At 42.2% G+C, this 72089-nt stretch overlaps 1 protein-coding gene across 1 annotated transcript; it reads left to right on the forward strand.

Moving 5' to 3' along the window:
- The first annotated feature begins 28101 nt into the window (after positions 1-28101).
- On the forward strand, positions 28102-39425 carry LOC147614444 (histone-binding protein MSI1-like). Its single transcript, XM_086780534.1, has 6 exons — positions 28102-28389; positions 29128-29457; positions 30008-30154; positions 38790-38911; positions 39013-39111; positions 39209-39425. The coding sequence occupies exons 1-6, from the start codon at positions 28102-28104 to the stop codon at positions 39387-39389; spliced, it is 1167 nt and encodes a 388-aa protein (XP_086636660.1). The 3' UTR covers positions 39390-39425.
- Positions 39426-72089: the final 32664 nt, after the last annotated feature.

Below are 72089 nucleotides of genomic sequence, written 5' to 3' on the forward strand. Positions count from 1 at the left end.
GTGGGCTTACAATCAGGCCAGTTGTAAGATTCCTCCCTAGCCTCTCAGGATGTCCAGTATCTTTCCCTATAGTCAATTCCCTCTTCAGAAATATGAAAGATCTTGTTTCTACCTGTTTTGGCCTAGAGAGAGAAAATATTCTAGAGAGAGGTTATTGAGATTTTGGATATTTTTGGATGGAAAAATATCTCTTCATATTTAAATAAGTTTTCCCGAAACATAAGTTCAAAAAGATTTTCAGAAGGTGCATTCGAAATAAATTATAATCTGTTCAAAAAGATTTTCAGAAGGTGCATTCGAAATTATAATCTGTTCAAAAGGCCTTATCCTGGGGGTCCAGATTTTCTGAAAATTTTAAATTAAGATTTTGAGGATCCAATCAGATTCATCCAAATGTGTGGAGGAGATAAATGGAAGAAATAAAGAAAATCCCCCCAAAAATGAGTAAATACTCACATAAGATGAAGAGTTAACTAAGGACAAGGATATTAGTAAAAAACGAAGAGATATTTAGTGAAATGATGAATTTTTGACACCTCAAGATGGGGATTCCCCCTCATGAAGGAGGCGCCTACTTCACATGTGTGGTGGAGTTTAAAATTATCAAAAATTGATATATTTCATCTCTCCTCTCTCCAAATTCAAGTCTAGTTCCAAAAAGTAAGCTAAACGGACCTAAAAATGGTCAAAATTGACCAAATTGATCTGAAAAATTCTAGAATCAGTTTGCCTTGTTAGAGGCTCACTTTTTCCTATAAATAGAAGCCTCCCCCTTTGTTGAAGCTTAATAGTGTTTTTTTGCACTGTTACCCTGCTTCTCCTCTCCCAAGAGCCAAAAACTGTGAATTTACTCATAATTCATTAGTTTTTGACCTTCCCTCTTCTAAAGATTGGTGGCCACTCTTGTTTCAAACAAGAGTAGATCCCTCAAACCATCAAGCCAAAGGAAAGCTCTCAAATTCCTTCGTAAGTTGAAAATTCTCTCTTTTTTCTGTTCATTTTATGGTTTTTATGATTTTTGTCTTCTCTAAAATGAATACGATGTTATGCCTCATTGAAAAAAGGCATTCCCCTCTCTTCTTTAGTAAATCCAACCATTCTTTATCCTAGATGAATGATTAATGGATAAAATCAAGTTTTTCATAATGTTTCTCTTAAATAAGTTAGAAAATGTTTACATTAGAATGATGTAAATACTCTTGGTGGTGAAATTCTAATTAATTTTAGAGAGTTAAAAATTGAAAAATGGTCAGTTATACAAAGGAGGTTATGGTGAAATTTTCTAAAACTCTGTAAAATAAGTTTTACTTTTTTTAATGCAAAAAGAGTAATTCCCATCGTATATGTATTCTTAAAGTGTTATTTTTCATCCTAGGTATAGAAAAATGCATACTAAAAATATTTTTTTTAAAGTGTTACTTTCTTTAGAATTAAATTCTATGCATAGAAGGAAGCATATTGAAATTGTTATTTTGATTATAAAAGTGTTATTTTCATCATAGATGATTTTTATGCATAAAAGAAATTCTTTTATATTAAAAGAGTGATTTTCATCATAAATGATTTGTATGCATAGACATATGCATAAAAGATTTTTTTATATTTAAAAGTGTAATTTTCATCATAAATGATTTTTATGCATAAATGGATGCATAAAAGAAATTCTTTTATATTAAAAGAGTGATATTCATCATAAATGATTTGTATGCATAAACATATGCATTAAAAAAATTTATATTAAAAATGTGATTTTCATCATAAATAGATTTTATGCATAAATTAGATGCATAAAAGAAATTATTTTATTATAAAAGTGTGACTTTCATCAGAATTGAATTTATGCATAAATAGATGCATAAAAGAAAGTTTTTATTTTAAAAGAGTTATTTTTCATTGGATTTAGTTTTTATGCATGGGAAGATGCATAAGAGAAATTCTTTTATTCTAAAAGTGTAATTCCTACTAAATTGAATTTATGCATGGAAAGATGCATAAAGAATTTATTTTAATCCAAAAGTGTTATTCTCATCAATTTTGATTTTATGCATAGAAAGATGCATAAAGAAATCTTTTTTTATTTCAAAAGAGTTATTTTCATCAATTTTGATTTTATGCATAGAACGATCCATAAAGAAATCTATTTTTAGTTCAAAAGAGTTATTTTCATCAATTTTGATTTTATGCATAGAAAGATGCATAAAAGATTGATTTTTAATTCAAAAGTGTCATTCTCATTTAAATTGAATTTATGCATAGGAAGATGCATAAAAGATTGATTTTTATTTCGAAAGTGTTATTCTTCTTAAAATGGAATTTATGCATAAATAGATGCGTAAAGAAATCTTATATAAAAAATAAGAATTCTCTTGGATTCTATAAATAAATATGATGATGTGAACTGAGTCAGATAGATGAAAATGAACGAAGAATGGATGGAGATGTATGTATGTGAAAGAATAGATGTAGATATATGTATGTGAAAGAATTGATGTAGATGTATGCATGTGAAGAATGGATGTGGATGCATGTGAAGAATGGATGTGGATGTATGTGAAAGGAAAGATGTATGTGTGATAAGTATGGATGTGGATGTGTGTAAAGGATGTATGTGAAAGGAAAGATGTATGTGTATGTGATAAGTATGGATGTGGATGTATGTGGAAGAATATATGTGGATGTGAATGTGATGGATACGAACGAGAATAGAGGCGATGAGATGTGATGTAAATTGGATAGATATGAATGATAAGGGATGTGAATGAATGATATAAGATGTGAATGAATATGATAACACATGAGGGATCTCAACATGCGTCAAAGAAGGTGGATGCAGACCCTGCAGGATTCGACTTTGAGATAAAGTACCGGCCGATGTGCTCCAGTAGGAAAGCCTCCTGAATAGCACATTTTCTCTCTCTAAGCCAAAATAGGTAGAAACAAGATCTTTTATCTTGCTTCTAATTACATTGGTGTTAAATCCATTGATCATTGAAGCAAGAGAGAAAATCATGCAGGATAAATTCTTTGCCCCCATTGCTACCCTACTGATGCAAGAAAGCAAGACTCCTCAGGAAATGAGTCGAGTTCTTGGGTACAAAATGGACAAAGGATGCATGTATTACGACAATCGGCTATGCATTCCTAATAATGATGAGGAAACAAAGGGAAAAATTCTGAGGGAAGCCCATGATAGCCCGATAGTTGGACATCCAGGGTTCATAAAGACCTACATGTCTGTAAAGAAGAGCTTCTTCTGGCCAACAGGACTCAAAAGGGATGTACTCAACCATGTACGTCAGTGCTTATCATGTCAAAGAGTCAACGCAAAAAGGGTTAAAATGCTAGGTAAGCTGCATCCCTTGGACATTCCACAGATGAAGTAGGAATGTATCAGTATGGATTTTGTTACTGGATTACCGTCAGTGCAATCAGGTTACAACTCCATTTTTGTGGTAGTTAACAGATTAACCAAGGTTGCCCATTTGATTCCAGTAAAAGAAACCTACTTTGTAGTGGATGTTGCCAGAGTCTTCCTCAAGGAGATTTTCAGGCTGCATAGCTTACCCACCAGAAGAATAGTGATAAGTTTTGGACTGCATTCTTCAAAGTAGTAGGAACTTCCTTAGATCTCAGTACAGCTTACCATCTAGAGATAGATGGTCAGACTGAAAGAGTAAACCAAGTAATTGAAGATATTCTTTGGTCATGCTGTGGTGGCAGATAGCCCAAAAAGTGGCTAAGCTACTTAAATGTAGTGGAGTTTTCTTCCAATGCCTCTTATCACCAAAGTATTGGGATGAGTCCATTCAAAGCTCTGTATGGACAAGATTTCCTCATGCCATTAACATGGTCCGACCCATTGATCAAGGTTGAGATGTCCAGATAGATGCTTAATGATATGGGAGCAGCAAATACAGGCAATCCACAAGGATATCAAGGCTTCCCAGGATAGACACAAGTAGTATACTGACAAGAAGAGATCGGAGAGAGTGTTTGAAGAAGCAGATATGGTTTTCATTTGTGTACGACCCAAGAGAAGTTCTTTATTTCTAGGGAAGTACAAAAAGTTATCTCCAAGATACTGTGGGCCGTACACCATCACTAAGAAAATAGGAGATAGCTTATGAACTTCTTCTGCCTCCCCATCTCAAAGTACATAATGTATTCCATGTCAGTTTACTTAAAAAGTATATACCCAGCCCGAGTCACATGCTTGATGATGAACAGTTGATTTCTCCGACGACTCAAGGCCAGATGGTACTCCAACCTGAAGAAATCCTTGACGTTCAGGAGAAGGTTCTCAGGAGCAAAATCCTCAGAGAATTTTTGGTCAAATGGAAGTCCTACCCTTTAGAGGACGCCACTTGGGAGAAAGAAGAAGAGCTGGTAAAGGACTACCCAACTTTGCGAGATAAGGACATCTCGCATTTTTAAAGGGGGAGAGGATGTAAGATTCCTCCTCACCCCTAAAAGATATATAAGCTCTCACCTCAATCCCCTGTAATCATCCCCTATTTCAGAATGTAAGAAAATATTATTTTCCCTTGTTTTGGCCTAGAGAGAGGAAATATTCTAGAGAGTGATAATTCAAAATTGAGATATTTCTGGATACAAATCTCTCCTAATATCAAATATGAATTCCCTTGAAACAAAAGTTCTAAAAGAATTTCCAATGTGCATTATTAATTAATTGAAAATGTGTATTAAAGACCTTAGCCGCCCTAAGGGTCTACATTTTCAAAAAAATTTGACTAAGGTCTAAATAAGATTCTAAAGGGCCAATAGGGTTAATCCAAGTTTTGGGATGACAAAAATGCAAAGAATAAAAGAAAATACCCCAAAAATAAGTAAATCCTCACATAAGATGAAGAGTTGAGTGAGTATTGGGTTTATTAGTTTAAAAATAAGGTTTATTACTTAAAAAATCAATTTTTGACACCTCAGTAAGGAGGGAGAGACCCCATGGAGTAGGCACCTTTTTCTCATCATTACTTAGCATTTTTAATTCAAAAAATGAGATATTCTTATCTCTCCTCTCTCCTCATGCAAACTGGATCATAAAGTGAGGTGAACTGGTCCAAAACTTGTCCAAAATGGATCAAATTGAAGCTAGAAGCCTCTAGATCCCAGTTTGACTTGGCTAGTGGCCTCCCTTACCTATAAATAGACCCTCATTCCTTTGTATTTTTATCTTTGAGTAATTACATACCAGTATTATCTTCATTTTAGAATAAATCTATTATCCCTCTATTTTTCCTTTACTTTTGGGAGCTTTGGAGCTTCTCAATTCTCCATCCTTTCTTGGAGATTACCCTCCCCAAATTGGTGGCCAAACCTTGCTTTGTGGGCTTCACTTCTCTCTCCAAAAGAATCAAGCCAAAATCAAAGGTAAGCCTTAATTCAATGGTTTTTCTATTCTTCTCAATGACTTCCTTCTTCTCAACCTCTCTAATGCTTGAGAAGCTTTCAATTGAATGGTTTTTTCTTGAAATTAAGCTTTGTAAAGATTCATAATGTTTAATTAGATTAATACTAATCTTTATGCTTAATTAAAGTATTTTTATTAAATAAATCTCTCTTTTTGGAAAGATTAATCATCTTATGGTTAGATCCTTGTTAGAAGGATGGTTCTTAATGATAAACTCATTATCTTAATCAAAACTCTAAGCTTGACAAGCTAGAGAAGAAGATTAGGTATTTTTATGATTTTCATCTAGTAAAAATGATGATTAATTCTTTAAGGTTATTTATGATTTAGAAAAATCCTATAAACTCATTTTAAAGTTGAAAGAGTGTTATGCTAACATTTTATAAGAATTCTCCTATAGAAAAGATGAATGGATGTTTAAATCAAGAGGATTAATCATAATTATGCTTATAATTATGTTATGAATGCATAAATAAAATTTTAGCTTAAAAGAGGAGTTCCTAACACATTTCAATTATGTGTATTCATTTAAGTTAGAAAATTGAACATTCTCACTAATTGCAGCGAAGCTATGGCAAAACTTTAAGTTAGAAAATTGAACATTCTCAGTAATTGCAAGCGAAGCTATGGCAAAACTTTCTAGAAAAAAGATAAATCTTATTTTTATGCATAAAATTAATAATACAAAAAGATGAATTCCCATCATATTCTAGGCATAGATATTATTATGCAAAAAGAATGATTTTTGTCATATTTATGAAAAATATTTTTATGATATTTATGCATAATTATTTAAATAGAGAAAAGAGGAATTTTTGTTATATTTATTTTTACATGCATAAAAATTTTGATGCAAAAAGACGAATTCCCACGATATTCCAGATACAATTATTTTAAAGATTAAAAGAATAATTTTGGGCATATTTCAAAATATGGATATTTTTATTTATTTAAAAGAGGAATTTATATCGTACTTAAAGTAGAAAATTGCATAAATTAATTTCGGTATTAAAAGAGAAGTTTTCACCATAATTTCATGTAGAAAATTATGGTATATTAATATTGAGGATCAAAATAAAGAAAAGAATATTTTAAGATATTTTTATGCGAATAAATCAATAAAATTGATGTATGCATATTCGCAATTGGATTATTCGAAGGATAGTTATAAATCAATAAAATTGGTGTATGCATATTCGCAATTGGATTATTCGAAGGAGAGTTATACAAAACAAATGTGAAATGTGTCTTTAGTAGCATTCTAAACTTTGCCTTATAAGCAAAAAATATATATAAAGATTTCAAAAAATGGAAATTTGGCCATGGAGGATTGCTTATTGAGGGATTTGTACTCATGATGGTTCATTTTTTACTTTTGTGGTATAGATGTAAAACCCACCTACCTTCATTCTACGTGGACCCCTAATTAGTCAGCTTTATCTTAGATTATATTAGCAAAAAACTGATAAAGAAGCCGCATATAAGTGTAGAAGCTTGGGAATCTCTATGCTTTATGAGATTATAATATCAATGTTTACTTATCATTATTGTCTTTTGAATACATGCGTGTGTAGGCCTAAGCTCTCTCTCTCTCTCTCTCTCTCTCTCTCTCTCTCTCTCTCACACACACACACACACACACACACACATATAAAATCCATTATTCTCGAATAGAGCTATTTATAATTCTATTATGACTGAGAAAGAATAAAATTTCATAATTTTAGATTTTAACAGTTTTTTTAGTTGAAAATCATCGTCAATTTATCAGATAAACAGAAGAAAAATCCTTAGGAATCAAATCTAGGAATGAATCCGAGAATCTGAGGATTAGACGACGACCACGTGAGAATGGTGGGCTAGTAAGATGCTTTCCCATCTCTTGAACCAGAAGTTAAGTAAAACCTTGTGACCATTCCCATTTCTTCAATAAGAAGAATGGACTACCGGGGCCAATTTAGAAAAGTTGTCCTTAGAACCGAAATCATTGTCGAAAATTCATTGAAAGTGATGGGTGGATTACCCTGTTAAGAGATTCGTGATTTTTACTAAAGAAAGTCTGGACTTGAGAAAAAGGGTCTTGTGGAATCAAATTCAACTGGAAATTCTCACTTGCATAGAAACTCTGTTTTTTGAAAAGGACTATCTTATGCCAGAATGCTAGAGGAAGAATTTGGCCTATGGTTTAAACTAAGGAGAGTTTCACTGCAGCAGCCTGTATGGAGTCATCAAAGGATGTCGCTTGGTGGCAAAGCCTACCAAGGTCTTGACCAGCCTCGATATGGTTAAAATGGTGCGCTTCCAGTACGATGGGCGAGGACCGACGAAGCAGTTTTTCCCTCTCACCTTTGGGCATTCATCTCTTCCCTCAACTAGCCCCCACAGATTTTTCCTCATGAGCTGATACATGGTTTTTGTCTGCCATCATGTGTAAAACTGCTCCCCATTAAATTTGGCTATCTCTTGTGCCGTACTCATGAGATGATGTGAAGGGGGTCTTACCTCTTGATCCACTTTCAAGATTCAAGGGCAATGTCTACCCTTTTACAACTCAATCTGGTGTTTAGGTGATGATTACAACAGATTTATCAGCATAAATTCACCAGAAATTACATTAAACCAAGGGTAACAAATCTGTACGGAATGGTTGGAGTATCAAACCATCTCCGAATTGCAATTTGAAGTTATAGGGATCTGTATCAGATACCCAATGGTTAATTTGAACCCTCATATGCACCAAAAAATAGTGATTAGTATTGATTAATTATTGATTAGCAAATTAATCCACTATTTTGTGTGCAAAAAAGAGAGTACGCGAGGAGTCCAGATCTGGGGCCTTAGAGTTCAAATGATCTCAAATCCTTTTGAGGCCATCAATAGCAATTAGTCTAGTAGAGGATTAAGCCAAGAAACATAATATTTGACCAAACATTGAATGCTTAATCTTTGTTTTACCAAAGTCACCTGCAGATTTGATGAAGAGCTTGGATCTCACTATAGACTTGATCAAATCAAAAACTGTCTTCACCAGCTTGTAGAGCACCCTTGAAAACCCCTAGGGCCAAGAGGAATTAGAGCCATTGCATCTAGTGCAGACAAGATCTCATATTTTCTTCAGGCGCTGGAAAAAACGCAAATTTCTGCAACTTGCGTCGGCAATTTGCAGATGTGATTGAATAGGGTGAAGCACAAGGGGTATGGCTATGCTTGGCTAAAAGGTTTGGGCCAATTTGATGTGTGAAGGGAGAGAGAGCTCCTCCACCAGTTGGGGGTACAGAGGCTAATTGAAAAAGAGGTTAAAAAAACTTAATTATCTATTAATCTTGATTAGCTATGTGATTAGCAAGATAATGGGCTCATAAATTTGATGGATTCTAGGCTAGGCTCTGATACCATGTTAAATTTGTAGCAATGTGATGAGATATGGTGGATCAAATGCTAGAATCAACATCATTAAAAAAGAGATTAGATGATAATTAAGACGTGATTAGTGAGCAATTAATTGATAGCTTAATGTAGGCATGGATAATCAAAAACCAGCAAATTCTCATTAGGCCAATGCCTCAATTTATAGAGTTTACATCCAAGCATCTAATCCCACTGATTTCTCCTTGATTCACTCCACCTCTTTTGCTCGATTCTCTCCACCTCTTCCCAGAATATCTCCGCACTTCCTGAATCTCCTCATGCTACCCTTTATTCTCTCCCAGTAGATACTTCTCACCTTTTCACAGCTTCTCTCACATTTACAGATTCTCTTTTAGAGCCTCTTGCTAAGGGCTTGTTCCCACACACACCCTATTCACTTGTATATTTCAACACTTATTAGATCTAAACATTTATCATGCAAGTTTTATGTGACCCTTCAGGTAGATTGATAGAGGCCATATCATCGAGAGGGGATGGATCATGGGCATTGTCAGCTCTTTTGGGGGATCATGATGCACGAGCTCCCATTTAAAATGGTTCCATCCTTTGGTGGTCACCCCAAAGCTATCAACATCCCAAGCCTCGTCCTCCACTTACATGCCATCATCATGGCACACCCCTCATTCTCATCTCATTATGTTTTCGGCCACCCCCCAACCCTAGGGGAGAACCAAAACCTCGTCGGGCGACAGAGATGAACACCACCCCCCAAACCTCAACCTCACCAACCATTTAGGGAATTCACGAAGAAGAAATGGGTACCCAAGATTACCCTAGCTAGCCAAGGAACGTATGCCACCCCTGCAAAAACCTGGTAATAGCAGGCACCATTTGGCCCAAAGCCCATGACACAAAGTTCTATCAAAACCATATGCCTAGATCCCTGTCAAGATGCGAAGCCCAAGGCTTCTACAAAGGGAACCCAACTGTTTGGGTCCTAAAACCTTGTCGTTTACATAATTCCATAAGCTAAAAAGATCCGAACAACAATCTCAGTACCTAGCACAACCCTGGAAGTTTATGCCTTGTTGGATCTTGACATCACTACTAGAAGCACAAGGATAATCCCCACATCTATGTGTTGATATCAAAGAAAACTATGCCCAGGATGCCCTGAAATATACCCTGGAAAGTCAAATCCAAGTGTGTGTGGTGAGAAGACCCAAGGTCTTGCCTCTGACACAACCCCTAAAGCCCCAGTAGGAATGAAGAGCACTGGTAGCATGCCAAACGTGCATGCCAAAACCACAATCAAGCTAGCAGAAGTACCCTTGGTCATGCCACCAAGCCCATGTGTAGTGGTTGCATCTACGATAATTCTAAATGTTGATGAGCCACCTAAGGTGTCATGTGTTTCACTATACCCCATATAGTTTCTCCCTAGTCCTAGAGGGATCCCCATGGCCCCAAGACACTCCCGGATGCCTTGCCACACAACGTCAACTTGCAAACTATATTATTGAACTAAAACAACAAAATCATCAAATATAAGTTATACAAACCGATCAATGTGTACATACGTTATGATGATATATATTTAATTTGTACCATCATCAAATCCATGCATGCCAATTGGTATAGATTTATCAAAATTGAAAATCAAGTGTAAACCTATTTAGAATGTTGTGGTAGAACGCATGTGTCTCTTGAATCTTGCCATAGTTTAGTTGAGTCAATAAATAAGCTTGGATGCTTCTTGACGGTTGCTTGAGTACCTCTATATACCACTTTCAACCACTTAACATCAAAGATGAACACTTTGAAAGCTCTAAATCCAATCTCCAAAATGTTTTGAATTGTTCCACAATATTCAAGTTTCTCTGCTATATAATATTATTCTCTCTTCTACTAGCTTCGACTTTCTTGGTCAAAACTTGCCATTACACCAAAATCATATGTGATTCTCTTGGAGTCCATACATTGAGTGGGAAAATGTTGACCTTGTGACCACGTTGCATTATGCACTATATACTGTAACCTAATCAAAAATATTTAGTATAGCTTATATGTAAGAAATTTAGTATTCGACATTATATATCTTAGAAAAACATCTTTATTTACATGGTAGTCGTATCCCCTTGCATACTCCCATTTTTCTCTTGTAATCTCCTCTCCCATCCTTTCTGCTTGCTCTAGGGTATCTCTACGCCATTCAATATTGCAATCCTTTGGAAGAGCCTTTAGGTTGGGTGGATATGCCATGTGCCTTTATGTTGATCTCTTAAATGCTCTTCTCTCCTTTGTCCTTATCTTTCTTGCATCTTCATATTTATCAAGCCACTTTTCCATCACAGAAGTGTTAAGAAGACAAAATGTAATGACCTTTTTGCACATGGACTCATCCATCTTTTGAATGCATCCTTTTCCATGTGGCACATGTGACACCATTCATTCATCCTCATGGTTATGCATGAATCTAGGTGTAGATAGATCAATTAAATTCAAATATTCAGAGATGTATATGAGGGATTCTTGCACCAACCATCCCTCTTCCATGCTTCCTTTTTGTCCTTACCTTTTGTCTCACAAATCCCTTCAAGATTTTCATGAAGCGTTCAAAAAAGAACATCCACTGGCTATAAACAACGCCACATATAGCCACCTCATCCACCAAATTTACTAGAAGGTGCAATTGAGTTGTGAGTATGCTTCATGGAAAGCTTTCTTCAACCATACACACTGCCTCAATTGACTCAAGCCTTCTCAATGGAATCTGGATGAATCTCCTTTGACACTATCCACCTATTCAACAAAGGAATAAATGATAAATTAAATAATAATAGATAATTTCAAAGCTATATGTTATACCAAATGCACAAATCTATAGTTTTGATTGGAACTCACCTCGCCAATCCACCTAATTTATAGATGGCATTCCAAGCTTTCTCTTCTCCACACCACCAATTGATATTGGAAGTATAAACTAATGCAATCAATTTTTGAAAACAATAAAAGATCAATATAGAGTCCACACAATATAAACTGAGGAGTGCCCAAAAAATAGATATAGTTATGTACGTACCTGCATCATCTTGTGCCAATCATGTGATTTGAGACCATACAATTGATGCTTGCCCTTCGTTTTTGTTATTGTAAATGCACCCTTTAATGAATACATTACATCGGTTGGTGTGCAAAAAGATGAAATTGGATTCTTGACATTGTTTTTCTCTTACCTTGTCAACCTCCATGGCGCCTTTGGTAAAATCACCTTGTCATTGACTACCCTTGGTCATGCATTTTCCATGCGTCCGATGTCCTTTAGGTCATTCCTTATTGCATGTGTGTCTTTTTTACCAATCAGATGGCCCCAAATCATTGACGCCACATTCTTAAAAATGTGCATTGGATCCAAAACAAGATTTATTCTTAACTCTGTCCAACATGGTAGATGATAGAAGATTGAGTACCTTTTCAAGCCCACGGGTGCTGTGATGGGAGTCACGCTCCATCTCTCGTCCCACTCTCCATCTCTCCACCTTCCCTCCAATGGTATTATAAAGGGCGAATGCCACATGGCCTCCCACTCTACACCTCACATCACAATCGGTGATGGAGCATAATTTGGGTGGTTTGGAGGAAGAAATCGATGATGTTCATCATGCACCACCACTTTCTTTAGTGCATGTGCTTGTTTGGAAACAAGTGATGAACCACAAATTGGACATGCATTATATCCTACAGTTGTGAGACCTACGAAATTAGCATGTAAGAATAGAAAGTTAATAGACATTACAATACATTAGAGTTATAAATAAATCATTTGTTTATGCTTAGATAAGAATCAATTTATGAGTACAACATATTTGAGCATTCCGTATAGCCTAGAAAATCATGCATAGTCCACATCAAGATACCCTTGACCATTGCATTGTGGCATGAAATACTAGAAACATCATTCAACCTTATGCCTCTCCATAACTACTCGAGCTCATCAATCAAGGGCTCAAGGTATACATCCATATTCTTTGCCTTGTGCTTCCCAGGCACTAGAAGCCCAAGCATCACATGACCCTTCTTGATGGACATCCATGGAAGAATATTATAATTCATAACAACAATGACCATGATGTAGACCTTAATCAAAATGGGTTTACCCCATTCATACCCAATCCAAGCCATAAATTACAGGGCTCATCTTTAAACTCTGGCCATCCATTCTCAATGTGAGCCCAAGCTGGTGAGTCGATGGGAATCCTCATCATGCCATCGGTTGAATGATGGTTCACATGCCATGTCATTAACTCAGCGATGGATTGACATCAGAACATATATTGAATGTGACGTATAATAGGAGAGTGCCTCAATATCTTTTTGTAAAATTTTTGCACTCTGTAAATCCTTCATGTAATGATCCTCTCCACAAATTGGACATTGCATGACATTGGCAAAGGCACCCCTGAATAGTACACAATCATTTTATGACATGCATGAATTCGAGTGTAATCCATACCAAGCTTGGAAAGTATTCTTCAAGCATGACGTCTTCTTGCCGGCATAAAATTGTTTGTGCGAGCATCATCTTTAATAACTGGAGTAGGCTATTCACACTATTATCACTCCATCCATATGTTGTTTGCAAGTTGAGGATTTCCAAGCATTCTCGCAAAGTTGAGTACTTTGCATCCTCGTACAATGGGGTGTTAGCATCTTTGTGTAACACATCCTCTCTTTCATGTGTTTCAAAGTTAGGTGTCTCTTCCTCACTCTCGCTTTCAAAAAAGTGAGTGATCATCTCCTCCATGACATCCTCTTCCTCTATCTCATGTGGAGGAAATCCTAGGTCTTCTAAATCCTAGGTCTTCTATCTCATGTGGAGGAAATCCTAGGTCTTCTAAATGTACTGAACATGCTCCACTTTCCAAGTGCTCCTTATTTACGACACTTGTATTCCTTCCTCAAGTTTCCCCCAATGACAAAATAATGAGGTAGATTGTGTAGTACTTGTGCACGAATGTCCATGCCCTCCTCATCCTAATGAACCATATTTAAAATGACACTCAACATTACATATGGTAAGCCATGAGTTTACATTTCAAGGCATAAGTTTATATACTAACCAAGAAATTGGCTTGCAACATCAAGTTGGCTAGCATTAGTTCAAATGAACCCCATTTTCTGATATGCTCCAATGTCACTCGGATGTTCACATACACAAACATTCTTGCATCTTGCACATGAAAAAGGGACTCTCCTTTGCAACCACTCTGGACCTCCAATTAATGGTGACCCATCACTATCCAAAGTAATAGAAGACATCTGTACCGCGCACAAAAAGTGTGCAATTAAAAAATTGAATATGAATACATACACTAAATTTAGCAGTGTCAATGGTATATGCATAGGGTTTCTCTCTAAAATTGCCTAGCGTCTCTATAAACGTCATTTGAACCATCATTATAACTATTGCTATAAGCATTGTTAAAGCATCGCTAAGCATCATTTTTAGTGGCGCTTATAGCAATGCTGCGAAAATTAACTTTTTGAGCCTGCGGCGCCACACCGACGCCTATCTTTCTCTCCCCCAAAAATTCCCTCCACTACTTTCCTTGAGTTCCTACACCGACTCCTCCCTTCCATCAAGCTATCTCCCCTCGCATGCATTTGTACTCTTTATATTCCCCTTCTTCTTTCCCTTCCCCTTCCTCTTTATATTCCCCTTCTTCTCCCCTCACATGCATTTGTACTCTTTATATTCCCCTTCTTCTTTCCCTTCCCCTTCCTCTTTATGAGACACTTTCTCTTCTCACCAAATGGCTATGGTGTAAGCTCTTGAAGGTATTTTTCTCTTATGTTTTATTCTAATGCATTTGTTTATGGTTCTTCTTCTTCTTCCCCTCCCCCCTTCCCTTTCCCCTTGCTATTCCTCTTTCTTTTCCTATCCATCACTCTACAAGTGATGGTGTGACCTAATTATTAGGGTTTTCTTCTATTATGCTTAACCTAATGATTAATAAGCAACATAAAGAGATTAAGATTAATGCATAAAGTACTAACCTTTGCCTTTTGCTTCTTCTCCTTCTCCTTTTTATGTATATGCTTAATGTGTATTGGTCTTTTGTATGTTTCTTGTGTTTCCTAGGTAGAGTTCATTAAATGTGTTTCTAATGATCACTCTTTTACCTTTTTATGTTGTGTGTAGGTCTTACACTAATCATCTCTTTTAGCTGGACAATATAGAGGTAAGCTTTCTTTTACTTGTATTCTTTAGGGTTTTGTATCTATGCATTAAGCTTTTAGGGTTTTGTATCTATGCATAGATTAAGCTCTATGCATAGAGCTTAATGCATAGATTAAGCTCTACACATAGAGATTAATCTATGCATTAAGCTCTATGCATAATCATCTCTTTTAGCTAGACAATATAGAGGTAAGCTTTCTTTTGGTTGTATTCTTTAGGGTTTTGTATCTATGCATTAAGCTTTTGGGGTTTTGTATTACTAATTACTTTGTTTAATCTTTGTTTTGTAGGTCCTCTAATCCTCTCCTTCAATTTCACCAAAAATAGGTAAGCCCTCTAATCATTTATGATTGTCATCTACCTGTTATTGCACCCTTGCATATCGAGGTTTAGGATTAGCTTAGCTTAAGCTTAATGCATAGATTAAGCTCTATGCATAGAGTTCAATGCATAGATTAAGCTTTATGCATAGAGATTAATCTATGCATAGAGCTTAATGCATGCATTAAGCTCTATGCATAGATTAAGCTAAATCTTAATGCATTAAGTGTTGAGATATCGAGCTCATCTAGTGAGATGGTACATTGATGACCCGCCGCCTCTGGGAGATAGGCCCCACACTTACACCACTGGCATGGTTGGTGAGATCATGGGTGATATGCGGCCAGTGGGATGACAGGCTCTGAGACAGCCATTCTAGAGACTGGCATAGTTATAGCGCCAACTCATTTAGTTGGGTTCACACTATAGAGAACCCTGGTATGTATTTGGTTGAGTACCTTTTCATATCATGTGTACTCTTATCTTTGTATATGGTGAGATCATGGGTGATATGCGGCCAGTGGGATGACAGGCTCTGAGACAGCCATTCTAGAGACTGGCATAGTTATAGCGCCAACTCATTTAGTTGGGTTCACACTATAGAGAACCCTGGTATGTATTTGGTTGAGTACCTTTTCATATCATGTGTACTCTTATCTTTGTATATGGTGTGTTGAGTGTTGTGTGAAGAAGAAGAAGATTTTCAACCTCTCACCTCGTGTGTTCTCTTTTAGGGTTTTGTGAGTGTGTGTGTGCTTGCAAGAGCTCAAGCTCTCTTCTCTCCTGTATCTTTTCATGGTATCAGAGCCTGATTCATGCTAAGGGCTGACCTGTAAGCAAGAAAAGCACAGGAAGCGGTACGAGGGTAAGAGCTTCATCTACTCTTCCCTATTTTGTGTTGGCAACTACACCCTTGTCGTCGAGAGCTGTACGGGAGGCACCGGTAAACGATCTCTGATTGAGGAGCTTTCTTCACGGGAGTAAAGCTATAGGGCAACTATACTGTCCTATTCGACTAAAATTTTAGGGCCAAAAACATGTTTCGGGCGCATTAGGACCTCCGTTTTTCGGAAAGCAGGCGATTTTGAGCACTGCGGGTAAGTCATCGATTCTATGCAGAACTCTGTTTTAAGAACTGCAGGAAGATAGATTGGTTGTGCAGACATTGTGTGTGCTACAAGGAGGTCAAACAGTTCCCATTGGGTGTATGTATGCACATTGAGGTCACTGGGTTGTTTGTGACATTTTAGTGTAGTACAGTACCGCTGTAAAAAATACAACAATTTGTACAGGACAAACCAGAGTGCTGTTTCTAGTAAATTTGTATGTCTGGCAAGATGTCAAATGATGGCATAAACCAGATTGTTGCTGAGAAGCTTGACAAGAACAACTTCCATGCTTGGAGGTCCAAGTTGACAAATTTCCTGATGGGAAAGGGTTACTGGGACTATATAGAAGGTGAGCATGAAGAGGCACCGGAGATACCGGAGATCAATCCGACTGCTTACAGATGTGAAAGAGTTCAAGGATTGGAACCAAGGAGCCAAAAAATTTATGTATTGGCTCTCTATCAGTATTTGGGACACCATGATTGGGCACATACAGGATGCCAAGTCCCCCAAGGAGGCATGGGACACCTTGGTAAAACTCTATGAAACAAATACCAAGGCACGAAAGATACAGTTGAAGAATGAACTTCATACTGTGGAGAAAAAGAGTATGTCTATGAATGAATATGCATTGAAGATCAAGGGTATTGTGGAATCCCTTGCATCTATTGGTGTTTCAGTAGATGATGATGATAAGGTGGAAGTCTGTCTACGTGGTCTCGGGCCACAATACAAGGCATTCAAGATGTCTATTCAGACTCGGAAAAACATTCCCAATTTCACAGATTTGGTGTCTATGTTGATTATAGAAGAGAAGAGCTTGGGTGAAGACCAATAGTCTTCACAAAACAAAAACAATTCAGAGCAATAGGCCTTCTATACAAGTTCAGAAAGAGGATGAGGTAGAGGAGACTGTGGACGCGGTCAAGGAGGTGGCTGAACAGGTAATCAGAATACAAGTTCAGAAAGAGGATGAGGTAGAGGAGACTGTGGACGCGGTCAAGGAGGTGGCTGAACAGGTAATCAGAATTATGCCCAGCAGCAGCAACAATAACAGTCCCAGAATTCACAAAACAACAACAACACGCAGGTGGAAGAGGCCAATTCAAAGGCAAGGGGAGTCAAAGAGGCCATGGAAATTGGCAACAAAGGCAGTATAGTGATACACATGGATGCTTTTATTGTGGTAAGCCTGGACATGTGTAGGCAGATTGTTATAAGAAGCAGGCTGACATGCCAAATGGAAAATTGCAGCAAAACAACTATGCATCCTCGAGCAGAAACAATGACGATAATGAAAGGTTATTTGTTATGCAACATGTCATTAATGCCATGTCTGAAAATGTTGAAGTAGCACATAAAGATGATGTATGTGGTACATTGATTCAGGTGCTTCAAACCACATGACAAATCATGGGGAGTGGTTCAACGAGATGAAAAACCTTGAAAGACCAGGTTTTGTGGAATTAAGGGATGACACTGCTCATCCAATTGCCCATGTTGGCGATGTGCCATTGTCTATGCAGGATGGGTGAAGTACCTTGCAGATGTACTTCATGTTCCGAACATAACAAAGGATCTGGTTTCAGTTGGCCAGATGATTGAGCAGGGTTTGCAGGTTCGGTTTAACCCTGATGGTGGTTTTTATGTTGAAGACTTTAAGGAGACAAGTGTAGGTTGGTTGCAAAAGGCAACGGAGTGGGCAGAATGTTTACATTGAATGTAAACATGCCTGAAGTGAGTGCTGCGATGTTTGCCAATTTTTTCAGAATTATTACAGACACAGACATTTAGCATAAAAGAATTGGACATGTGAATGTGCAGAGAATGAAGTATATGCAGACTAAAGGAATTGTGACAGGGCTGCCAAAGTTTAAAGTTGAAGGTATACAGAAAATATGTGAAGCATGCCAATTTGGAAAGCAAACAAAGCTTGTATCTCCACGTGACAGAAATGTGAGTAGAAATGCACTAGATGTTGTGCATTCAGATGTATGGGATCCTACGAAGACCATGTCTATGGGAGGCTGCAGGTATTATGTGACATTTATTGATGACCACACAAGGAAAGTGTGGGTATACTTCATGAAGGAGAAGTGTGAGGTGTTCACTCATTTTCAGAATTTCAGAGTTATGGTTGAAAAGCAAACAGGGAAATATGTAAAGTGCCTAAGATTAGATGGAGGGGGAGAGTACTTCTCCAATGAGTTCTCTGAATTTTTGAAGAAGAATGGTATTCGGAGACAGTTTACATGCAGATACACTCCGCAGCAAAATGGAGTTGCTGAGCAGAAAAACAGGCACATTGTTGAGATTGCGCGAGAATTGATGGGAGAGAAGAATATGCCGCATAGCTATTGGGCTGAGGTTATTTCTACAATAGTTTACATCATGAACAGGACTTCAACTGCAGCCATACATGATGTAACTCCAGAGGAGAGGTTTACTGGGGCAGAAAACCTCATTTGTCTCATCTAAAAGTCTTTGGATGCATTGCATATGTGCATGTGCCAGATGAGCTGAGAATTAAGCTGGATCCAAAAGCTGAAAAATGTGTGTTTATTGGGTATTCCCTTGAGCAAAAGGGATACAGGTGTTATAACCCTGCTACACGTGAGTTGAGGGTAAGCAGGGATGTTGTTTTTGATGAGATGATCAGCTGGTATGCTACTGAAAAAGAAGCTGTTGGGGCTGATGTGAGTAGAAATGTGGTTGCACAGAATGCAAGTCAGAAATCACAGTCTTTGAGTGGACCAGGAGAGTCCTCATCTAGTGGTTCAGTTGATAGACCATGGAGTGGTAGGCTGTGTCATAATACCAGTCCTGCAAATGTGATTAGTACATCACATAAAGGCAAAGAGAAAGTGGTTGAACCCCTTAGTATGCCTGACATTTTTGCAGGGCATTCTCATGTTGATGGAGAGTCTAGTGGCTCAGAGATAAGCCTTGATGAGGATCTTGGGATACCAGCTATGAGAACGCCTGGTGTAAAGAAGGCTATGGAAGCCATGAATGCAAAGCTATGAAGATCTGGGAGAGTGAAGAATCCTGTGCAGAGGTTTACCTATGATGGTTAAGTGGCACATCACTATGCATACATGGCAAAAGTTGTACAGGTTGTAGAGCCCACATGCATTGATGAGGCTGTTTGGGAAATGTGTGTTAGGAGAAAGCTATGGATGAGGAGATGGATGCACTATATGGAAATGAGACTTGGGACTTAGTGCAATTGCCTGAAGGCAAGAAAGCCATTGGATGCAAGTGGGTGTACAAAGTAAAACATAACAGTGATGGAAGCATAAGCAGGTACAAGGCTAGATTGGTAGCCAAAGGATATGCGCAGACATATGGCATTGATTATGAGGAAACTTTCAGCCCAGTTGCCAAGGTGGCAACAATGAGAGCTGTGATAGCAATGTCTATGTCAAAGCAATGGCTTTTACATCAAATAAATGTAAAGAATGCATTCTTGCATGGGGATTTGCAGGAAGAGGTGTATATGTTGCAGCTACCTGGTTATAAGGATGTGAGTCACCCCGAGCATGTTTGGAGGTTGAAGAAAGCCTTGTATGGCTTAAAATAAGCACCAAGAGCATGGTCTGACAAGATTTCTAAATATCTTGTCCCTATTGGCTTTCATGTAGCCAATGTAGATTTCTCGTTGTATGTGAGACACACTAATATAGGGGTTGTGCTTGTTGTCATCTATGTAGATGACCTGATCATTACGGGGGACCATGATGCAGAGATCTTTGATGTTAAGATCTTGCTTAGACAGAAGTTTGAGATGAATGATCTGGGGGAGCTCAGATATTTCTTGGGCATTGAGGTGATTAGGTCACCACATGGTATTGGTGGATTATTGCAGAGACAATATGGCTTGGACATGTTGTCCAAGTATGGTATGACAGGCTATAAGCCTATCTCAGTGCCATTGGATCAAAATGGCAAGTTGAGTACAAATTTAAGAGAGATTTTGGAGGACCCTACTATGTATAGGTGCATAGTAGGAAGCTTGATCTCATGACGATCACCAGGCCAGATTTGAGCTATGCTATTGGGTTGGTGAGTCAGTTTATGCAAGTTCCTCGAAGTCGCATTTGGATGCATTGAGACGCATACTGAGGTATGTGAGGTCTACTTTGCATTGTGGACTATTCTCTATGAAACTGGGACAGAGATATGTGTACATGGGTACACAGATGCTGATTGGGCTGGCAGTATCTCAGATAGAAGATCTACTAGTGGCTTCATGTTTTCTTTGGGGAGTGCTGCTGTGACTTGGAGCAGCATGAAGCAGCCTACGGTTGCTCGATCCAATACAGAGGCCGAGTACAGAGGTGCTGCTATGGCAGCATGTGAGGTAGCTTGGTTGAGAAAGCTACTTGCATATTTGGGTTTATCAGTGGATAGACAAGTTGTCATTTTCTGTGACAACATTAGCAGTATACAGTTGGCCAAGAACCCAGTTTTTCATGCTCACACGAAGCATATAGAGGTCCACTACCATTTTGTCAGAGAGAAGGTTTTGGCAAGAGACATTGACCTTGTTTATGTCAGCACACAGGATCATGTCGCTGACATCTTCACCAAAGCATTGGGTACACAGAAGCTTTGTAGATTCAGGGCTTCGCTTGGTGTACATGAGATGGAGTTGAGCTCGAGGGGGAGTGTTGAGATATTGAGCTCATCTAGTGAGGCGGTGGACACTAATGACCCGCCTGGGGGATAGGCCCCACACTTACACCACTGGCATGGTTGGTGAGATCATGGGTGATATATGGCCAATGGGATGACAGGCTGTGTGGTGACAGCCATTCTAGAGACTGGCATAGTTATAGCACCAGCTCATTTAGTTGGGTTCACACTATAGAGAACCCTAGTATGTATTTGGTTGAGTACCTTTTCATATCGTGTTTCATATCGTGTGTACTCTTATCTTTGTATATGGTGTGTTGACTGTTATGTGAAGAAGAAGATTTTCAGCCTCTCATCTCGTGTGTTCTCTTTTAGGGTTTTGTGAGTGTGTGTGTGCTTGCAAGAGCTCAAGCTCTCTTCTCCCCTACATCTTTTCATTAAGCTTTATGCATTAAGCTCTATGCATTGAGCTTAATCTATGCATTGAGCTCTATGCATAGATTAAGCTTAATGCATTAATCTTAATGCGTAAAGCTTTATGCATTAATCTTTAAAATTTAAGCTTATGCATTAATCTTAATGCATAAAGCTTTACGCATTAAGATTAATGCATTAATCTAGTTATGCATTAAGATTAATGCATTAATCTAGTTATGCATTAAGATTAATGTATTGAGATTAATGCATTAAGCTTAATGCATTAATCTTAATGCATAAAGCTTTATGCATTAATCTTAATGCATAAAACTTTAATGCATGAAGATTAATGCTTAAAGCTTTATGCATTAAGCTTAATCCATAAGATTAATGCATTAAGCTTTATACATTAAGCTTGATGCATTAATCTTGATGCATTAAGCTTGATGCATAAATCTTAATACATTAATCTTAATAGATAAAGCTTATGCATTAAGCTTTATGCATCAAGATTAATGCATTAAGATTTATGTATTAAGATTAATGCATTAAGATTTATGCATAAAGCTTAATGCATAAGCTTTATGTATTAAGATTAATGCATTAAGATTTATGCATCAAGATTAATGCATCAAGCTTAATGAATAACGCTTATGCATTAATCTTATGCATAAAGCTTAATGCATTAATCTTAATGCATTCAGCTTAATGTATTAAGCTTAATGCATTCAGCTTAATGTATTAAGCTTAATGCATGAGATTAATGCATAAGCTTTATGCATTAATCTTATGGATGAAGCTTAATGCATTAAGCTCATAAATGTGTTACTTTTTTAGCATGTTATGTTTTTTAGGTCCTGCTTGTTGTGCCCTCCTTCTACATAGAACGACTCCAGTATCATTCCACCTCTTGAGGTACTCTCCAATGTCCTTATTCTTCAAACTTATTTGCTTTGCACCCTTGGGTGCTGGGATTTCAATTTTTCTATTCTCTTAGGCTTACAGATTAATGCATAGAGATATGGGGCATTATTATAGGCCTTTTAGAATGTTACTTAAGTCAAGTTAGGAGTGGTTATTCGTGAGTAGGTGGTTATAGTGAAGGGGGATCCCTCGATCTTTTCATTATCCTTCTCTTGTAAAACCCCTGGCTGATTCTGACTACCCATTTGAATCTGACTATCTGACTGATTCTGACTGCCTTGCTAAATCTGACTGATCACTTGATTTCGACTTGTTTTGTTGATTCTCACATGTCTTGTTGATTCAGTCTTGCTGATTTCGCCCAGCTGATTTCGACTTGTTTTGCTGATGCTGACATGTCTTGCTGATTCCGCCCGGCTGATTCCGCCCGACTGATTCTGCCCAGCTGATTCCACCCGGCTGATTCTGTCCGGTTGATTCAATCCTACTGATTCCGCCCAGCTGATTCTGACCACCTGACTCCGTCGAGCTGATTCAATCCTACTAATTCTGCCCAGCTGATTCCGTCCAGCTGATTCTGACCACCTGACTCCATCTAGCTGACTTCGTCCAGTTGATTTTGTCCAACTGACTCCGACCACCTGATTCCGAACTGTTGATTCGAAATTGCTGATTCTGAACTTGTTGATTCCAAACTTGTTGATTTCAACCTGATTCTAAATAGTCCAGTTGACTCCAAACTCACCTTAGCTTTCTTCATGACTTATAAGTAATGTCTATTTGTAGTGAGAGTGTGGCTAAAATCATTAACATTCTGTCTTTTGACATCTGTCTTCTGACAGTGAAAACTCATCATTATGTTTAGTCAACCAACCCTCCAAATTTTCATATCGACGAGTAGCTGTAAGAGAGAGAAGCTGCCCCATTAGAAGAAAAATTAATAGAGCTTGTAAAAAACTGTGGAATCCAAAGAAACCCTGGTATTATAAAGAAGGCATTAAAATGGGTTTCGGTCCTTATCTTGCATCAAACCTTCATTTATATGGGACAATAGATATGTAAGAACATATGGGTTATTAACTTGTTTGCAACACAAGCTCACCAAAAATAATACTCTTGTTTAACCTGCACAAACTGTTGTATTCTCTGCAATGGTACTATACTACACCCAAACTATCACAACCAGTGACCTCAACTTGCATATATATATACCCAATAGTAGTTGTAAGACCTCTTTCCAGTACACACACGATGTTTGCACAACCAAATGCCCTTCCTGCAGTTCCAAAAACAGAAATCTATAGAGAATCGAAACTTACCCCCACAGTGCATGTGAACGCTTGCGAACTAAAAAACGAAGGTCGCACCCGAAACGTGTTTTCGATTACAAAAAATTTGGTTGGTATAGTTTTCATCTACAGCTCCGCTCCCACGAAGACAACTCCTCAATTGGAGTTCGTTTGCCGGTGCCTCCCGAAGAGCTCTCGACAAGGGTGTAGTAGCCAATACAAAAGGGGAAGAGTAGTGAAGCTCTTACCCTCCTACTACTTGCTGTGCTTCTCTTGCTTGTCGCTAAACTTCTTAGCATGAACAAGGCTCTGATACCATGAAAAGATGCAGGGAGGAAGAGAGCTTGAGCTCTTCCAAGCACACACACACTCACACAATCCCTAGAAGAGAACACACAAGATGAGATGCTGAAAATTGTTGTTCTTCTTCTTCTCAACTAAAGGGTTCTACCACAAGATAAGGGAAATACAACATAAGTACTAAAGCACTATATACATGGGGTCAATAATGTGAACATGCTAAGTGAGTGAGCTAGCAAGATAAGTATGTCATAACTTAGCGGTGGACTAGTTGCTCGTGTAGTCCAGCTATAGAATCACTGGCGAAGATCTATCATATCAGCATTCTACCAAACACGACAGTGATGTAAGTCGCAAAAACGGTCACCCAGGCATATCATAAGTGTTAGCTCGTGTTGAGCTTGACATCTCAACAACAGCATTACAAAGCATGGCACTCACATACAAAGCATCAAAGGAAGCATGAAAGCACCAAGCAGAAGCACTAAGTGGCATCAAGAGAAAGGTCTACATTAAAGGCATAATGAATAAAACAAAATGTGGACATGATAACAAGAAAGGAAAAGAATTAAACGAGCCAAATCCAATAATATATGGGGTTGATTAGGTGTTGTTTAGAACAATTTTATAATATTTTTTTCATAATAAAACACTATTGCTTAGAGTTTTTACTTGAAGATTTCTTTTGGTGCAACTTTTTATGGAGGTCTTCTATTAGGATTTTCCAAAGAGCTTAACTCTACCTTTTTTAAAGATAGAGAAGTAGAGGGCATTCCTTTTCTTCTATTTGGAGTTCTATTTGTAGTTGTTGTATGTTGTTCTCCTTGGTCTAATGCTATAGTGGCATCTAACATTTTTTGAATCGATGATGCTCGAGTTAGCTATGTTTAGTCATTTGAATAAAGATCTTGAGAACACAAAAATTAATAATTAAGGGCATCATTATTTAAATAAAATACCAAGAAGAAAGATAAAAGCTTGATCAACTTTACAGTATTTGTTTCATTGAAAAAATGATGCTCTATATATTTAATTACACTTTATTAACATCATGGGTTACTTCTTGAATCTTTATCTTGCATCTTAATCCTACCCATCACACATTTTGTTTCTTGGAGAGATATTTAATATTTCAAAGGTTTTTTTATGTGTCCATGGGCCAAGCTCAATTGACTTATCGAATCTATAACATACTCTCCTTACACACTTTTTGAATCTATAAATGCACTCTCCTAAGAGACTATATATCTTTATCCATAAGTGTTATCCTATGAGCATGTATAGCTAATACATAATTGTCTTGCAAAAACTTGATAAAAAACTCTTCTGAAGCCTCTTACAAATAATCAAGAGCTTCTCTTTGCCACCTTGGAAGCTTGTAAGGTCTGATGTTTGCACATATGCTCCTATATAATCTTTGAAAAGTAGCTTTCAGATAACAATTGTACGTGCCTTCTTTTCTTTTTTAACGTCTCTAATTGTTGACACTTTTGTGAGAACCATCTGGCCCTTCCATGCTTCCTTCAAAAGACTGATAGATTTTCCCTTCACAGCAGGTACATGTTCTACCTTTACAATTGTTACCTTACTAGAAAGACCTATTCTTGCCCCCAATTTTCTTTTTTTCTTCTTTGTTCTTAGTATCTGAGAATAAAAAATAAAGAATATAAACAAACTACAAAGTGGGTATCCCATGAGAATTTAGTTGGAATCCTTGGAGCCCCTTAGATCACCATAGTGGGATACCTTGAGTGATGTATGGAAATTCAGTAAGACATTAGCTCTCAAGGGTTCCCAATGCCCTAAAAACCTAAATAACACAAGATTTATGTTATCAACGTGAAAAAAGGTTTAGTAAATTACTTGATGCATGCAAAGATATTGTTGTTGCTCTTAGATATTGTTGATGTTACCGAAGATGTTGCTTACCAATGGAGTTGATGTTACCAATGGAGTCACTATAATTGATGATGCCGTTCTTGGGAATCTAGAGAATGCAACAAAAAAGCCAAATTTGAGAGGGTTTAATAGGTTCACATATCTGAAACTAAGAAGTGTTTTTCCTTGAAAAATAGCCTCCTTGTCCAAAGAAAGAGCCATTTCTAATTGGAAATTGGAAAAATTTAATACTAATCAATGTCCTTGGGAAAAGTGCCCTTGTGCTTTTTGGAAAAGACATGTATTTTTAAAAAACATCCCACGTTTTTTTTTTTAAAGAGCTAAGACCTCGTTGCTATTTAAAGAAAATCTTTACAAAATCTCAAACTATAAACATCTAAACTCTGTAGGACAGGAGATCAAATCACAAATATTCATTCCACTTAAAGGCTAAGGTTCAAAGGAAGGCTTGTTTTGTTCCATTGGATAACCAAAACCTACATTTCTTTTACCCACACTAACCTTCTTGCTATTCCCAATTTGTCCCTTGCTATTTCTAGCATTCGATCGTTTGATCTGATCATGGCCATCACTTGTAGGGGTTCCCCATGCAAATTTCAAGAAGTAAATATTTTTTACCATGTTTACTATAGGTGCTTGTCCTCCTTGGGCTGCATCATCTTGTTATCTTGTGGCCTAAAGCTCCTATTGGTATCTCTACCAAACTGGATAGTCACCTCTTCTATGTCCTAGTGTAGTATAGTAATAGCATGTTAATCTTGCTTTTCTTGGTCCGAATCGACTATATCCTTTATCTATATTGCCATTCATTTGAGGTGTTCCTACTACTGCCACTTAATTCACAGCCTGCCTATCCTTGAGTCACTCGTGCATGTACTGTGGGCGAAGAATGGTGAAGCGTGGGCCACTAAAAGTGACACCAAGGTAGACATAGGATGAGACAATCTCCACAAGATCCCCTCTATATGTGAAGCTCAATTGGGATGTGAAGGGGAAAGAGGTATTGAAGACCATTACCTTGGTTTTACCAAGGTTAACAAAGACGTCCCATTGAGTGTAGAAGTCCTGTAAGGCATCCAGTTGTGAAGCTCCTCGACAGAAGAAAGCTAGGGTGTGTAATATATAGTGAAGGTAGATAAATGGTGTGTGGATGACTCTTTAAATAGGCTTTGTAGACCATGCCCATTGGGTTAATATGTTAGTTTTCGTGTCCATCAACCAATACTGACAATCCTGATGGACCCTCAATTTTGTCGCATTTGGGCCCTACAGATAAAGGGAGGGTGTCTTCCAAATAACTCATGCTCCACACAAGCATGTAGCATAATGTGTAGTGTGCCAAGACTTTCTTAAAATCTGTTTATAGGCCAACTTGCCTTAATAGGTCACCATCAAATGCATTTAGGGTGTCACATTGTTCTAGATGTTTTCATACCATAAGTCCTCTTCTTCATTATGGGGCTCTTACATACATGAGCAAGAATGAGCTTTAGAATTATCCAGTCCCTTTTGGAACGAGGTGCCAAATATGGCGTAGTTGGAAAATTGGTTCAAAATGAAGCCCAAAGCCTTTTTAAATGCTAATCTGAACATGACCTCCCACACAAAATCTCCTTCATTTAATGCATTGCAACACGGGGTTTTGTTTAACGAAGCCCCTTGTGGAAACTCCCCCTTAAATACAATTTTGTTTAGAAACATATGCAACCAAACACTTAAAATAGTACTTGCTCTTTGTATACAAAAAGGAAAGTGTAACAATCTCGTGTTGTATGAAGTAAACATTACATTCTCCACATTAGAATAAAGAAACATGGATTAAATGGAGAAGGTTTAGTTATTAAACTTGTAAATACGTCATAAAAAGAGTTGTGAGACTCTAAATTCTTAAAAATTTACATTCACTAGTTTTTCACCATTTCAAACGACCCGCGCCCAATCCGCGCGCCTGGCGGGGGCGGTCTGAAAGCAACTAATTTCAAAGATATAAATCGTGGCGGGAGCAATTCGCGCTTTGCAAAGACTCTCTGAGAGAGAGAGAGAGAGAGAGAGAGGGAGGGAGGTCGACCATAGCACCCACGTCGTGTCGGAACGAAGGACGACATCTGCAGTTCCGGCAGAATATCAGCTTCTCCGTCATCAGACGATCACGAGGACGACCACGCGATGCCGTTTCCTTACGATTTTTCCATCATACATCCCCTGCAATGCTCTTCTTCCACCGTCCAGTGGCTGCCGGGGAAAACTGTAAAGGGAGACTACTCCGTCCACAAGCTCATCGTCGGGTCGTCGTACTCCCTCGAGAGCAACGACATGAACGGACTCATCGTCAACCAAGTTAACTTACCTTTGACGGAAAGTGATGAAAACAGTACGACGCCGGACAATTCGACGGAAAGTGATGACGACACTGCGGCCATATCGATATTGGAAAGAGCACACGCTAGCGAAGATGTATGATCCATCAATTAGTAGCATACCAATGCTAAGCATGGACTGATATCTGTGTTGGCGCTGATTAGATCAATCCTTTTCAATATAAGTGCTCTTGCAACGAAAGCACGAGAGAAGTTCGACAATAGGTTACGGTCCGGTGCTCTCATGCGGGTTAGAGCTGAGATCATGATTAGGAAGGGGATCTGTGATTAAGAAACTGATTAGTTTGATATCACATTTACAGAATTATGTCCATGGTTACGTCCATCTAAGAGCCAAAGCAGAGAAAAGTTATCTAAGTTAATAATCCGTTAATTATTGTCATTCACGCGCATCCCGCTTCCAGTTTTCAGAACTTTTGGAGAAAGATATAAGATCAATTCGTCGTCGTGTATAGTATTTAGGTGTATATCAACAATCGATATTCAAATCGGGCTACAGAGACAGTATAATTTGTGGAGGAGCAGCGCTTGCTTGTTTGTGCAAGTGCACTGCTGTGCTCGTACAATTTCACCCAGTGTCTTGTTGATTCAAAGTTCTCCGTTAGTTTAATGGAAAGTTTCTATCAATGAATGCGAATGTAAAGTAGGAAATGTTTAGCTGCTTAAATCTCATCTAAGGTAGCATTTACTGACTTGATTAGGGAGTGCTTATAGCTTAAACCTTAAGAAGGGAGCCCGGACATATTGTTTGGGTTTTAGCAGAAGGTGCAGGTGTAGGGCTTTTCTACTCAAAGCACGTGTTGATTTTATGCAGATGACGAAGGGGATGACGATGTTAAAGTGGCTTTATCACGAAGGCCCGGTGAGGAAGGCCAGGCACATGCCACAGAGCCCGTTCATGGTTGCGACCAAGACACTCCACTGGGAGGTGAACGTTTTCGACTGCAAAAACCAACAGCACATGTCGCTTGACGGTCCGGTTCTGAGATTGCAGGGCCACGTCTCGGAAGGCTTTGGCCTGGCTTGGAGCCACCTGAGAGAGGGCTTCCTCGCGAGCGGAGGCAACGATGCTCGCATCTGCATCTGGGACCTCAACGCACTCCCAACCGGCCGAACCATCGTTGCACCAAAGCACATGCTCGTGGTACTTCGCCTCCCTCTCCTCTTAATGCAAAATACTCTTCTCTGTTACCTACAGCATACCACAAAACGCTATCTGCACACAGTGAAAGGTCCTCTTCTCTGTGACCTACAACATACCTCAAAACCCTAGGTGCACAGTTCTCAATGTGCACACAAAACCCCCAGGTATATGTTTCTCTATACCAGATTCTTAACTCGTGCATCTGATGCATTTTGCTTGTGCATCTGATGCATTTAACGCGTGCATCTTGTGCACTTAACCTTGTGCTTTATGTCCTCAATGTCCTGTAAAGTATCAAAATCTATGTAGTGCATCTTGTGCACTTAACCTTGCGCTGTATGTCCTCTATGTCCTGTAAAGTATCAAAATCTATGGACTGTCTTGTTGACGGAAACACTCCCAAGTCCCTGCAAAGCCCAGAGCTCAAAGGGCTTCTATGTCCCTTGGAGATTCGATTACATTTATCTTGCATGGCATATATCAATACTTTATTTTCTGGTTGACACCTCAAAGGTCAGCCGACAATACTTCAAATGCTGTGCTTGTGCAGTCTCACGAAGGCCCTGTTAGAGATGTAGCATGGCATTTGACACAAGAACATGTGCTCGGTTCTGTGGGACATGATTTCCGTCTGGTGCTTTGGGACACTCGTAGGGCAGGTACCAATCCTTTGGAAGCAAAAGCTCACAGGGCAAAGGTACATACTTGTGGCTTTACTTGCATTCAGTTTCCATGAAGGGTGCTATGACAATGTTCACAGAAAACCTGTATTATACAAAATACATACCATGGGACAACAGAGCTTATGCAAACTACATACCATGAGCTTATGTACTTCTATCATTATTAGGCCTCACAATCTTAAATCTCTTCAAATGTTTGGAAGCTCGAACAGATTGTCTGGCAAAGTGATGAACCGACTGTGCTGGGAAGCTCTTTAAATGCAGGGATTAGAGATCTATGGCTGTTGTATGAACTGAGATTTCACAATCAAGAACACTGAGATGGCATGTGATGGTTTCCCCCCCCTCTTTGCAACTTTAAATGCTAGCAAAAAGATGTGCATGTCAGGATGTTGTGACATGCTCTCCACTTATGTTTGTTAGAGCATTCAAAAGCAGTTGCATGCATCAAAGTTAAGAAGAAAAAAGAAAAGGATTGTAGGTTTTGATCAGCAAACAGGCAAGCAGAAGGCATGGTACATGCAATGGGCTGGCTACGCTACCCAAAAAAAGATGCAATATCAGTTGTTTTTGAGCATGCAGGATGCACATGGTACCAGGTGGATCATTGCACAAATTACAGGAGATACGAATAGAGAGGGTCTTCCTCGTTGTTCGGAAACTCTCTTTAATAACAATCCATAGAACATCTTAAAATGCCATTGCAATAGCATTATTGGTGTATATGCTGCCCTAGGTTTGAATCTTAACATGATGCCCAGCAATGGGAAAGCTCTGGACTGCAGTCTTTGGTAAGGATTCAGAAGTCTGGTGGGCACACCCATTTGAAGAGGATGATTGCTGTTAATCATGTATAAGCAACAACTTTTTAGTCAGAGAAACAAAGGTAGACAAGGCAGAATAGATGATATAGTTCTATATAGCCAAATTAAGGCCAGAAGTGTAGGGGCCTGATTATTACATCTCCACCTTTCATATCACTTTCATATAATTCCCCTAATTATTGTTAACTTTAAATACTTCAATTATCCATGATACTCCAGTCTCTTCCTCAACAACAAGAACTAGCCAGTAGATTTCTCAGTTCTCAAACCATGGCTCTGATACTATGTAAGAATTCAGAAGCTGTTTGGTGGATGCACATGATTGAAGCGGATACTTACCATGAATTATGGTGAACCACCAGTTGATTAGTCAGAGTAAATGACACAGGCAAGGCGGAAAAGATGACAGCATATTTTTAATCAGAAGTACTGTTTTATATTGTAGCGGCACAATTTCACCGATTTTCATAACTCTTTGACAAGGTGTTCTCATCATTACCAATTATAATTAACATCAAATACTATGATTAGCCCCTTATAATTATTTGAGGTAAAGCCATATGATGTAGTTCGTAGTGCCCTAGCAGTGATAGTAGTGATTATTTGAGCCAGAGCTGCCTGATCTAGTTGTGTCCTAGCAACAGTTCTTCAAGATGGTTACTCGAGTCAGAGGCTTGCCCAGAACTATGTAATAATGGTTACTTGAGTAAGAGGCTTGCCCAAAACTATGTAATCTAGTAGTTCCATGCCAGTGTCACTACCTAGCCACAAGAACCCTGATGATGCATATCCAAAAGCATGACTCAGTCTTGCTCATTATTATCTTTTGCTAGGTCATTTTTGAGCTTGCTGATGGCTTTAGCCCTTAGGGACTGACTGTGGTAATGAAAACGGGCGAAGGTAGGGCAGGGGTGTGGAAATCGAGGGGGAGGCTACAGCCATGCTGGTGTTGCCATGGCTGCAGCATACACGAGATAGAGAGCGAGATAGACACGCTAACAGTTATGAATCGTTATTGATTATATCGATTGACGTTGGTTACATTTATATACGAGTATAAGCACCGATTCATTTGCATCACTTCGTGATGGGCGTTCACACTCATATAGTGGACACGAGCATTAATTCCAACACTCCCCCTTAATGCGAATGTCCGCATAAGGGTAAGTGAGAGCATGCTATGTGTCTAGTGATGTATGTATTGTGAATGCATGAGACATGATATATTTTGTTTACATCATGAGTGAACAATTGAATGTGGTGAACAAGGTTAAAAAAAGTATATGAGTGTTGATGTCGATGTTGATGATGACGAAGACAACTTTAGGTACTCCATTGGAAATAATGATGTCGGTGATGCTTTATAGCCGCAACACTTTTGATTCTCTTTGTGAGCTTGAACCATCCATTGAGCTCTCCCCCTCAAGCACATAAAGGGAATGAAATGTAGTTGCATTTGTACATGTCAAAAGGAAATTAATATATGAGTATGAGTTGAATTATCAAAAATATAGATGTGAGATGATGTTATTTACAAGTGTGTATGTACAATTAAGTTTAATTTGTCATCACTCAGAGGCTGATTCGTTTTCAGCTTGTCGAAGACCAATGTTTAATTTTGGCCTCATGGATGCTGTAGACACTCCAATGGGCTCAATTGCCTCTTTGGGCATAGTTGTTTCTCTCTTGGGGATTCGTAATTCCCTGTTTGGGTTGTTGTTTCATGCCACTTTGGGCGCTTAGGGTGGACGATTATATCACCCATAATTTTGTTTTAATATCATACCTCGTGGGTGTGGCCAACACTCCAACGGGTTGATGCCTCTTTGGGCTTACTTTTCGGGTCTTATTTGTTTGCTCGGGTCTTATATTAGTGTCCATTGTAGGACGGACCTCTTTGGGTCCTTTTACGGGTCACTGCCCATTGGTAGGTCTTTGCCTTTTTGTGGGTCTTTGCCCTTTTGGTAGGTCTTTGCCTTTTTGTGGGTCTTTGCCCATTTGTGTTGTTTATTTGTTTGTTTGTTTATTTCTTTTAATCATTATGATTATTATTATTTGAAAAGTTTTTATCATTTTTGTATAAAATGTCATGTGTGCACGCAAATAGCCTGAAAGAGTAGGCATGTTTGCGCTCACGAATAACCTGAATGTTTAGGCATGTTCGTGATGTGAGTTAATTATTAAATATAAAATTAATTTTTGATTGATTATAAAGAAAATATAATTATTATTTTTTTAACTTTATTTATTTGTTGATTTGTTATTAGTATATATATTGTGATTATGCTAATGGGAAAACACAAATAGCCTTAGAAAGTAGGCAGGTTTGTGTTCGCGAATACCCTTAATATTTATGTAGGTTCGTGTATTTTAAAAATTATAATTATTGTTAGTAAAAGTGTGTGAAGAGGGGTTTAAAATATTGAATGTTGGGTTTTTTTTTTTTTAACTATTGGCTGTTGCGATGAGATATATATTATAATTCTTATCAACGTTATATAGTAAAATAAATTTTGCTTATGGAAGTATTAATAATATTTACTATATTTATAAATTATATATACGTAATATATATAAATATTTAAGATATATTATTATTATTATCAATGTTAAAGTGAGCGTTTTCTTACGCTAAAGGGTCGCACCTGTGATGTGCAGAGTCGTGGCGACGAGGTCGAGGGTCGCACATATCAAGCGAGGGAAGGTGACCTCCGTTCTTCTAGTCGTTCTAGTAGGGCCTCGAGGGGCGATGAATCTGTTGGGCTCCAATGAGCAGCGCTGGTGGAGTGGTTGGATTCTTGGCAGTGTGCGGGAAGGCGGTGGTGTGATTACGAGGATCGGGCTCCACAAGCCTTCACGAGAGTCGCGTAGCAAGATGGAGGTGGCGAGAGAACAAGGTTGGTTGGCTTTGCTCGAAGGGGTACACGTCGAAAGGCAGGCGAATTACACAATTATGGAGACTTTGGCTTGCGAAGATGGCGGAGGCGATGCAGGCCCACACAAGCTCTCCAGAAAAGCAGGCGATGATACCATGTGGAAATCGAGGGGGAGGCTACAGCCATGCTGGTGTTGCCATGGCTGCAGCATACACGAGATCGAGAGGGAGATAGACACGCTAACAGTTATGAATCGTTATTGATTATATCGATTGACGTTGGTTACATTTATATACGAGTATAAGCACCGATTCATTTGCATCACTTCGTGATGGGCGTTCACACTCATATAGTGGACACGAGCATTAATTCCAACACTCATATAGTGGACTTCGTGATGGTTACTCGAGTCAGAGGCTTGCCCAGAACTATGTAATAATGGTTACTTGAGTCAGAGGCTTGCCCAAAACTATGTAATCTAGTAGTTCCATGCCAGTATCTTTTGCTAGGTCATTTTTGAGTTTGCTGATGGCTTTAGCCCTTAGGGACTGACTGTGGTAATGAAAACGGGCGAAGGTAGGGCAGGGGATCTCAACTTTCAAGCATAAAAAGGGGTAGACTGATCATGAAATTAAGGACGGCATTGCTATGAAACTTTTGGGTACAAGGCTGACCTCTCCAAAAATCTCAGCGGAAAATCTTTAAGTTTCTGCTACAATTCCTACTCATTTGTCATCTTTATGGCAGTGTACCCAATCCTCCTGCGGCTGCCTCTCTTCCTCCCTTCTTAAAAAATCTCGTGTCTTGTGGGGAACCACATAACATTTGTCCTTACATTTTCAACCAGGCCACTATGTTAGCAGTATTAGTCTGGTCATTTAGGCAGCTTTTCTGTCTTCATGTGAGTTAGAGACCCAGACTTTTAGGAGAAAAACCAAGGCTGCCATTCCCTCAGACCGGGCAACTTCCAAACACCATGGTCTCGAATGACTGGACAAAGAATTAAGATAAATGAAATATTGGAACTTGGCGTGATAGAGGATATCCTGCCCTTGTTTTGAGGGATTTGCTTTTGTGTTTGTAGCTGCACAACGTAGCTGCTATGCACTTCAAGGGGACATCCTGCCCTTGTTTTGAGGGATTTGCTTTTGTTTTTGTAGCTGCACAACGTTGCTGCTATTCACTTCAAGGGGACCTTAGTTTCAAACTGGACTCATTCATTGCCATCACAGTGTTTTAGTATAACAACTCTCTAGGTTTCAGTAGTGCCTCTTGTCTTTTACTCGGTTACAAGAGTCCCTGCTGCAGTAAGCATGTCAAAAACCACTTTTAATGTGCGCGTCTTGCATCCTCTGCACTTATGTGAATTGTGTCAAAAGACTCTCTGTTCGCATGCTCTTCTAGAAGCCTTTGAAGTTTGTGCACATCTTTTGAAGATGGGCCTTTCTGCACATCCTTTATAGAGAGTAAAACAGTTCTAGCATCAATGTGACTTGCATATGACATGGAGTCTTCTGTTAGAAGTTAAATTAACATTACCCTTGTTGTGAAGGGTAGAAGCCCCTTTGAATGGGAAAATGCAAGCTACACGGACAGCCTGATCTGTGATTTGAATGGTTGGTTTGAGTTCAAGGCATGCAGGAACTGGCGTATTATCCCTGGCTGAATTGCTGAATCTAACTGAAACTGGGCAAATCATGCGCTGCCTCAAGGAGCTGCTGATCAGTGTTAGGAAAAAACCGTGCGCAATTTGGGAATACCAGTTGAAATCTGTGTTGGCCTTGACATTAAAGATGAAGATTTTGAGAATTTCAGTCATAAAACCGGGTGATGTGCAGATTTCTGAAAGAAAAACTGAACCAAAGTAAAAATCTGTCCTTATTTTGATTGGTCACAGGAAGAACGTTTTTTTTTTCTAACACTGCTGCTGGTGTGGCAAAGGAGGGCTGTAGTGCCAAAAACTGGTCTGCACTGTCTGGGAAACTCTGGGAATTGCTGTGCAATGGAGTGGGTTAAGTTGTATTATGCAACCGGATGCATCCATTTACTACAGCTGTAGGTCCGGCAAAAACATACTCCAAGAAATATATTTCTTCTACTACCCTTGCCCTACCTGTCCTGTAAACTTTGGCGGATCTAAGGAGTCAGAAATGTAAGAACTAGGAAAGTCGGTGGCTTTAGCTACAATCCAAAAGCTCTCAAAGTTGAATATACATATCTGAACAGGAAAGGGATTGCTAAGAATAGCATAGAACCAGTGGACTGGGGATATGCACTTGAGGCCTGCCAATGAGCCACGCCAGGGTCCTGCATGAAGCGGGACAATAATCCAGCCGCACAACAAGATCGGGCCGAGTGCATGAACCAAGTAGCGGAGACTGCCCAAAACAGATTTGTATGGAATAGTCTCCATGTAGCGAGCTTCATCAGCAGTAGAGGGCCCCATATCAACAGACAACTTCATGCTGGGAGCGAGTGGTATAGGTTTGCCTTTCAGGTTAGCCATATCATAACGATGAAGAATCTCATCGATAAATTTAGACTGAGATAACTGTATGCCACCATGAACGTGACTTGAACTCCAAGACAGTAGGACAGGGGACTGCCATCATGAAGAGGAAAGGCCCGTGAAATCTGATTCTTGGCAGCATCCAAGGCCTGGATACGGGTACTGAGAAGCAAGATGTCATCCACATAAAGACCAAGGTTGACTGCTTCATTGCTTTGTGGAGACGGCATACCTTATCAGGTGAAGCAGCGAGCTGGTGCGGCCAACTGTCTGCGAAGACACAGAGAGAGACGGAGGTAGTTGAGGAGAAGCCTTTGCTTCTTGTTCTCCTTACGGGTAGCTAGCTGAGCTTTGATTAAACAGAACTGATGGAAAAATTCAATGCTTGCTCCATTTGCAGCAAGTGGTCGAGCTAAGGGTGTATAGTTGGTAAGGAAATCGAAGGAATAGGTTATGTGGTGGGTTGCCCCAGTATCAAAATACCATATGTCCGTGGGAAGAGTAGGAACCAATGATAAAGCGGTGCAGAGTGGGCTCTTCGGTGGGGTAAGAGTCGACCGCAGAGAAGTTTTCTCGTCGTCATTGTGGCCGAGAGGTAGAGGATAGCTCCCTCTGCTTGGTGCGGCAATCCTCCAAATGCCCACTGCGCTTGCAATAACGGCATGTGACAGAACCACCAGAAGATCGAAAACGAGGTGGGTCTGCAAATTGTGGACGTCCTGGATTGAACCAGGGAGTTGTGTTAGAAGGCCGATAATGACCTTGTGGCTCAAAACGCCTTGGTATGGGCTTGAGGGATGAAACCATTGCAAATAGATTTATTGGGATTGCTATGTCCTGTGCGGAGAACCTCCTCTTGAAAGATCTTGGCAACTAGCGATTACAGTTGCAGATTAGCTACAGAGGACTGGGTAGTTATGAAAGGCACTTCAAGATGGGGGCAAGGCGGCCAAGAGTAGCACCGCTTGGAGATTTTCCGGGATGGCAAGACCGGAAACCGAGCAATGTCTGCCAATCGTCCAACAATTGGACATCGGATTGACCTTCAGTCATGCTGGAGTTGATAAGTCTTTTAACCAGGGTGACCTGGGAAACAAGATCAATATGCTCGTATGTGGAGCGAAGCAGACCCCACACAGACCTGGTTGAGGAACACAACATCTGAACTTGGTGGTCGCCAAGGTTAATGATTATCTCAATTCGCATTGCAACATCTCGTTGCTTCCAAGCATCTGGATCAGCAGGTCCAGGGCTGGCTTCAGAGCCGTCAACCAGGGGCCATAACGTGGCACATTGGAGCAAAAGCTCCATACGTACACGCCATAGGAGATAATTGGGCCCAGTAAGCTTATCTAAGTTATAGGAACGATTTGAAGAAACCACAGGGATTGGGGTTTGGGTTGGGGTTGGCGCCAACAGAAGCCTTTTATGAGGAGGAGTCCGGATCACATACACAGGAAGAGGACTACTGACAGACGCTAGACTAAGAACTATAGAGAACCTAGTTCTCGAATCTGGATAGGGACAGAATTGATATGAAAACTGAGCTGAATTGATGGAGGACCCAACTGGTAGTTATATACAAAACTGTGCTGTCATGGGAGAGTCGTTACTAAGGACTTAATTTGTTACTACGGGTTTATCTACATTGTAAATGTTTGTTTTAATGTCTAAGGTTCGACAAGAAATGTCTTAACTGATCCAGAAAAACTAACCCAGCTTGTGTTTTTTTGGAAGTTCCTGAATCCTAACCTGGCGGCCATCTTGATTCCTTTGACAAGACTCACAGTAATTCCATATGCATCGCATATGACACACTGCCTTGAGTAGGCTAGCCTTAGACAGCGTAAGCGCTCCGCCCTTACATTGAGCTTGTCACTAATATGCTGACTGGGACTCCATGCACTGCCCATAGTTGTTGACATGGGCAGCGAACTTTGGCCGAGCAAAGATGAGCCATTCATTTGCGGAGTTCCAACACTTGCACTTTATAAGCAAGGGCTGCTCTGGGAAGTAGAACTGTGTAAAAAGGGGTACCAGATGTTCTTATGCTTATCTCACTGCTGTGACCTGTTCTTGCAAGCCCTGGCAATGTGCACTCCTGTTTATAGCCAGCCTTAGGTGTCCTCCTCATCTCGTGTAGGCGAAGTATGCAAGTCGTGTTTGAAGCCACAACATGATAAACTCAAAAATCAAACCCTGACATCTACTTAAGAAAATAATTACATGTTCTCACGAGATATGGATACACGATGAAAACTGGCTTTAGGACTCAGTTTTGCCATCATTTATCAATGCTTAAAAGGCAGCTTGCTTCGGCAAACCATCCTCTCTCCACCTGGAGAGACACACACACACAGACAGAGGGGGAGGGAGAGAGAGAGAGAGATGGAGATGGTTGTGATTGATCATGCTAAGACTTGAAGGCTTCATGTTTCAGGTCAACTGTTTGGCATTTCATCAATCTAACGAATGGCTTGTATCTACTGGATCAGTGAATGGGAATGTTAAAGTCTTTGATGTGCGCAGTTTTTCGAAAAGCGTACACACGCTCAATCATGGGTATGTTTACACTAATGATTTCCAAACTTACCTCGCATTTAAGATTGAGATGGAGTCTAGTTTTGGCCTACTTTCTCTTGAAGTGAGCTTTCTCTACACAGGGGGGCCGAAGTGGTCCAGATCGGTTGGAGTCCACACAATGATAAAATCCTTGCATCTGCTGGAGTCGATAAAGAAGTGTTGATTTGGGACCCGACCAGGTCAACATATAAACCATCGTGACTAGTTCATGCAGCTTACAGGATGTTTAACCCTTGGTGTTTGATGCCAATAAGGATCCTCTTTGTTTTACTGCAGGATTGGAAACCCACAAACTCCTCAAGAAGCAGAAGTGGGACCTCCAGAGCTGATGTTTGTACACAGCAAGCACACAGGAGCAATATCAGACTTTTCTTGGAATCCCAATGAAGAACGGGTGATTGCAAGTGTTGCAGAAGATGAGAATCTACACATCTGGAAGATGGCAGAACGGTTCTGAAGTGGACTGATAGAAAGTGGTATGTAGATCCGGAAGTGGTAAATTTACATAAAACAAAACATAGGTCCTGAACATGGCAAAGGAGATGTGATGCTTTCCATTTCATGCTATCCCTACCATATAGTGTACATACAAAGGAGATGTGATGCTTGTCAAAGGAGATATTGTGATGTTTTCCATTTCATGCTATCCCTACTATATAGTGTACATACAAAGGAGATGTGATGCTTGTTGTGAGGTGAAAAAAGGAAAGAAAAGCCTGCCTCTATAGCCCTTCCACCTCGCAAACTTGGAATAACACACACGAACGGGGGCACCACCAGCCACCGGCTGGAACAATTCTCTCACTCACCACCCAACCCACGCCAGACAGACAGCAAAAACAAGGGCACCATAGACCAAAGCAAACACCCAGCAATATATTCCAGATCAAAACATCATACAAGCTTCTCTCGACACAAAAGCCTTACTCACACAACCATAAAAAAACTCACTCAGGCCTGTCAGCCGAGGATACACCACATCCCTGATCACCACGAACACTCTCGCCTGCCTGCTGTACCAACCACACCAGAATGAACCCGGTCACTCTCACTCCAGAAGGCGCCCACACTAGCTAACCCTCGAGTCCTCTGCGACCCATCACTTCTGCATGTGTCGTCAGCAGCAGCTACACCATCATCTCTCTCTCACTCTCTGTGCTGATCCTCTGCCAGCTTCACAACAAACCCAGGCAGCTTATCTGCCTTGCTACCGGCCCACCACCAAGCAGCAACACCTGTCTTTCTCTGCTTCACTCGGCACCCTCTCTGTCCACTGTCCTGTCTCCTAGGCGGCCCACACTAGCCTGCCTGTCACTTGCAGCTTATCTGCTCCCCTTTATCCATGACAGCAGCATCACCTTCGAGGCGGCTCCACACTTCACACGCCTACTAGGCTTTCTCCTGCGCTGTTTTCTCTGCACCCCTTCAGCCTGACTGTGCCTTGCGCCAACCACAGCCCGTCAACCCACACATCATGCTCTCCACGCTCTCTTCCACGTCTGCAGCTACGCACTGTCTCTTTGTTCACACTTCTCTTCTTCCTATATCAACCACGCCTCTGCAAGGCGGCCCACAAGCTTTCAGCTCTCTGCGCTGTCAACCAGCTTTGCTTTCTTTGCTAGTTCCTCTTCATACGGCTGCGTTCCAACCACGCCAGCCCACCACCAACCTCACAGCATTTCATACTCACCCGCACACGGGGAGACTCCCATACTACCTCTGCTGCAGATCACCAGACGACGGCCAACACTGCTGCGCTCTACTTCTTCCCTTGGCTTGGCTTGCAGAGCTGCGCCTCTGAGCCCCTCCAGCAAAGCGACCCCCAGAAGCCCCCCATTCAAAACAACGCGGCCACTTCTCTTTTTCTCTCGCCAGCTCGCCTTCGCGCCTCCCACGGCTGCTTCTAGAGTATACGTTGGCAGCGCTTCAGCGCTCCACGCCAACTTTGTTTTTTTGGCCATTAATTATTATATATATTTTATTTCACCTAAGATGGCCACCCTCACCTTTTCACACTCATATGCCCATGGCCTTGGCCCCATCATCAATTGCTCCCCCAATCTCCACACACCTCTCTCTCTCAAGGCAACATCGGCCCCTTCATATTTATTTGCCCATCATGCCATACCTTCAACACAAACCGGCTAGTGCCCATGCATCCTTTGGACGCGCACACACTTCAAGACGACCATCGAAGAGCTGGAACCACCTGCATACCGCTCACCGGACAAGCCTGCAACAAACCCAAATCAAATGCTGTCCACACTGAACACCTGGCCAGGCATTTCACGGCCAAATTCTTACACACGCCACGCATTTATATGTACACGAGCCCGAAAGACCACTCAGAAAAACGCCTGACATACTTTGCCACCCCCCCATCTGCTAGAGCATTCATGCTCAGCAGCATTCAGCAATTCCAGTAGTCATCCACCAGGATCAAAAGGAAACAGCAACTCACCATCCCATTCCCCAACATTCCTCAAACACCATGGCTGCATCATTGCACACCAAACATCCACCAAATGCATCAGAAAATCATTTCCATGCACTTCACCCACAACCAACCTCCCCGTCTTCAAAACCTATGGCATTCCAGCATTAAGCATCCCATCCATCAACACCTGTGAAGGCCAGGTTTCAGCATCTTGACCTTTCTGCGCACCAAAATCCACATCCTCTCCATCAGCAGTATCCACCAGCACTTCCAGCTCCTGTGATTCAGGCATCTCTTCACAACCATACAGCTCAACTGGTTCAGAATCCTTGTCATCCTTGCACTTTGCCTTCAGCATTTCAGCAATCCGCAAAGAAGCCTTTGCCACACTCTCAGCCATATCTGCATCCATCTCCACCTCTGGCTCCTGTTCATCCAGGCTAGCAATTTCCCAGATATCATCCTCAAACACTATACTCTCCTCACAACGCTCTTCATCAGCCAAATCTACCTGCATACCTTCTTGAATGTTGCCAACCCCCCTGGTATCATCGTCCAAAGACTCCCCAGCACCTAATCCATCAGATGGAACAACATCCACTTCATCCATCGCAGGTACCAGACCATCATCCAGCTGTCCCAGAAAATCCATAATGATGGAGTCTTCCTCCACGCTCTCCACATCTGTATCCAGAGCCATCTTCACTTCATCACAAGTCTCTACCCCATCCTCCACCCTTTCTGTATCCAGCAAAGAATCATCCTCAAAGCATCCTGTATCCAGCTCCTCTTCCTTCTTATCATCAGCCAATCCCAAGGCATCATCCTCCTTACTTCCATGTGCATGCATATCATCCAAATCCTCCAAACGATCTCCAATAGAACCTTTCAACTCACTGTCCTGTGCAGCCACGACGTCCTCATCCAAAGAAGAATCCACTGGCAATTTCTCATCTTCACTTTTCTCCTTCACCTGCTCTTCATCCACCTGCACCTGCTTAAAAGACTTTGGAAAAAAGTCAGAAGGCATATAAAACATACCCCTTTGCACCTGTCTCGGCCTTTGAGGTTCCTGTCTCATCAAACCTTTCATAGGACTCTTACCCACCTCAACCAAATTCACCTGCTTATCCCTCACAGACACAACACCTTCATACGGATAAATACCCATCTCCATCTCCTTCAAAACCTTGCCTTCCTTTTCCCTAGCAATGCTAACAGCATCATCAAATGACCTGGGATTCTTTAACTCAACCCTGACCCTCAAATGAGGTAGCAAACCATCAACAAACAAGCTTTTCTTCAAAAACATTGGAGGAACTTCCTGCTTTAATGCCATACACCACTTATTCCACAAACATGTAAATACCTTCACAAAATCATCCAGTGATTGCCCATGTACCTGCTGCTTCAAGATGCTCAGCTCCTGCCAAAGCACACTAGAATCCTCCACTTGCTGAAATCGCTCCAAAAGTCCTTCTTTCAACCTATCCAAGGTCAAGACACCAGCATCCTGTGCTTCAAAACCCTTAAACCAGCTTCGGGCATCTCCCTTCAAGAAAATCCTTATCATCCTCAGAACCTGCTCTTCATCCGTGACATGATTGCTAATGCATGCCAACTCCATCTGCTCCAAGAAATCAACCACATCTTCACCCTTCCTGCCATGAAACTCCGGATAGGACCACATCTTGACAACTTGTACCAATCCCTGAGCTCAACTCAGCGGAACACACGCCCTTCTAGGCAAAGAACAACACCAGAGCCACTCCTCAGTGGGGGCACCAGAAGGATGGTAGGTGAAAAAAAGAAAGAAATACCTGCCTCTATAGCTCTTCCACCTCCCAAACTTGGAAAAACTACCACGAACGGGGCACCACCAGCCACCGGCGGCTGGAACACTCTCTCACCATTCGCCACCCACCCACACCATAAGACAGCTCAGAACCATGAAGGACAGATGAACATTCAGCAAAAAACATATACAGCATCAACCATGTACAAACTCAGCAAATACACCAAAGACCAGGACTCTGGCCAGGATTTACTGCCAAGGGAATCACACCCTTGCGTCTGACAACCGAGCCTCTGTCTCCCGGTCCCTGTAATCTCCAGAGGGCGCCCACACCAGCAACCCTTCTACACTTCCTCTGTAGCCCGGCTACTCTCTGTCTGCTGCTACCTGCCAATTGTCGTAGGCGAGCCCCACTGTCTCCAGCCCACACATCAGCACCACTTCCAACACACACAAAAACCCAAGGCTCCCTCTTTGGTCAGCATCCACACACTGCCTGCAATCACCGCCCACACAAGACCAGCTACTCTCTCCAGAAGGCGCCCACACCAGCTAACCTTCACTCAGCAGCTCCCACTCTCTGTATGTCGTGACCAGCAGTCTCACCAACCCCAAAGCCTTGCACAATCCTCAACACCACAACCCACTGCTCACCGCAGCATCCCAGATACCTAGCCCAAGCCACATCTCATGTACCCTTCCTGACAGCAGCCCTCTCTGCTGCTCCAATCAAATGACAAGACGATCACTTTCTCACAAGGCCTCCACTTTGCCTGTCCCCTCGTACACTTGGCGCCGTCACCTTTCAGACCCGCCAATGCTTTCAGTGGCTCTCACACGGCCAGCTCAATGCCTTCAGCCAATACACACAACAAACCACACCTTTCAAGCTAGGCGGCTCTTCTTTCTCGCATCTGCAGAACACCCTGTCACCTTCACCCACACGGACGCTCTCTCTTCGTTGCTACTTGTCCCAGCTGCTTCAGAACACGGAGGTCTGCTGGCTCACACGCCTCTTTATCACTCCAGCGTTTGCCTACTGAGGTGGTCCAGCCCCTCTCTGCTACACGACCTCTATACACCCAGCGGCCCCAGCTCGCCTCTGGTCTCCCACCTGCAGCGCCTCACGCCCAGCCGCCTGAGGCCCCCACACACAAAAGGCAGCCCTCAATCAACACCACTGGCGTCCCGTTTCAGCAAGGCGACGATCCTCCAGAGGGTCCCCTCGTCTGCGCCAGCCTCTATCCTCTCTACTGCACCCAGCTCGCTGCAGCTACGCTCTGAGTGAAGGCGACCCAGCAGCTCTCCTCTTAGTAAGGGTCAGCCCCTTTACAGCACCCAACTCCCTTCAAGCGCCTACAGCAAGCGATCTCCTCACTGCGCTACAGCTGGCTCCAGCTTGTCTGGCACACGGTGGCCCCTCTAGCTCACTCTGCAGCAAGCGCCCCCCACAGACACTCGGTTCTCCTTCGAAGTGGTCACCTTTCTGGCCTTCTCTTAACAGCTGCAGCAGCGTTGCCCAGTACGCATCACCAGTACGCATCAGAGCCTCGACCAGCTGCGCTCCTCTTCTACTCTCCACGCTCACACAACTGTGCTCCTGATCACCATCGTAGCCTCCCAGCCGTCAGCAGCACACACCCGTGAACCCTCTAGTCGACCTCAACTGGCTCTGTCCTGCGCCTGGCTACTAGCTGCAGCAGCGTTCCAAAGGCGACGACTTCCTTTCTAGCTCCCGTGTGTTTCCAGGCGCCTCAACTCTTTTCTACTCCTCCTCGGCGACTTTTTCCACCACCTTCTCGAAGTGCTGCTGCTGGCCGCCACCTTTCCCTTCCATGTGGCCTTCTAATTTGGCCATATACAATATTTTTTTATTATTTTTTTAAGAGCCCCCAAACACAAAATGATGGCCACCGTCAAATAATAAAAGAGACCCTCCTTCTCCTTTCTTCTCCAGAAAATACGGTGCCCGCACAGCTTCCAAATAAATGCGAGAGTACTTGCCCGTTGTCTTCATTAGCATCCACTTACTAATCATGACCACTTCCAGCCGGTGCTCTGCTTAGTAACCACCCGCACACCACACAATTGCCATAAAAACTTCAGATCTCCAGCATTTTCTCCGGAACAAACACGTGCAAATACCAGCTCACAACAAAACCACTCGGCCTGTACACTTGCCAGGGCATTCAGGGCAAATTTTATTCACACACCACACGCACCATATGTACATTGACCAAAAACACCTTTCAGATTTTAGCCTGACATACTTTACCAGAAGGATGTGAGGTGAAAAAAAGAAGAAAGAACCTGCCTCTATAGCCCTTCCAGCTCGCAAACTTGGAATAACACACACGAACGGGGGCACCACCAGCCACCGGCTGGAACAATTCTCGCACTTCACCACCCAACCCACGCCAGACAGACAGCCCAAAACAGGGGCACCATACACAACACAAACACCCAGCAATATATTCCCAGATCAAAACATTTCATACAAGCTTCTCCCGACACAGAAGCCTTACTCACACAACCATAAAAAAACTCACTCAGGCCTGTCAGCCGAGGATACACCACATCCCTGATCACCACGATAACTCGTCTGCCTGCTGTACCAGTCACACCAGAATGAACCCGGCCACTCTCACTCCAGAAGGCGCCCACACCAGCTAACCCTCGAGTCCTCTCTGACCCATCACTTCTGCATGTGTCGTCAGCAGCAGCTCGACCATCATCTCTCTCTCTCACTCTCTGTGCTGATCCTCTGTCAGCTTCCCAACAAACCCAGGCAGCTTATCTGCCCTGCTACCGGCCCACCACCAAGCAGCAACACCAACCTCTCTCTATTTCACTGGGCACCCACTCTGTCCACTGTCCTGACTTCTAGGCGGCCCGAAAAGCCTGCCTATCACTTGCAGCTTATCTGCATCCCACTTCACAGGCTCCCTCTGCCTTCAAAGTCACTGCCCACCTGTCTCTCTGTGTGTGTCCTCCACACTCACCAGTTCTCGTACCCCAGGGCGGCCATCTTTACAGTCTCCAGTTGCCCACCGGCCACACTCTGCATAGCCCGTAACTCAGCCCTTGTCGCCTAATAACACCAGCTGCTGTATCTTCAGTACACCAGCCCCACAGGCGGCCTTCTCTTCAGCCAACGACTATTCTCTTACCACGCCGGCTCACCACCAGCCTCACAGCGCTCCATGCTCACCTGCACACGGGAGGCTCCACTTCATATACCTGCAGCAGCTACACACTGTCTCCTCCACCGCGTTCCACTTGCGCTGGCAGCACACGCCGGAGAGCCCCCACGCTCAAAACGGCGACTTCCTTTCCTCAAAGCTTGGCTTGCAGAGCTGCGCCCAGTCACTGCGCTCCATAGTCTCACCGGCTCCTCTAGCCCACACGTCCACTTGTTTCATACGGGAGGTGGCAGTTGCTACACGACGGCCACACTAGCTGCGCACCTCTCCTTGGCGACTCTCACTTCTGCTCTCTGGGCCGCCCGACCAAATCTTTCAGGCGCTGCCTACTGCAGCTATGCCTTCCCTTGGCACACCCGCCGTTGCACTCCACCCATCCCCCATCTACAATACGGCGACCTTCACCTTTACTGCACGCTGCGCCGAATCACCACCTTCTCGAATATGCGCTGGCGGCAATTCCAAGCTCCATGTGGCCTTCAATTTTATGGCCACGTTTTTTATATCCTCATTTATTATTATTTTTTTAAGGCCTATAAGATGGCCTCCATATACTTTCCATATCATGTCCAAGCTATATTGGCCATCATCCATTATTACTCCCATGCTTTCCACACTTTCAAATGCCACTTGTGCCCACTTTTTCTTTGGGACGCCCACACACTTCAAGCCATCGAACGGCTGAACAGCTGCAACTGACCACATTCCGGACAGGCCTGCACGAGCCTCAAAACAAATGCCGTCCACCCTATACACCTGGCAACGTCCTCAAAACCAACCTTTGCACAACTGCCATGCACACGTATGTACACAAGCCAAAAAGACGTCTCAGAAAAACGCCTGACATACTTTGCCACCCCCCCCATCTGCTAGAGCATTCATGCTCAGCAGCATTAGCATAGTCCGATAGCTATCCACCAGGATCAAAAGGGAACATCTCCTCACCATCCCATTCCCCAGCATCCCTCAAACACAATGGCTGCACCACCGCATACCAAATATCAACCATAGCCACGACATCATTTCCATGCACTTCACCCACAGCAGCAAACCTCCCCGTCTTCAAAACCTGTGGCATTCCAGCATTTAGCATCCCATCCATCAACACCTGTGAAGGCCAGGTTCCAGCATCTTGACCTTTATCCACATTAAAATCCAGATCCTCTCCATCAGCAGTGTCCACCAGCACTTCCAGCTTAACTGGTTCAGGCACCTCTTCACAACCATCCAGCTCAACTAGCTCAGAACCCTTGTCATCCTTGGACCTTGCTTTCAGCATCTCAGCAACACGTAAGGAAGCCTTTGCTACGTTCTCAACCATATCAGCATCCATCTCCACTTCTGGCTCCTGTTCATCCAGGCTAGCAACTTCCCATATATCATCCTCAGGCACAATGCTCTCATCACAACGCTCTTCATCAGCCAAATCCACATGCATACCTTCTTCAGTGTTGCCAACCCCCCTGGCATCATCGTCCAAAGACTCCTCAGCACATAATGCATCCAATGGAAAAACATCCACATCATCCATCACAGGTACCATATCACCATCCAGCTGTTCAAGAAAATCCAAGATGATAGGATCTTCCTCCACGCTCTCCACATCTGCATCACAAGCCATCTTCACTTCATCAGAAGTCTCTACCCCATCCTCCTCCCTTGTAGAATCTATCAGAGAATCATCCTCAGAGCATCCTGTATCCAGCTCCTCTTCCTTCTTGTCAGCCAATCCCAAGGCATCATCCTCGTTGCTTCCCTGTGCATGCATGTTATCCAGATCACTGTCATGAATAGCCACGACGTTCCCATCCAGAGAAGAATCCACTGGTAACTCCTCATCTTCACTTTGCTCCTTCACCTGCTCTTCATTCACCTGCACATGCTTTTCAAACTTTGGAAAAAAATCAGAAGGCATATAAAACATACCCCTTTGCACCTGTATCGGCCTTTGAGGCTCCTGTCTCATCACACTTTTCATAGGACTCTTATCCACCTCAACCAGATTCACCTGCTTATCCCTCGCAGACATAACACCTTCATACGGATAAATACCCATCTCCATCTGCTTCAAAACCTTGCCTTCCTTTTCCCTAGCAACCCTAACAGCATCATCAAATGACCTGGAATTCTTCAACTCAACCCTTACCTTCAAATGGGGTAGCAAACCATCAACAAACAAGCTCTTCTTCAGAAACATAGGAGGAACTCCCTGCTTCAATGTCATACACCACTTACTCCACAAACATGTAAATACCTTCACAAAATCGTCCAGTGATTGCCCATGTACCTGCTTCAAGATGCTCAGCTCCTGCCAAATCACACTCGAATCCTCCACTTGCTGAAATCGCTCCAAAAGCCCTTCTTTCAACCTGTCCAAGGTCAAAACACCAGCATCCTGTGCTTCAAAATTCTTAAGCCAGCTTCGGGCATCTCCCTTCAAAAAAATCCTTATCAGCTTCAAAACCTGCTCTTCATCTGTCACATGGTTACTAATGCATGCCAGCTCCATCTGATCCAAGAAGTCACACACATCTTCTCCCTTCCTGCCATGAAACTCAGGATAGGACCACATCATGACAACCTGTACCAATCCCTGAGCTCTCCTCAGTGGAACACACGCCCTTCTAGGCAACGAACAATACCAGAGCCACTCCTCAGTCAAACAATCCTTGAGAAATCCTCAGTCAAACTATACCAGAAAGAGCCACTCCTCAGTGGGGGCACCAGAAGGATGTGAGGTGAAAAAAGGAAAGAAAAGCTTGCCTCTATAGCCCTTCCACCTCGCAAACTTGGAATAACACACACGAACGGGGGCACCACCAGCCACCGGCTGGAACAATTCTCTCACTCACCACCCAACCCACGCCAGACAGACAGCAAAAACAAGGGCACCATAGACCAAAGCAAACACCCAGCAATATATTCCAGATCAAAACATCATACAAGCTTCTCTCGACACAGAAGCCTTACTCACACAACCATAAAAAAACTCACTCAGGCCTGTCAGCCGAGGATACACCACATCCCTGATCACCACGAACACTCTCGCCTGCCTGCTGTACCAACCACACCAGAATGAACCCGGTCACTCTCACTCCAGAAGGCGCCCACACCAGCTAACCCTCGAGTCCTCTGCGACCCATCACTTCTGCATGTGTCGTCAGCAGCAGCTACACCATCATCTCTCTCTCACTCTCTGTGCTGATCCTCTGCCAGCTTCACAACAAACCCAGGCAGCTTATCTGCCTTGCTACCGGCCCACCACCAAGCAGCAACACCTGTCTTTCTCTGCTTCACTTGGCACCCTCTCTGTCCACTGTCCTGTCTCCTAGGCGGCCCACACCAGCCTGCCTGTCACTTGCAGCTTATCTGCTCCCCTTTATCCATGACAGCAGCATCACCTTCGAGGCGGCTCCACACTTCACACGCCCACTAGGCTTTCTCCTGCGCTGTTTTCTCTGCACCCCTTCAGCCTGACTGTGCCTTGCGCCAACCACAGCCCGTCAACCCACATATCATGCTCTCCACGCTCTCTTCCACGTCTGCAGCTACGCACTGTCTCTTTGTTCACACTTCTCTTCTTCCTATATCAACCACGCCTCTGCAAGGCGGCCCACAAGCTTTCAGCTCTCTGCGCTGTCAACCAGCTTTGCTTTCTTTGCTAGTTCCTCTTCATACGGCTGCGTTCCAACCACGCCAGCCCACCACCAACCTCACAGCATTTCATACTCACCCGCACACGGGGAGACTCCCATACTACCTCTGCTGCAGCTCACCAGACGATGGCCAACACTGCTGCGCTCTACTTCTTCCCTTGGCTTGGCTTGCAGAGCTGCGCCTCTGAGCCCCTCCAGCAAAGCTACCCCCAGAAGCCCCCCATTCAAAACAACGCGGCCACTTCTCTTTTTCTCTCGCCAGCTCGCCTTCGCGCCTCCCACGGCTGCTTCTAGAGTATACGTTGGCAGCGCTTCAGCGCTCCACGCCAACTTTGTTTTTTTGGCCATTAATTATTATATATATTTTATTTCACCTAAGATGGCCACCCTCACCTTTTCACACTCATATGCCCATGGCCTTGGCCCCATCATCAATTGCTCCCCCAATCTCCACACACCTCTCTCTCTCAAGGCAACATCGGCCCCTTCATATTTATTTGCCCATCATGCCATACCTTCAACACAAACCGGCTAGTGCCCATGCATCCTTTGGACGCGCACACACTTCAAGACGACCATCGAAGAGCTGGAACCACCTGCATACCGCTCACCGGACAATCCTGCAACAAACCCAAATCAAATGCTGTCCACACTGAACACCTGGCCAGGCATTTCACGGCCAAATTCTTACACACGCCACGCATTTATATGTACACGAGCCCGAAAGACCACTCAGAAAAACGCCTGACACTTGTCAAAGGAGATGTTGTGATACTTTCCATTTCATGCTATCCCTACTAGATAGTGTACATACAAAGGTAATGACGAGGCTGATGGAAAAGAGAGGTAGTTACCCTCATGATTTCAAATTTGTAAACGGTTGTGGTTGTGCTTCCCCGAACTAAGAGGAAACACATTTTGTTCTTAATGCAACAAAGCTAATATGAAAAGAACAAGTGAAGGGTTCATGAATATGAGAGAGAGAGATAATGAAAGATATATTAAGCGTCTACTAAAGACCCAATGGGCCTATGAGACCAAAGTGGTACAATAATGTCCATGTCATATCTCATCATGGAATGGAAAATAAAACAAAATGAAAACATAAATATAGCTCGCTCACTGGGGTGATACAAAACTGTCCATGGAAACTCGTCATGGAATACTAAGAACATAAAAACATGGGAGCAACATCAGCTCCAAGTAGATGGTATACCACTCTCCAAAATGTCATGGGGTTGACGAGTATGGCCGAGAGATCTCCCTCAACTACATCATGTGGAATTGTAGCTCGATGGCGATGGAGCATGTCTTGGTATTATCGTCGGTAGAATGCAACACGAGGGCATATGAGAGAGAGAGAGAGAGAGAGAGAGAGAGAGAGAGAGAGAGAGAGAATAACTTATAAAACAAAAAACCTATGTCAAGGGACACAAGGGATTTTTGATGTACAAGTGGTATTTACATGTGGAATTATTCTTTCATAGTTGCTATTGTGACTGGTCATGGTTGTGGAGCTTGAACAAGCAAGGGATCCATCAAATAGATTGATTGTCCAGTGGCGAGGATCTATGATGAAGCGACAATGGCAATGGGTATACTGCTACTTGAGAGGCCTACTTGGAGTGTGAGATTGGGCCGTTTCATGTTGGATTTACAACAAAATATGTTGCAACCAACCTTTAGATTGCCAATTTTCGTGATGCACATATTAGACATGACACCATGTCACATTTTAGGCATGGCACTAGATGATGCACGTATTAGGCATGTCACCATGTCACATTGGGGTGAGTTGAAGAAAAGGTTTCTTAGGGTTGTGGTATCTTATGCTTTATGCATAATATATTATACCTAATACAAGATGAAGAAGAAGTAAAGAGCCACTTAGCATTCTAGACCATACTACCTCGTTATTAACCATTGAAGATGTAGGTGGCAATAACTATGCCATGAGAATCACGATTGGTTGATGAGTGAGGGTAAGACTTTTACCAATCCAAAACACATAAGACTTGTCACTTTTAAGCCCAGTTGACTCTACATTCATGGATTGTTCTTATGATAGTCTTGGATCTATTATGTTAGAAATAGTGCCCAAACATGTGCTACATTTCTTACGGTTGTTTTAGCAATTATAGGAGTCATCTAGTAAAACACTTTCACCAAGCATAAAAGGTGAAGCTCGTGAGCATCTACTCTAATTGAGAGAATCAAGGAGCTAATTTGGTGAGAAGATTGTGGAGGAGAATTTGCAACCCACTTGAACCTTTTGCCTATATAAAGGTGCATCTAATATGAAGAAATATATGTGTGTTTTTGTCTACCGTCATTCGGTCTCATTATTTATTATACTAATCTCGTATCCCTAATCATGCTTCCATTATCACCATGAAGTATTTAGCTTTTGATCCACCATAGTTTAACATGGTTTCAAAGCTAGATTCCACTTCTACTACGTTTCTCTCTGCTGCCGTCACTTGTTGACCAATAAACAATAGCAAAATTGTTGCCTTCAACTACTATTGCAATTACTGTAGCCTTCCCGTTTGTGCCACTGCCGCTTCACAACGTCATTGTCATTTCGATTTTCTGTTCAACATTCTTCTTCAGCTTTGCTTCTCTTCAGTAGCCCATGCCATCAATCATCAGCACCATCCTTTGAGGCAGGTCCTCCAGCCGTCGACATCCAGCACATGTCGAAGTTCAATGTCCGACATCAATGATCAGCACCATCCTTTGAGGCAGGTCCTCTAGCCGTTGACATCCAGCACATGTCGAAGTTCAGTGTCCGACATTAGCTTGCTGCTTTTGCATAGTTGTTAGCCAACAGTCGGCATCATCACGTTTTTCAGCTTCTCATGGTACGTTCAAATGGCTAAAATATTGGGCAAGGAGATTTCATCAAGGATTTTCTTCAAGTCTTTGTCCATCGTTGATGATCTAGTCTGTCCCATCGGTAGTATGGGAGAGAGAGTGTGTGGAACATTTTTTCTCCACCCTCTCTTCCTTCCATAGTTAACCCTACACGAATGGGAGGTACTCCGATGGTGGGTGGTTCTACTCCTAGGTTACGTACTGATATACCCATGTCCACTCCAATTGGAGGATCTAGTCCACATCTAGGTGCTATGACTTCACGTGGAAGTTGCGACCAAGCCACTCCACTCTCTTTTGTGGCACCTAGTCCATGACCTCGTTAGATAGGAGGTATGCCTCTTCACGTCGTTCTAGTGGGGGTTATTTTGGGGACAGTAATAGATCTGCTTCCAATTCCCCATCAGCAAAGGATATGTCGGCACAGCAAGTGGTGGATCCAAATGCCTACGACCTAGCGACGCTTCCTTATTGTGTGAGAAGGACAAATGGGTCGATCATTGAGGATAGCAAGGGGAATCATGTTATAGCACGCATGCATCACCTTGTAAATCTTGAGTTTAAAAACATTTGGGGCAATGACTAGAGAACTCAAGACAATGTAAAGAAGCAATACATTCTGCACGTATTGACGACAGAGTTTCTTGTGTCCCACTCTGACTAACAATTTAATAACCTTAAGATGCTGGATTGTTATGCGAGGTCATGTAAGTTAGCTATCAAGCCTGGTGGCATCAAGCCATTAGGAGAATCAGAACAAGATTGGAAGAAGGCCAAAAGGTAGCAAAGAGAAGCAGCCCGCGTACGCATGCATAAAAGAGGGGCTTCTCATCTTGATTAGGGTGGAAGGCTATCTTTCCTCGCTCAATTTATAAGTATTTGAACAAAACTATGGTTTCCAAAGAATTAAATCTTATATAAATTGTTCTTTTTTAAATTTATGTTTAACGTAGAAAAATGTGGTGGGCCATTCTCCTTCTCCTGAGGAGTACAACTTTGCTTTGCAATGAGATCTCCACCACATTTGAATGGTTGCGTCAATGTGACAAAAGGGTGTCGCATTGAACTATGAAGCTATGCCTGCTGCTATAAGTTTATATTATTTTGGTTTTATCAAATTTTAGAAATTTAACTAGTTTGTGTTTTAACATAACTTGATCTTGTGTGATAGAGGAAGATGATGAAGAGGCAATAGGCGAGGAAGATGAGGAGTATGATGAGGAGGAGGAGGAGGATGAGTAGAGACCGGCCTATTGTGTTTAATGTTCTGTAACTTCATACTCAATGTAACTCGCCTCTTATGGCATTTTGGATGTAACTCACCTTTTATGGCATTTGGGATTTGATACAATTAAGATTTCGTGAGTTACTATGTTTCATTTATATTTTAATATGTCGATATGTTTGTTTGTACAAATTAGAACTATTTTCAATAATGCCCCAATCTGTCCCAAAAAATATCTTTTACAACACTACACTGAGCATGGCAGAAATAGCGACGTTAATGTTTGTTATCAATGTCGTTGAGCGGAAAAAATAGCAACGCTGATTTTTTTATCAGCGCCGCTGAGTGGTGGAAATAGCAACACTGATGTTTTTAACAACGCTGGTGAGCGAAGAAAATAGCGACGCTAATTTTTTTACAGTGCTGCTAAGCGAAAAAAATAGAGTGGGAAATAACGGTGGTTATAACGTGGGATATATAGCGTCGAAAAAATAGCGATGCTTACACCCCGACACTTTTCCAAATCCTTTTATAAAAGCCACACTATAACTATCGCTAACCCCTCTTTTTGTTGTAGTGACCAAGGATCCCACACTAAGAATGGATGATAGATCACATATTTTCTAACATAAAAGACTTTCTCAAAGACAGATCGTTTCTTTTGTTATGAGAAAGGTAAAAGAAAACCAATTAATTTTGAGGAAGGTGATTTAGTTTATGTAGAAGTTTTTGAAAATTCAAAAACTTTAAAAAGTGAAAAAGTTCCAAAGTTAAGTCCAAGGTATTGTAGTCCTTATACAATACTTAAAATTTTTGGAAGTGTAGTTTACAAGGTAGCTTTACGTGAAGGTTCTAGAGTATATTCCATCTTTCATTTTAGTAGATTGAAACGCAAGATGGGAAACAATGACAACGTCATTGGAAAAGAAGAAATAGTGGATTTTACAGAACCACCTATTCTTCCACATGAGCCTGAAAAGATTCTCCACTTAGCTCTCAAGAGTGAGTACGATACCTTGTTTATATAGGCTTAGTAGATTGGGACACCTAGAGCCCATGAATCTCTCCACCTCCCTTAGAGTTCTCACGAGACTCACCTGCCACAATTAAGGGAAATTATCTTTTAGACCTACACTCAATTACTCTAGTAAATGAGCCTTCCAGCTTTAGAACGAGAAACTCTATGGCTAAACATTACAACAAGAAGCAACGTTAAGAGAGCACAGGATCATTCTTTTTGTTATGAGAAAGGTAAAAGAAAACAAATTAATTTTGAGGAAGATAATTTAGCTTGTGTAAAAGTTTTTGATAAGTCAAAAACTTTAAAAAGTGAAAAAGTGAAAAAGTTAAGTCCAAGGTATTGTGGTCCTTATACAATACTTAAAATTTTTGGAAGTGTAGCTTACAAGGTATCTTTACTTGAAGGTTCCAGAGTACATTCTGTCTTTCATGTTAGTAGACTGAAACGCAAGATGGGAAACAATGACAACGTCATTGGAAAAGAAGAAATAGGAAATTTTATAGAATGCCTATTCTTCCACATGAGCCTGAAAAGATTCTCAAATATCGAGAAAAAAAAAAGACATTCTATATTTAAAGAATGTTTAATAAAGTGGAAAGATAGACCAGAAGAAGGATCAACTTGGGAAAAAGTGGCTACAATGAAGAAAAGGTTTCCTGAGTTTGTTTTCAAGGACGAAAACTTTTCTTTCAAGGGGCAAGAAATGTTACGAGGCTGACAAGAAACACAAAAAGGTAATAGTAGGAAAGATTATTTATGCCGCCCAAGGGACACAAAAAGAGGGCGCTCCCTTCTAGGGGTAGTTGAAGAGGCATTGGTTAATGAAAAGATAATCAAATTTAGGAATTTTGGGAAATATGCACAATTTTGGGACAATTCTTTGTTAGATCCAATACAATGTTTACTGTGTGATATGCAAGATTTATTATTGGATGTTCTCAACAAGCATTCTTTGTTGTTAGATCCAATACAATGTTTACTGTACGATATGCAAGATTTATTATTGGATGTTCTCAACAAGCATTTGAATAATGCGATATGATTTATATACTATTGTACATTTGTAACAAGTGTATATGATGTTGGTGGTGGGATGTAAATTTGCCTGCACACACACACACACATGCACACCAGGAATTAAGCTTGTTATATCACATAGCCTCCAGCAGTTGACCATCAAACACAGAAACTTTAACAAAGAAAGGATATTCAATGTAACTTTAAGTTGTAAGAAAGTCTAGGTGATAGAATTAAAAAGATCACCATCTGTATTGAATCAAAAATCTTGAACAATGGGTGAACCATAAATCTAAAAGCTTAAGAAAGCCTTACAATCTGAATAATGATCGAACTATGAGTTTGGTAGCTTCATACAACATTGCTAAAAGATTACGAAGCTAGTTGCCCATATGCTAACAAATCATTCTTGCTCAACTGCACTGACATGTTGATTCAATTGATTCTGTTTGGCCTTCAGTATTATAGCCTTTGGAATCTTGATTTTCTCTGGAAGTCGTCCACCCTTGGGCTTCCATGCCCAAATGATGCAGCTAGTATCTTCCCAGCGCTGAGGATCATTTCTGTTCTCTCGCCAATACTTGTTCCAGCAATCCTTATAAACCTCCACATCACTTGCATTCTTCTTCTTTGAAATTGGTGCCCAATATTGTATCTGAACTTGTAGGTAGTTTATCGAGTTGTTGTTTTGATCAACATCACTTGTTGTCACTCCCAACCATATTGGGTAATTTGCATCACAAGGTTGTACAAGTGCAAAATCTCCTTTAGACACATCAAGAGTCGGGTTGAACTCTTCAGCAGGTTTGTTGCGCATTGGACCACAATAATGGTCCTCATTTACATCAAACCCTTCATCTACATTATCCTCCACTTGAAGGTTAAGAGGCTCAGCTTTTTTGCATACACTCCTTGGCCAAAAGTCATAAAATCCAATGTCTTCCCTTGCACTAGGGGTTTGCATGTTTAGCATAAGATTCTCCCAATAGGCAAGGACCGGATTGATCCACTTAGCATAATCACTTTGGTCTCCTTTCTCTTGCAAGTGCTCTTTCCACCAATTGACATGTTTTTTTAAGCCCTCCACAACCTTCTCATTTTCCTTAACATACTCAAAGGGTGGCAATACTTTTGGAAAACCTTCAGGAAGCTTGGGTCCTCCCTCGTCATTTCTCTTCCATAACTCTATACCGCTTTCTGGTAACCAATCAACATTTTTGGGATGTACTTTGTATTGCATCAAAGGTATTCCATCACTCATATAAAACCTGAATTGCAATGGCTTTGAATGTCCAATCAAGCTATCGGCTCCATCATGTAAGCATCCCTTGACAAAGCCTTTGAAGTCTGCCACCTTTTGTAGGAGAAAGGGTGCTGGATGCATGCTAACACACTCATTAAAGATCTTCATCAAATGTGGAAATGTGAAAATGGTTTGTTTCCTTAACTTCTCAGAGAAGCGACTGAACAATGCATCAATATCTTCATGAGTATGACCAACCATAAGAAAACCAAGCTGCACCATGTCAAACACTCCTCGTGCAACCAATAGGGATAGATAGGCAAATACATAACGGTTCTTATTTTCAGAACCACAATTGTCAAGTTGCAACAACAACGTCCTTGGCAATCTCTTAAAAAATGTCCTTGAATTTGATGGCATTAAACTTGACGCATTTCCATTGCCCCTATCTTGCACATGTGTGTTAGTATGAAAGACTGACTGCATATGTGAAGAACAATTTTCCTCTATATCCACATTTGTTTCTGTCTCTGCATCTGCATCCTCAATGCTCTGCTTGCAATATGCATTTCTCTCCTTCAGTACTTCCATATGCTGATACAGGGCCATAGTAGACAAAACACAATCAAAAAGATCTGTTCGTGGTTCAGCATCTGAGTTTTGTGAGCTCAAGTCACCATACATGTGTTGCTCTCCTCTTTCTAAGTTTCTTAAACATTTTGAGAGAGATGAAATTGTGAAGTTGGGATCACTTGGCCATAACCCCAAGGCAAAGTGACCATAAGCTGTTTGTCCATGTCCATGAGTGAGCATTCCTGTTAAGGATACTGGAAGCCTCTCAACCCCATTGAGAGATTTAGGAACTGGTTTAATTTGTGGTATGGCAGTCTTGCTCTGGTCCATCTTATCATGTATAATACACAAATACCTGTTTGGGTTCATTTCGGAAGAGCTCCTCCAAGCATAGTATAGATTTCTACAACTCATTTGTTTCAACATGTGTGCCCTTCTTTGTGCCATGTATCTGGCACGCTCCTCTTGATTTTTTGTTGATTCCAGCTTGACCTTGATTGCCGTACAAATGTCGCATTTTGAGAAGGTGCTGGTTTTTGATAAACTAACTGTCTTGAACTCTGTGTTCCACAATCTTGAGAATGATGGTTGTGACAGTGGCCGGTATTCGAACGAGACAAGTGTGTCATTCACTTCACGCAATATGTCCACCTGTTTGTACATTGTTGGTAGAACACGTTGGGTCTCGCGGGCTCCATGCATAGTTGTCCTTGACCTATGTGGCATTTGATCGGCATTATTATCTATGAAGCCCTGTATGATTGATTTTGCCATCTCAACATGTGTCATGCCCTTCCGTATTATCCCACTGTTGCCATGACTGACATTACATGCACCATTCAAGAACTTCTTTCTGAGCCTATAGAACGTTGACTTACCGATGCCATGCATTACATACCATGCTTTACTACAAACCTTCTTCCCATCAAATGTGAACTCAAAGCACTCGTCATCTTGACCTTGTCTATAGGCCATGCCCATGCAATCTAGTACAAATGTGTATCGTGTACTATAGCTCTGTCCCCAAAAGTGTACCCTAGCTTGCATGATTTTGGATCTATCTCCAATTTGACAACATCGGTTCTCGCAACAATCAATGGTTGCGACGTTGTGAATGTTTGCAACATCACATTTTTTGCCAGCTCCATGGGTTTTATCGTAATTTTTCATTACCCTTACCCTATGGACATAGCTCCTTTTCTTATTTGTCCCTTCAATGATATCATAGTCAGTGATCATGGCATCATGGTGTTTGTCATCAGAACTATCGCCATCATTGCCCTCTACATCATCATCCTCTTTTTCATCACTCGAATTGTTTAGGCTGTCAATATTTTTTTGCATGAAGTGATCTTGAATACCCTCATCAATAGAAGAAGATTCTGTGTCCTTCACTAATGGTTCACCATTCTCAAATGTGAGTTGCCTGATCGGCCAACTAACCAAATTCAAACCTGAAACACAAGTTGAACTTGGATGCAAAGATCCTTCTACAATGACACCCAAGCTACTCTCCCCTAGTTCTCTACAATTTATAGCCTCGTATGGGTGGACCAGCAATACTACTCCATTGCCAAGTTTTGTAGATCTGTTGTCATCCCAGAGGATGACACTTTTCTCTTTCCAGCTCTCCCTATCTATAAAGTGATCTTCTTGATCAACAAGAAGTTTTGCAAAATTATCCTCTTTGGTATTAGTAATGTCTCTGTCCATAACAAGGTTGACCAATGGCCATTTGATGATGCTTCCAACTGCTTGAGACATTGTTCTTGCATCCATTGTGGCAAATGGAATGAGAAATGTGTCATCAAAGCTTTGTTGAACATGTATTGCTGCACATGTCTCACCAATGAATTGAAAACCACATGTTTGAGATGCATCAATAGAATGAATAACCCCGCGTGCCTTCCTTGCAGAACCATCAATGAGAAACACTGAAGCACCTTGTTTTAGACCCTCCAATCCCTGAAAAAATCAAAATCTCAATAAGAAAGACTGAAGCGATGTTTTTGCGGTAGTACACAAAACTATAAATGTAATTCAATCTCAACATGAGTTCAGGCTCCAACCAAAGTTTGAATCTCACCTATCAATGCTAATTTGCTAAGAGGGAAGCTAGGATAATCCAATAGAACAAGTGGGGTGTGGGTGAAGATGGGTATATAACCAAAAGTGAAAGTAACTATAATCAAAAGACCTGGGACCTGGGCCTGTGGGCTTGGGCTTGGGGAATGAGCCATTGTGCATTATATAGATTTTAGTTGAATTTTTAATCGCATAGTTTATAAGTATATTTGGGTGTATGAGAAAAATAGGAAAGAAAATAAAAAATCTCAAGTTCAAGGTCAAGTTCAAGGCTCGAACTTGAGTTGGAGCCTTGTCTATTACACAAGTAAGTAAGAATAGAGAGGGAAGCTAGGATAATCCAATAGAACAAGTGGGGTGTGGGTGAAGATGGGTATATAACCAAAAGTGAAAGTAACTATACTCATGGGACCTGGGACCTGGGCTTGGGGAATGAGCCATTGTGCATTATATAGATTTTAGTTGAATTTTTAATCGCATAGTTTATAAGTATATTTGGGTGTATGAGAAAAATAGGAAAGAAAACAAAAAATCTCAAGGTCAAGGTCAAGTTCAAGGCTCGAACTTGAGTTGGAGCCTTGTCTATTACACAAGTAAGTAAGAATAGAGAGGGAAGCTAGGATAATCCAATAGAACAAGTGGGGTGTGGGTGAAGATGGGTAACTAACCAAAAGTGAAAGTAACTATAATCAAAAGACCTGGGACCTGGGCTTGGGCTTGGGCTTGGGGAATGAGCCATTGTGCATTATATAGATTTTAGTTGAATTTTTAATCGCATAGTTTATAAGTATATTTGGGTGTATGAGAAAAATAGGAAAGAAAACAAAAAATCTCAAGGTCAAGGTCAAGTTCAAGGCTCGAACTTGAGTTGGAGCCTTGTCTATTACACATGTAAGTAAGAATAGAGAGGGAAGCTAAGATAATCCAATAGAACAAGTGGGGTGTGGGTGAAGATGGGTATATAACCAAAAGTGAAAGTAACTATAATCAAAAGACCTGGGACCTGGGCCTGGGCTTGGGCTTGGGGAATGAGCCATTGTGCATTATATAGATTTTAGTTGAATTTTTAATCGCATAGTTTATAAGTATATTTGTGTGTATGAGAAAAATAGGAAAGAAAACAAAAAATCTCAAGTTCAAGGTCAAGTTCAAGGCTCGAACTTGAGTTGGAGCCTTGTCTATTACACAAGTAAGTAAGAATAGAGAGGGAAGCTAGAATAATCCAATAGAATAAGTGGGGTGTATGGGAAAAATAGGAAAGAAAACAAGAAATCTCAAGCTCAAGGCTCGAACTTGAGTTGGAGCCTTGTCTATTACACAAGCAAGTAGGAATAGAGAGGGAAACTAGCCTAATCCCATAGAGCAAGTGGGGTGTGGATGAAGATGAGTATATAACCAAAAGTGATAGTGACTATTATCAAAAGACCTGGGACCTGGGGCCTGGGCCTGGGCCTGGGCCTGGGCCTGGGCTTGGGCTTGGGCTTGGGCTTGGGGAATGAAACCGAAACCGAAATACCTTTCTGCCGGGCCGTCCCGGCGCTCCTCCGTCGACGTCCTCCTCCTCTCCCGGCGTCGGCGCACAGACCCGCCCCCCTTCCGCGTCGGCCCTCCTCCTCCTCCTCCTCTCTCGGCGCAGCACAGGCCCCGCCCCCTCCTCTCCCGGCGCACAGGCCCCGCCCCCTCCTCTCCCGGCGTCGCCCCGCCCCCCCCCCTTCCTCCGGCGCACAGGCCTCTTCCTCTCCCGGCGCCCCCCCCCTTCCTCCGGCGCACAGGCCCCGCCCCCTCCTCTCCCGGCGTCGCCCCGCCCCCTCCTCTCCCGGCGCACAGGCCCCGCCCCCTCCTCTCCCGGCGTCGCCCCGCCCCCCCCTTCCTCCGGCGCACAGGCCTCCTCCTCTCCCGGCGCCCCCCCCCTTCCTCCGGCGCACAGGCCCCGCCCCCTCCTCTCCCGGCGTCGCCCCGCCCCCCCCCCTTCCTCCGGCGCACAGGCCCGCCCCCTCCTCCTCTCCCGGCGTCGGCCCCCGCGTCGCCCAAATTCAAAATTCAAAAAGTCTCCCCCCGACCGCCGAATTCAAATTCAAAAATCCCCCCCAAAATCAAAACCGCCGAATTCGAATTCGAATTCAAAATTCCCCCAGATTCAAATTCGAAATTCCCCCCAACGGATTTTCGCCCGCACCCCGAAATTCCCTGCCGACCCCTAAACTTTTTTCGCCTTCTCACAGATTCGACCGACCTCGCAAACTTTTTTCGCCTTCTCACAGATTTCGACCGACCTCGCGGACTAAACCTGCGCACCCGCCTTCGCTCGCAGAAAGGAAAAACGGCCGACGCGGCGTTCCGCCCATACAAAAACCCTGCGCACCCTCGACCAAATCTCTCGCAGCAATACTCTCCGCTCCTTCTGTCTCTGCAGCGCTGCGTTTCAAGCGCGCCCTCTGCAGCCCTGCGCACCTTGGAGCAGATCCAGCCCTGCGTTTCAAGCGCACCCCGAAGCAGACCTCTCGCAGCAATAATCTCTGCAGCCCTACGTTTCTAGCGGTTTCTTTTCCACGGATACCTCAAGCATCCGTCAAGATCAAGACTGTGCAACATAGGAGACGAGCAAGTAAGTCCTTCTTTAATTGATTGTCTACACTAATATAAACGCTTACTTGATTGCACGCTAAGTGTGTCATTTGTCGATCGTTGCTCGTCGTAGATGGTTTCCACCTCTTGCTGCTCTCTTTTGTATCTTCACATATGTCAAGAACCTATAAAACTGATCCAAGATAGACTCCACAACTTGGATATAGACTCCACCTTAAGCTCGAGCCTCCTCTACATAGAACTTATGTGTTAATGCTCGACCTAGATTGAGACTTTGTTCTCCATACTAGTGCACCGGCCTTAAGGCTCGAACTTGAGTTTGAGCCTTTGCTCTCCATGCTAGTGTACCCCGCCCCAGCCTTAAGGCTCGAACTTGAGTTGGAGCCTTTGTTCTCCAATCTAGTGTACACCGGCCTTAAGGCTCGAACTTGAGTTGGAGCCTTGGCTCTCCCCAGCCTTAAGGCTCGAACTTGAGTTGGAGCCTTGGCTCTCGATGCTAGTGTACACCGGCCTTAAGGCTCGAACTTGAGTTGGAGCCTTGGCTCTCGCCAGCCTTAAGGCTCGAACTTGAGTTGGAGCCTTGGCTCTCCCCAGCCTTAAGGCTCGAACTTGAGTTGGAGCCTTGGCTCTCGATGCTAGTGTACACCGGCCTTAAGGCTCGAACTTGAGTTGGAGCCTTGGCTCTCGCCAGCCTTAAGGCTCGAACTTGAGTTGGAGCCTTGGCTCCCCCAGCCTTAAGGCTCGAACTTGAGTTGGAGCCTTGGCTCTCGATGCTAGTGTACACCGGCCTTAAGGCTCGAACTTGAGTTGGAGCCTTGGCTCTCGATGCTAGTGTGCTTAAGGCTCGAACTTGAGTTGGAGCCTTGGCTCTCGCCAGCCTTAAGGCTCGAACTTGAGTTGGAGCCTTGGCTCCCCCAGCCTTAAGGCTCGAACTTGAGTTGGAGCCTTGGCTCTCGATGCTAGTGTACACCGGCCTTAAGGCTCGAACTTGAGTTGGAGCCTTGGCTCTCGATGCTAGTGTGCTTAAGGCTCGAACTTGAGTTGGAGCCTTGGCTCTCCCCAGCCTTAAGGCTCGAACTTGAGTTGGAGCCTTGGCTCTCGATGCTAGTGTGCTTAAGGCTCGAACTTGAGTTGGAGCCTTGGCTCTCCCCAGCCTTAAGGCTCGAACTTGAGTTGGAGCCTTGGCTCTCGATGCTAGTGTACACCGGCCTTAAGGCTCGAACTTGAGTTGGAGCCTTGGCTCTTGATGCTAGTGTGCTTAAGGCTCGAACTTGAGTTGGAGCCTTGGCTCTCGCCAGCCTTAAGGCTCGAACTTGAGTTGGAGCCTTGGCTCTCCCCAGCCTTAAGGCTCGAACTTGAGTTGGAGCCTTGGCTCTCGATGCTAGTGTGCTTAAGGCTCGAACTTGAGTTGGAGCCTTGGCTCTCCCCAGCCTTAAGGCTCGAACTTGAGTTGGAGCCTTGGCTCTCGATGCTAGTGTACACCGGCCTTAAGGCTCGAACTTGAGTTGGAGCCTTGGCTCTCGCCAGCCTTAAGGCTCGAACTTGAGTTGGAGCCTTGGCTCTCCCCAGCCTTAAGGCTCAAACTTGAGTTGGAGCCTTGGCTCTCGATGCTAGTGTACACCGGCCTTAAGGCTCGAACTTGAGTTGGAGCCTTGGCTCTCGCCAGCCTTAAGGCTCGAACTTGAGTTGGAGCCTTGGCTCTCCCCAGCCTTAAGGCTCGAACTTGAGTTGGAGCCTTGGCTCTCGATGCTAGTGTACACCGGCCTTAAGGCTCGAACTTGAGTTGGAGCCTTGGCTCTCGCCAGCCTTAAGGCTCGAACTTGAGTTGGAGCCTTGGCTCCCCCAGCCTTAAGGCTCGAACTTGAGTTGGAGCCTTGGCTCTCGATGCTAGTGTACACCGGCCTTAAGGCTCGAACTTGAGTTGGAGCCTTGGCTCTCGATGCTAGTGTGCTTAAGGCTCGAACTTGAGTTGGAGCCTTGGCTCTCCCCAGCCTTAAGGCTCGAACTTGAGTTGGAGCCTTGGCTCCCCCAGCCTTAAGGCTCGAACTTGAGTTGGAGCCTTGGCTCTCGATGCTAGTGTACACCGGCCTTAAGGCTCGAACTTGAGTTGGAGCCTTGGCTCTCGATGCTAGTGTGCTTAAGGCTCGAACTTGAGTTGGAGCCTTGGCTCTCCCCAGCCTTAAGGCTCGAACTTGAGTTGGAGCCTTGGCTCCCCCAGCCTTAAGGCTCGAACTTGAGTTGGAGCCTTGGCTCTCGATGCTAGTGTACACCGGCCTTAAGGCTCGAACTTGAGTTGGAGCCTTGGCTCTCGATGCTAGTGTGCTTAAGGCTCGAACTTGAGTTGGAGCCTTGGCTCTCCCCAGCCTTAAGGCTCGAACTTGAGTTGGAGCCTTGGCTCTCGATGCTAGTGTGCTTAAGGCTCGAACTTGAGTTGGAGCCTTGGCTCTCCCCAGCCTTAAGGCTCGAACTTGAGTTGGAGCCTTGGCTCTCGATGCTAGTGTACACCGGCCTTAAGGCTCGAACTTGAGTTGGAGCCTTGGCTCTTGATGCTAGTGTGCTTAAGGCTCGAACTTGAGTTGGAGCCTTGGCTCTCGCCAGCCTTAAGGCTCGAACTTGAGTTGGAGCCTTGGCTCTCCCCAGCCTTAAGGCTCGAACTTGAGTTGGAGCCTTGGCTCTCGATGCTAGTGTGCTTAAGGCTCGAACTTGAGTTGGAGCCTTGGCTCTCCCCAGCCTTAAGGCTCGAACTTGAGTTGGAGCCTTGGCTCTCGATGCTAGTGTACACCGGCCTTAAGGCTCGAACTTGAGTTGGAGCCTTGGCTCTCGCCAGCCTTAAGGCTCGAACTTGAGTTGGAGCCTTGGCTCTCCCCAGCCTTAAGGCTCGAACTTGAGTTGGAGCCTTGGCTCTCCCCAGCCTTAAGGCTCGAACTTGAGTTGGAGCCTTGGCTCTCGATGCTAGTGTACACCGGCCTTAAGGCTCGAACTTGAGTTGGAGCCTTGGCTCTCGATGCTAGTGTACACTTGGCCTTAAGCCTCGAACTTCAGATTGAGCCTTTGTTCTCCATGCTAGTGTACTCTGGCTTTAAGGCTCGAACTTGAGTTTGAGCCTTTGCTCTCCATGCTAGTGCACCCCGGTCCCTTAAGGCTCGAACTTCAGATTGAGCCTTTGTTCTCCATGCTAGTGTACTCTGGCTTTAAGGCTCGAACTTGAGTTTGAGTCTTTGCTCTCCATGCTAGTGCACCCCGGCTCCTTAAGGCTCGAACTTCAGATTGAGCCTTTGCTCTCCATGCTAGTGCATCCCGGTCCCTTAAGGCTCGAACTCCAGTTTGAGCCTTTGCTCTCCATGCTAGTGCATCCCGGTCCCTTAAGGCTCGAACTTCAGATTGAGCCTTTGATCTCCATGCTAGTGCACCGCGGCTCCTTAAGGCTCGAACTTCAGATTGAGCCTTTGCTCTCCATGCTAATGCACCCCGGCCCCTTAAGGCTTGAACTTAAGTTTGAGCCTTTGCTCTTCATGCTAGTGCACCTCGGCCTTAAGGCTCGAACTTGAGTTGGAGCCTTTGTTCTCCATGCTAGTGTACACCGGCTTTAAGGCTCGAACTAGAGTTGGAGCCTTGGCTCTCGATGCTAGTGTACACTGGCCTTAAGGCTCGAACTTCAGATTGAGCCTTTGTTCTCCATGCTACTGTACTCTGGCCTCTTAAGACTCCAACTTAAGTTCAAGTCTCCCATACATGGAACTTCGCCTTAAGGCTCAAACTTGAGTTTGAGCCTTGTCTCTCTATGCTAGCGTACCCCTAGCATATGAGTACACAACTTGGATCTAGGCTCCAAGTCGAGCTTCTGTATAGATTAAGTAAATGCAAGTGAAGCTCTTGCTATTCAAGATAACTTTTTGTAGCATGCATTAAGTTTTTTAAGTTTGATAGGTTTTGATTTGATATGTAGCATTTAAATCCATTTTTTTCTAAGGTTTTGAAACTTTTTTTTTTGCTTCACAGGAATGGAAGCTAGCAGAGCGCCCGCTACCTCGCAACCACATGGTGCACCAATCTTTACTCTGGATGCTCTCGAAACAACAACTCAAGCTAAAAGTGTCACTCCTAGAATTAAGGTGGATAAAACCTTCGAATTGAGTAACAAAGAAGGAGTAAAATGGTTTGTGGATAGCTACGATGCTAGTGCAAACTTCAAAGGAGTCCTCCATTTGTTTTTGTCTCAAGGTGATACATCATATGGAGATATGGGGATTGTGGTAGGCGCTAAGGATGATGTGGATGCAAGAGCAAATCCATGCTTCACATGCACTGTATTGCCAGAAGGAGAAACTACAAAAGCAAATAAGTTTTGCTTATCATTGGAAACTTTTCACCCAGCAGACATGACTGGCAGTAAACTAGGAAAGGACAATTGTATTGTAAAGTTAGGATTGAAGATCATTGACTTTTCCAATCAAGAAGACTCAGGGGTGGATAATGTGGAGGACCTGGTGAAAGCAGTGAGGCATGCAAAGAAGGCTTTGGATTCACGAAAAAAGTCCATACCTGAAAAGGAGACAACAACCACTCAAGTCAGGAAAATTGTGGAGAAAAAAGGCAGGGCCATAGTGAAGAGTGCACTTGAAGCATCTACAAATGCTGGTGCAACTTCTTCAAAACATAAAAAGGAGGGTGACAAAATAAAAGTCCTTGATGTAAGCACAATAGCAGCTGAAGACATGGCATGCTCTCAGGTGCAAGAAGAGGAGCAAGCCCTTGCAAAGAAGAGAAAGGCAAAGCACTCCACAAAGGTTCAGGAAATCTCTTTAAAGAGGCAAAGGACAAAACCAGCAAGTGGTTCAAAGGAGATAGATGCGTCCGAGGACGAGCTAATGGAGGTTGAGACTCTAAACAAGGGCAGCAATGCAATTATCTCATTAGAAATAAAGAAGGGATATTATCCCTTTGGTCTAAATGAGGTCTTCAGCATTGATGTGATGAAATGTTATCCTGCTCCTTCAAACTATGTGTATAGAAGGTTAAATAAGGATTGGGTTCGTATTTTGACCCAAGACTTTATTGAGGACCCAAAGCAAGAGGAGATACTTGCAATTTTGATGCCCTGTAATCGTGCTACAAAACAACCCCTTGATAAACTCGCAAAAGAAGATATTCATAAAGTTGAATATTGGATTATCTCTGGTCAACACTCCATTAGTGCTGCAAAAAGCTTGCAAGCTCTAAATATGGCTAAAGTGACCCCTCCACTGCGTCAGCAATTCAGGTTCAGGAGATGTAAGATAATTGTAAATTGCCCGCCCAAGATTTCTCGTGACATTTCCAAGGATGCGAATTTATCTGTTGCAAAGTCAATGCAAAAGGAGCCATTCCTCGATCAACTTCTACAAGCTCGAGCACAATGGCATGCAAACGGTCGTCCTAGTAAACCTTTGCCTGGTGTCAATCAACCCAAGATGGACGAGTCTTGGAAGGTACTCTTTTGATTCTTTGCTATATCTTGGTAAATCATAGACCTACATTACTTCTTCTTTACTTCTTCATAGATCTATAGTTTTAAGTATAGCAGTAGCATAAGAAAGATGCATGTAAGGCTTCTTCTCAAACTACATAAACTTAATAGTTTGGTTTGAAATTGAACTTCAAGCCTCACCTCTCTGTGATGGTGTAGCACTTGCATATCTAATTATGGCTCGAACTTAAGTTGGAGCCTCACTTGCAAGTGCTAGATTTGCATACGGAGGTGATGCTCAAATCTAAGATCGAGCATCACGATTATATACTAGTTTAGCACTGCAAGTGAGGCTCAAACTCAAGTTTGAGCATAAGCTCCAAATGATTGAAAACCCATAGATGCATAATTTCTCCTAATATTTTGTGATATCTATAGTGAGGGGGCTAACTTCTTACTTTGCAACTTTGCAGGCCTTTGTGGAGACCACGGAGCACACATTACATAAGAACTTTGTCAAAAATGATTTACACTTGCTTCTATGTGATGATGATGTATGGCAGAACTGGGTTAAGATCATGAGGCTTTATGCAAAAGGCTTGCTACCAAATACAAAGGGCGAAACTCCAACTAAAGGTCTTGATCAAAATCCCAGACTTCCAACTTTGAAGAGTGGGCAAATTCAGCAGGCACCAGGAACAGTCCAACTAGGCCCAACGCTGTTTAGGTGCATTTTAGGCCTTCAGAAGAGTGAAGTTTTGGACATTCAAACATCACTTCTTGACAAGAGAATACTGCTTAAAAAGGGAAAGCAAACCCATCAAAGAATGGATATGGAGGAGATGGCTTGGAAGCTAAAAACAGATCGAGTTCTCAAAGATGCAATAACCGCCTTCTATTTTGATCTGACAAGGGAAAAGATGACTTGGGAACAGGTGTGTGAGACATATAAGCTAGGGGAGTATGAGTATAATCAATTGAGGAGCTACAGCCAGTCCTTTGTTAGGGATGCTCTCAATCCTTCAAAAAAAAATCCTTCACTTTCAAAAAGTGTAGTAACTTTACTGAATCACCTATATAGAGCATCTATGGGTATTGTATCTCAACAAGAGTCTATTCCTTGGAAAATTAGGGGGGTGGGTTTTGATATGACAAAGATTATAGCCTTCTGTAGTGAAGAGCATGTACCATTTCAGCTGGCAATCATGGACCTACATGGTACAAAGGAGCAGCTCTCGTCAGAATTTTTCTCCAAGTTGGCACTTGCTTTGAACACACTAAACTCACAATATGAATATATTCTTGTGTGTTTTGTTGATTTCATCACCATTGGAATGCTTATCGAAGGGATTTCTAGCCAGTCAACAAAGGTGCACTATGAATTTGGTGTGATCCACACACAAAAAGATGATGCCTGGACATCTGGAACAGTTGAGATTGCAACTGTTATTCTTTTCATCAGCAAGGTTGACAAGTTTGAGGCCATTGATAAGGTTCTCACAAAAAAGGTATTCATCTCAGGATCTAGTGGCCAAAATAGAGAATTCATCGACAAAGGCTTTATTGATGGTCTCATCACAGGGTTTTGTCCTGAACAGAGCTATGTTGTAGAGATATATTGTGGTGGAGTTGTGCTAGAGGAGAGCTTGCTAAAGAAGAGACGATGTATTGCTTTATGCAAAGATGATTTGGAAGCGATGGCATTAGAATCAAAGTGCTCTGCTCTTTTAGATGGTCACCCGTCCTTGCAAGAGTGGTGTGGTGCAAGTGGCGGCACAAAAAAGCAAACACTAGATGATGCAGAAAAAGAGAACCTTCAAAATCTTCACATTGATGACCCACCAAGTACAGAGGACGAAGAGGAAGGTGATGATATTGACAACAAAAATGACACAGATGATGATAAAGAAGTTGGGGATGCTATAGACTTTGAAGATGCAAGGCAAAGGAATGAAGAGGACCAAGGGAATGATGCTCTATTCAATGAGGATGCCGAAGACAATTTTGAAGATATTGGAAGGCATGAAAATGATGATGAAGGTGGGAATGGTGATGATATATTGGATTCTGCAAAAGCCATGGAAGCTACAAATGTTGGGGTTGCTATGGCCGTTGAGAAGATTGGGGATACAGATGTCAACAAGGCTTTCCATGCTCATAGCCCATCAAGCTCTCAACCAAAGAAAGGTAGAAAAGTGCATTGATAGTGCTTATTATGAATGTACAACGAATCATTGAAAGGAGCTTATCAACAACTAATATTAGCAAAGGTTTTGTTCAAAGTGTGGATTTGTTGAAATAATAATTTGTCTTTTGATTAATACATTGGCTTTTTTGGATTCACTTTTAACATTTTTCTATTAAAGTGAATATTTCTATTCTATTTATCCTTTATTTCATGCCAACGTCTAGTACAAATGATGATGCACACTTACTATTAAGAAATTTCTCCATATCCTAGTGTAGCAGTGAGGCTCAAAATTAAGTTTGAGCCTAATACAAATGATGACGCACACTTACTATTAAGAAATTACACTTACTCCATATCCTAGTGTAGCGGTGAGTCTCAAACTTAAGTTTCAACCGTACCTCCACTTATGTCCAACCTTGGGGATGTCTTCCAACACAAGGCACAATCTCAAGTTGAGCAATCTTTACGTTGCCCTTGTAAGTGAGGCTCAAAGTCAAGTTTGACTCTTATGTTATGGTTCCTAATTCATTATGGTACATCAGTCGAAGTTTAGTAATCTAAGTTTGGATACAAAGTATATGTGTAGATATAAAAATGACTAGTATTGTATTAGCCTTGTTGTATTATTTAAATCCTAAAAGTAATAGCATTTTATTTTAATCTTACAGATATATACAAAGAAGGGAAAGACGAAGATAACATTGCTCAACTAGAACATCATCATGAAAGCCCTACTAGAGAGATCAACTCTCATGATTTAAATGCTAGAAATAATGAAGACAACATGGTGGAGGTAGATCACATCAATGATTCAGCTTTGCAAACATCTTCAAGGCCTTCAAGTGATAGGACTAAAGAGACTAAGGACATTCCTAATTTGAAAGTTAATGTTGAGGTTAGTCAGAATAAAGATAAAGTCAATGAAGAGCTTCAAGACACTTCTGCAACCAAGGAGAGACAAGAAGAGATTGTTGAACAAATGGATGAGGCTACATATGCTACAAATAAAGGGAAAATAGTTGAAATCAAGGACTCTGTGGTGGCAGAGGGTGTTGAAGAAATTGATGAGGCTACATATGCTACGAATAAAGAGAGAATAGTTGAAATCAAGGACTCTGTGGTGGCAGAGGGTGCCAAGAAAACTAAAGGTATATCTTTTTCAATAGGATGTTATTTAAGATGATTTATTCAGCAATTTTGTGTGTTAAAAAGTATGTTTCTCAGCGAGAGTTGTTTTTGCAGGTATAGCTGCTTCTAACAATCACAAGTTAAGTACGCAAGAAATAGAGCAACGTGTTGAGGAGCTACGTTCCGATACACAAAAGAGTAGGCCTCTAGGAAGTTTATATTCTTTTGAGAGAGATGGAGATAGATTAGTATTTCAATCTTCACCAATCAATAGGGAAATGCAATCACGTCTAGGAGCCATCGTCATAGATGAATATGGGAGCATGAAACGAAAGTAAACTTGTGGATGTTTTGTTGTAATTAGCTCTCATTGATAATATAGGATCACTTGTTTTAATATTGTTAAGTATGTAAACACATTAAAGTGTTATCATTCTTCTGTATTGTATGCAGAAAATATTCCTCGTGCAATCACCATAAAGAAACATGCACTTATACTTGATCTTAATGGAGTTTTACTCAACAAGGAAGAGAAGAGGCATCCACAAACAAATTGTATTCGAATTGATATTGGTCGCACCACAGTTGTTATTCGCCCCGGGTGTTTTGAATTTTTGGATGAGATTTGCCAGTACTTTCATGTTGGTATTTGGTCCACCATGCTACACAAGAAT

This window comes from Cibotium barometz, chromosome 42 (assembly GCF_041138505.1).
Source record: "Cibotium barometz isolate CiBa-2024 chromosome 42, ASM4113850v1, whole genome shotgun sequence".
Taxonomy (NCBI): domain Eukaryota; kingdom Viridiplantae; phylum Streptophyta; class Polypodiopsida; order Cyatheales; family Cibotiaceae; genus Cibotium; species Cibotium barometz.

Excerpts from the sequence above, each read along its gene's own strand:
- LOC147614444 (XM_086780534.1), top strand. The coding sequence starts at position 28,102 with ATGCCGTTTCCTTACGATTTTTCCATCATACATCCCCTGCAATGCTCT. Across the intron at positions 30,155-38,789 it reads CAAAAGCTCACAGGGCAAAG|GTCAACTGTTTGGCATTTCA; the intron begins GTACATACTTGT and ends TTCATGTTTCAG. Across the intron at positions 39,112-39,208 it reads TTGATTTGGGACCCGACCAG|GATTGGAAACCCACAAACTC; the intron begins GTCAACATATAA and ends GTTTTACTGCAG.